Source organism: Nyctereutes procyonoides, unplaced genomic scaffold (assembly GCF_905146905.1).
Source record: "Nyctereutes procyonoides isolate TBG_1078 unplaced genomic scaffold, NYPRO_anot_genome, whole genome shotgun sequence".
Classification (NCBI taxonomy): domain Eukaryota; kingdom Metazoa; phylum Chordata; class Mammalia; order Carnivora; family Canidae; genus Nyctereutes; species Nyctereutes procyonoides.
In genome coordinates, this window is record NW_026575146.1 from 83,431,670 (window position 1) to 83,500,177 (window position 68,508).

Genomic DNA, 68,508 nt, shown 5'->3' on the forward strand with positions numbered 1-68,508 from the left:
TCAGGGGGAACCTGAGTTCTCCGCACATGGAGTCTCACCAGCCTCAGTGGATTCTCGAATAAATGCCCTAATTATCTCCATTCTGCAGATCGAGGCGAGTGCGGTGTCTCCTCCCGGCTGTGTCCCGCCTGCCACTGAGGCTCTCAGCACTTCTGTGCAGACCCTGTGGCTCCTGCAGCTGAGATTGAAGCGAGGGCTCCAGAGATGAGTCAAGTAACTGTCCCCACCCCGGGGCGGGGGGAAGTCTGACATTGGACTTAGCATTGTTCTGCAGGGATCCTTTGGGGGCGCTGCTTCGCAGTGGCCTTTCATGGGATCTCTGCGCTGCGTCGTCGTGTCCCCTCCTGGTCCTTGGCATTGGGAGGATGGAGCGAGCTGATCCCATGGAGTGCTTAAGCAACAGGTCTTAAGGGTAACTTGCTTCAGGCTTATGCACCCCCTGCTGGGGACCGAAGCCCCTCGCTCTGTAGCAGAACCAACTTTCCTCGAGATTTGCAGACCCCTGGCCTTGGGAAGTGAAAGGCCAGACTTTCCCCGGAGATAAGGCCCGACCGCATTTGAAACAGCCGCCGTGGGTGCCAGCAAGTCTGTTCAGGGCCGTGTGGACACAGGGCTCCCTGCCCGGGGCCCCTGCTTCTCCGGCACGCAGGCCTCCTCCCCATGCCCATGCTGTCCCCATTAAAACCCTCCGGCTCCCCCTGGAAGGGGGGGAGATGGTTTGGAGACATTAGTCCCCCGTCTTCCCAGGTTGCCAGCTCCCTGAATAAAGCAACTTTTCCTTTCTCACCATCACTTGTCTGTCGAGTATTGATTTTCGGGCTGCAAACACCCCAAGACCTGAGTTTGGAACCAGTTCTCTGTCCAGTAACACTTAGAACAGCGCCTGGCCCGGAGCACAGGCCTCTGAAGGTCTGCCCCGAGCTACCGTCTTCCGCCGAGGCCTCGGGGACCTGGCCTGACCGTGAGGAGGCCCCCGTGGGTGTCCCGCACGCGTGCGGGGGCCACTCCTGGCCTCATGCTCCACCTGCAGCCTCCAAACCTCCACCAGCGGCTCGGATGTCGCTGACCCGCATCCCAGGTATCAACACCGGCTGCACCTGCTCGCCTGAATGACGCTTGAGGTCTCAGGAGCGGAGCCTGCCAGGCTCCCAGGTTCATGCCTCGGCCCTCCTTTCCAGACCGCGCGGGCGCTGCTGTGGCCACGGCGCCCTGCCACCCCGGTGTCGCCTCCACCACTTCCTCCCTCCGGAGGTGACCACTCTTCCATCACAATCTCTCCATCTCTTAACAAGATGTTTCTGCCTCTGGGTTTTGACTCATCAGTGCTACCAGCTAAGCCTTTGGTTGGTGACTTCCTGCCCACCCCACCCCCATGTGGGGAGGGTGGAAGGTGTGGGTGAAATTGGATGGAATCAGACTCACACCAAACCCCTCCTGATATAATGACACGGCTCCCCCTCCTTGGCCTCAGCTTCCACGTCAGTAAACGAGAACAGCAGTACCCACCCCATAAGGTTGTGAGGAACAAGTGGATTAATTCCCGTGGAGGCCTTGGAGCTGGGCCTTGGCCGTCATGGGAGGGGCACGTGTTGGCTCTTGCTGTTGTTACGATTATCACTATCATCACTTTTGGTTTCTCTATTAGTTAGCTTTGTACTCTCAGTCACAGATCTCCATGTCTCCCTCTGGCCTTCCCCCCCCCTCCCCTTGGCCTAGGCCCGTGGGCCTGGCGGCTGTGAGCCTCTGAGGACCGACCACAGCTCGGGTGGGTGCCCAGCAGGCTGGCGCTGAGAAAGATCCAGACATCTGCCTGGTTGGAGCCACCGTGATTCTGAGGACCTGCCACAGCAGAGGACCCGATTCCCTGACTCTCCGTAGGCTTTCCCCCACCAACTTTGAATTAGGAGAACTTTTTCTTTTTTTGTGTGTGTGTGTTTTTTTTTTAAAGATTTTATTTATTTATTTGAGAGAGAGACAGGGACAGTGTGGAGGGAGGGACAGAGTGGGAGGGAGAGGGACAAGCAGACTCCCCGCTGAGTGCAGAGCTGGGACCCTGAGATCATGACCTGAGCAGAAATCAGGAGTCAGACGCTTCACCTTCACCGACTGAGCCCCCCAGCACCCCCATCATCTAGATTCCACAACCAACATTTTTCTCCATTTGCTTTATCACATACTCCTCAGGCCGTCCTCTACTCATTCATCAAAACACGTGATCTCTTTGTTGATTCAAGTGAAGTATCTTGAATCAGCACAAGTACCTCCTAAATATTTCAGCATGCACGTCACTAATTGGAATTCAATGTCTCCCCGTTCTTTTTCCGAGGTAAAATTTGCACACGATGGAATGTGCTTCTCTTAAACCTTAAACTCAGCAGTTGCTGAGTTTTGACTGGCTCACGTGTGTCCTACGAACCCCCTCAAGGAAAGAACACTTCCATCACCCCTCAAAGTTACCCCACTGGGTAATCCTCGCCCCATTCCCAAAGGCAATCATGGTTCTGATATTTTTATACCTTCACTGTTAAATTATCAGGGTTGGTGACATGTACGTTCTGGGAGTGATTGTATGAGTTGGTGGCTAGAGTTTAAAAAAATAATAATTACTGTGCCCTTCTGAAGAATGCGGGAACCATAATCAGCATTATGATGCCAGCAGTGACTGGGCCTGGAGGGGATGAGGGGCCCCTCCAGCTGATGGACAGGACCATCCATGCCTGGTGAGCGCAGTAGCCTGAGCATGGCATGGGCCAGGCTGTTGAAGTTCCTGTGCCACCCTGGGGGTATCAATCCCGAAGGTCACTGTTGGCTGCAAGTAAGGGAAAAAGAGATTCCAAATATCTAAAAAAAAAAGGCCTTTGTTATTTTACAAAACAACAAATCTCACCAAGATGGGGAGGTAGTGGTCAGCGCATCAACTGCTCAATGGTGTTCTCGTGGACTAAGATTTCTTGGCATGTTGGCAGTGTCATCCCTCAAGGTGGCTAATGGCTGCCGCAGCTCCGGCCATCATTTCCTACAGATCCAAAACATTATAACCTTACGGTTCCTTTTGGTAAAATCCTCCTCTGCCCATCCCCCCCCCCATATTTTAAGTGACCTCTCTGATTTTGCTCTCGGTACTTATAGGCTCTTCTAAGTGCCGGTAGAAGAAATTGCAGAGAGATAAGTACAAAAATGATCTTTCTTTGCAGCTGCAGAAAATCAGACGCTCCTCAGCATCATCAAACTCCTGCAAATATTCTTTGTAGGCCATAGGGACTTCAGAGATTGATATGTCTTGGGAAAGCAAGCTCCAACCTTCCAAAATCCATAATTCTGATCTGTCTTACTTAATAATGTATTGCCCTGGGAATAATACTTAAATCGACATGAAATATTCTGAAAAGGCTAAATATTTACAAATCTCTTCTTTGTTAAACCAGAAGAGTGTGATTAGCACCCACTTTCTCCCACACAGATGGAGGGGAAAGCCAGACACACAGTCTGTCATGATTCTGCTTCAGATGAAGAGTTTGAGGAAGTGGAATCCTAGGTCAGTTAGTGCCTCCTCATGTGGCCGTACTTCCTGCGGGAGTCAGAAAAGGGAAATTTCTCTCCCTTGCATTACTTTTTAAGAGCAAAACCATTTTTATCCTCAGAAATTTCTACTAACCACTTCCCAGCAGATTTATCCTCCCATGTAGGGGAGTAAGTCTGCTGGGAAGTGGTTAGTCAGAGCTTCTTCTAGAACCAGTCACCGCTCAGGACACTAGAGAACTATGAGGGCCTTAGATGCTTTCCCTGAACACATGGACGAAGTTGATAAACAAGCTAATAAAATCCAGGCACAGCCTACCAAGAAGAGGGAAGGAAAAGGGATTTGCTTATGAACAATGCAGATTCCCAGTTCCTACTGCTGGTTGCATGGCTGCTTCTGCAGTCACCCCACCTCTGGCCGCAGGCTCCTGATTCTGCTTTTTTTTTGCTTCAGGTTGAGCGAGGCCCAAACACTAAGGCCACGTAGAAAAAGAGCCTCGAGATGGGGGCGTGGCTTCTGAATGAGGGAAGGGCCTGCCCACATCCCTCAAGGGGAAAGTACTTAAGCATGACCGAGGCCCAGCTTTCAGGCTTTGTTATCAAGTAGTCCATTGACTGCTACCGAAACCTAGACCAGCTTAAGCACAAAGGGAACTTATTGGGTCTTATAATGGAAAAGTCCAGGGGGAGTTTGGATTTCAGGTTTGGCTGAATCCAGGTGCTCAGTCAGTTCACTCGGGACTGTGCATCTCTCCTTCTTTTACCTTTCCTTCCTTCCATCTGGATTTCATCTTCAGGCAGGTCCTCTCCTTCCCCAGCAGCTCCAACCTTGCAGCCTAGCGGCTAAGCAATCACGGTGGAACAAATCTTAGCTCCCAATAGCGCCAGCAGAGTCCTGCAGCTGCCTCTCATTGGCTTTACCCGGATGATGGGCTCATTCCCAGAGTTGGGGAATGGTGTTGCCACAAACAAATTATGCAGGCAGAGAAGGGAAGGATGGGACATAGATCTCTTACATACAGACAGAGAGCCCCTGGGAGCACCAACCTATCCTGTTGCATCCCGAAAGGGAAGTATAGTTGCTAATGGGTGATAAGGGGCTAAATTAGCTGGGAGTGGTCAGGGAAGGCATCTTGGAAGAGGTGCCATTGGAAGCAGAGCCCTGAGGGATAAAAGACAATGTTCCAGGCAGAGGGACCTGCAAAAGCAAAAGACCTGTGGCAAATCCACGGGTAATGGGTGAGTGGAAGGATGAATGAATGAATGAATGAATGCTGATAGGCAGGGCCTGCACGCTGAAGCCCCGTCTTCCTGCTCAGAAGGAGCCCGTGAGCCTGGTGGTAAAGGGGGGAGCTGGGGTCCGACCGCAGCTATTGCAGGGGAAGTAGCCCCAGTGGAGAAAAGGAAGAGCCTGGAGGAGAAGTTGACAGTGAACCTTGGAGACCACGACCCACATCCCTCCCTCCACTGCAGAGGCTCCTGGGGCTGCCCAGAGCCCAGTCTCCTCCCTCTCCCCAGCCTCTCCCCTCCCTCTCTGCCTTCTCTTCTCACTACCTTTTCTCAGTTCCTCAAACACACCTAACTTGCTCCCATCTTGAGGCCTTTGTGTTTGCTATTCCTTCCGGCTGAAACACCCTTCCCCGAGGACTTTGCGAGCCTGGCTCTTCCTTGGCCCTCAGGTTGCAGCCAAGCCCCCTCCTGCGAGCAGCCCTCCCTGGACCACCCCAACCGAGTTACCTGCCTCCTGCCCCACAACCCCTTCCCAGTCATGCGCCCAGCTTGACTTCCTTTCCCTGAGGCTTTGAGGCTGCTGCGGTCACCCCAGTGCCCAGCACAAACCCCGGCACAGAAGTTCGCTCTCCCCTCCCTGAGCATCTGCTCAGGGCCTCAAGGTTCAGCAATGCTCCATGTCTGCTCTTTCCAGGGTGATCGTCTGTCTCTGTGCCTCGGTTTCCAGTGGACATAACAGTAGACACCGCGTCTGAAGACGACCTATCTCAGGCACGCTCAGCACCCAGGGGGAGCTCGGCTCACAGAGGTGCCCCACAGGGGGCAGCCACTTTAGTATCATTCTTACCACCCCAGGGCTGTCATGAGGTCTTTGGAGGGGAGCCGGGCACAGTGGTTACCTGTAGATGACCACCCAGTGTGCAGATTCCAGCCACGGCTGGGACCTCCTGGCCCTGTGACCCTGTCCAAGTGATCTCTCTTTTCTGGAGCCGTTTCTCTCTGGAAAACAAGGCTCAATGCAGCACCACCACGCTTCTCTGCTCCCCGTCATGGGAGCACACGCAAACGGACCCACACAGCTGTGCTGCAGGTGGAACGAACTCATGCAGAAAGAAGTGTCTAGGGCAGGCCTCCAGGCAGCAAACGGAAAGTGATTTACGATGTCGTTTGTTCAGCCAGCTACAACCTAGAGAGGTTTCTTGGCAGGACATGTGACTCCACCCATGGCCTGGGTCTGGCTTTATCACCAGTCCTCCTCCAAGGCTTACCTCCCTTCTTAAGGGCCTGCTAGGGGCTGTCCCCTGCACAGAGGGAGCATCAGAACTGCAAGCATCAGCCCCATGATGCTCCCTGCCCTGCTCATGCTGTCACCAGGTGGGGGCAGCTAGATTGAAAAAGGTCCCACAACTCTGGGATGAACATTTATAACTAGAGACATTGTGGGGGTGGGGTGGGGGGAGGGGTAGACCAGAACAGGAAGTTCCACGGCCCCCAAGCCAGACACCTTCCTATTCTATTATCTATCTATCTATCTATCTATCTATCTATCTATCTATCTATCTATCATCTCTCATCTCTCAGAGCTCCGTGGACTTAACCGTTTGGTCCCTGGGTCTTGGGAAAGCTAGGTTGTTTCTTTTAAGACTTTGGTTGTTTTGTTTTGTTTGAGAAACTGGTAAAGTGTGCAACAAAAATATAAAGTCTGATGCACTGTTCTTGCCTTTGAAAAAAATTGCAAGTAAGGACATGGACAACAAAACAAATCTACTAGATGAAAAAGCATTGCTGTATGATAAAAAAAATTAAATTAAAAAAAAAAAACGGGCAAAGACCTGAACAGACATCTCAGCAAAGAAAATATGCAGATGACAAATAACCATGTAGAAAGATGTTCAACATCATACGTCATCAGGGAAAGGTCAGTCCGAGATACTATTAGAATGGTCAAACTCCAAAACACTTGACATCACCAAATGCTGGTGAGGATGTGAAGCACCAGAAACTCATTCATCGCTGGTGGGAATGCAAAATGGTACAGCCACTTTGGTTTTGTTTTGTTTTGTTTTTTAATTATTCTACAAATATTTATTGAGTACATACTATACATCAGACATATTTTAAGTATGTTTTCTTTGTTTAAAAGTGACTTTGCCAAAAAAATAAATAAAAAAAATAAAAGTGACTTTGTTTCCAAAAATCATCTCACAGGGTAACTGTATACAACTGAAGTGGCTTAGTGAGGTGCAAATGCACTTTCAATTGCATCCTTACTTATTTTTTAAAATTTTTTGTTTGAATTCAATTTGCCAACATATAGTATAACATCCAATGCTCATCCCCTCAGTGCCCTCAGTGCCATCACCCAGTCACCCCAACCCCCCACCCACCTCCCCTTCTGCAACCCTTTGTTTCCCAGAGTTAGGAGTCGCTCATGGTCTGTCTCCCTCTCTAACTTTTCCCCACTCAGTTCCCTCCTTTCCCTTATAATCCCTTTCACTATTTCTTAGTTTCCACATATGAGTGAAACCATATGATGATTGTCCTTCTCTGTTGGCTTATTTCACTTAACACCCTCCAGTTCCATCCACGTCGGAGCAAATGGTACCCACCATTCGTCCTTTCTGATGGCTAATATTCCAGTTATATGTAGACCCCCATCTTCCTTATCCATCATCTGTCAATGGATATCGTGGCTCCTTCCGCAGTTTGGCTGTTGTGGACATTGCTGCTGTGAACACTGGGGGGGCAGGTGTCCCGCCCTTTCACTACATCTGTATCTTTGGGGTAAATACCCAATAGTGTGACAGCTGGGTCATAGGGTAGCTCTATTTTTAACTTCCTGAGGGACCTCCGCACTGTTTTCCAGAGTGGCTGGTAGTTTGTAGTTTCTAACACAACTAAACCCGCTCCTACGGGATGATCCAGCAATGGCACTCCTTGGTGTTCACCCGAAGGAGGTCCCCACAAAAACCTGCGCTGATGTTTATGACAGCTTTATTTGTAATTCCCAAACTTGGAAACAACCAAGATGTTGTTCAGTAGGTGAGTGGCTATGTAAACTGTGGCACATCCAGGCAGTGGAATATTATGCAGGGCTGAAAAGCAGAGCACGGAAGCTTTTTAGGGCAGAAACTATCTGTATGATATGATGCAGATGGGTGTATGTCATGCATTTGTACAAAGCCATAGAATGTGCAGCACCAAGAGTGAACTGTAATGCAAACTACGTACTTTGGGTAATAAAGATGTGTCATTGCAGGTTCGATTGTGATACATGGACTCTGGAGGGAGATGTTAATCACAGGGAGGCTGTGTCTGTGAGAGGAGGAGGGATTTTATGGGGCAATCTGTACTTTTCACCCAATTTTTTTTTGCAAACCTAAAATGGCTTTAAAAAATAAAATTAAAAATAAAAAATAAAAAATAATAAAATTTATTATTATTATTATTATTATTATTATTAATTATTATTATTTAAAAGCATTGCTTTCAATCCCAATGGTTTTCAAGCTTTCTGGACTCTAAAAAGTCACCTTACATCACAAGTCAAGATGAACACATGATCACAACCGAAGCTTCCCAAAACAATACTTCCTGACAGCCCAAGACAAATTCTGATACTCTGAAATTTTTCTTCTCCTCAACTCAATTTAAAAGATGTTTATCATGACCTTCTAAATTGATCTCATGAACCACAAATGAGTCACTACTCACAGTCTGCAAAGCTTTAATTACAGGCAAGAAGAGGATGTTTTTAACACAGGAAAAAGTGGGAGAGTTGTACCCAAGGAATATTCCTTCATGCTGGTTACATTTTGCTCGGTGAAAACATCATAGTTTTGTTTTTTAAAAAATCTGCAACGGACAGATGAGAGGGTGCCATGGATAGGCACAGGTAGGGGGAGCTATTTCTGTGGGATTAATTCCATTCATTCACTCGTTCAGCAAACCTGTGCTGGGTGCTGGGGTGTCGGCTGCAGTGGGCGGCTGGAGCTGGCTCCACCAGCTGGCGGGAGTCAGTTGTTAAAATGTTCAGGAATTTTGGTTGAAGTCACATTGGTGGCTTGAGACTGGCCACACTAATCATCAAGAGCCGTCAATCGGTGCCCCCCTACACACACACCTTACCCCTCTGAAAATTAATAAAGGGAAACTTCACTGAAGTCCATGGGGAGGCCGGAAGGGGAGGCTGTACCACTCAGTGTCAATTATAGGAAGAATTGTCCGTTACAGACCCCAAGCAAGAATCCCCAAGGGGAAGAATGACCAGTCAGAGGCCCTAAGAGGAGAAGATGTACATTGGATCTTCTGCAACAAATTGACAACCCAGGGACGCCTGGGTGGCTCAGTGGTTGAGCGTCTGCCTTCAGCTCAGGTCATGATCCCAGGGTCTTGGGATCAAGTCCTGCATCCGGGTCCCTACGGGAATCCTGCTTCTCCCTCTGCCTGTGTCTCTGCCTTCTCTTTGTGTCTCTCATAACTAAATAAATAAAATAAATCTGAAAAAAAAATTGACAACTCAGCCAATGAGCAACCACCATCAGCCTGCACTCTTGCTTTGCTCCAATGGACTTTCATTCAGAACAACTGCTCCCAACCTCCTCCTTCTCTGTAAAATAATATTCCTCTCCTGTGTTCTCTGGACCTGCCTGTAGTTTTGCCATTGTTTTCATAGTCTAAATTGCAATCGGCTCCCAAATAAATTCATTTTTCCTGATAAAATAACTGACTTTTACTTTTGATGTTAACACCCCATAGCTGCTTGTTAAACACTCGTGCGCACATTACTGGTCAGTTCCCTGCACTGAGTTTATGTTGGTTTTTTTTTTAAGATTTTATTTACTCATTCATGATAGACACAGAGAAGAGAGAGAGAGAGAGAGAGAGAGAGAGAGAGAGGCAGAGACACAGGCAGAGGGAGAAGCAGGCTCCATGCCAGGAGCCCAAAGTGGGACTCGATCCCAGGACTCCAGGATCGTGCCCTGGGCCAAAGGCAGGCACTGAACCGCCGAGCCACCCAGGGATCCCCTCTTTTTTTTTTTTTTTAAGATTTTATTTATTTTTGTGGGAGTCACAGAGAGAGAGGCAGAGACACAGGCAGAGGGAGAAGCAAGCTCCATGCAGGGGGGCGGATGTAGAACTCGATCCCAGGACCCCGGGATCACGCCCTGAGCCGAAGGCAGATGCTCAACTGCTGAGCCACCCAGATGTCCCCAGAGTTTACGTTCTTCAGGGGAGTGAACCGTTTACTGAAGTAACCGCAAAAGTAAACGTAAACACGTAAATGCTGTGAAGTAAACACAGGAATCCATGAGAGCCTATGATGCAGGGGGCTCCAAGAAGACTTTTCTGGGGACACGAAATTTGAGCAGAGACTTGGAGGATGCGAGGAAGAGTGTTTAATTAGATGATGCAGGGAAGAGTGTTTCAGGGAGAAGGAATGGCATGTGCAAAAGCCTTGTGCCAAGAGGGAAAAGGGCGAGCCTGAGCCTGTAGCCGGAGTGGAGAGCAAGTGGAAGCAGGGTAGGAGCCGGGGAGATGGGGGTGCAGGTGCAGGTGCCGGGCCAAGCAGGGCCTGCAGCGGGGCGGGGCGTTTGGGTTGCATCCCAGGCACAAGTCACGCAGGGCTACTCCCACGGTGCAGGGGGCAGGGGGGGATGTTCTTGGGAATGCCTTCTTTCACACTTTCTCCCAGCACATCCCGGGGCTAGATTTACGACACAGATTGTACACAGCTGCGGGCAGAGAAGGCAACTCTGCTTCTTCTGCACGTGCCTCTTGGTAACGACGGAGACTTGGGTTTTCAAAGCCAGCCCCTGGCAGGTCCGTGTGACCACGATGAGAAAAAGCAGACCTGGGGAGCTCGGCGTTTCTCTGGCACGGTGGGGAAAGCGTTGGCCTGATGTGACTTAGCAATGATGGCGAAAGGAGCTCAGCGGCCCACACAGGGACTATATTTTGAGGGCAGCCCGAACAGCCCACGGGCAGCAGCAGGGGGAGCAACCAGGGGTGACGATGGGGAAGACGCAGGGCGCACACAGCTGCTTGGGCGCTGCTGCTCTTGGCGCTGAGGGTGGAGGGAGAGGGGGGCGGTTTCCTTATGACACTGTGGTTAGGACAGTCATAAAGGGGCAGCTAGCCTGTACCAGTGCCCTCGGGATGGGACCTTTCCCTCTCCCTCTCTTGGGGCGTCCTCTCAGTCTGCTGTCCCAAAGTGATTGCCGTTCTTGCTTATTGCGCCTAACCTGCAGGTGGCCGTCTACACAGCCTGCGCCACGTCTAAGACAGGGGGGCGATTGTGGTAGCCTTCTCGTGGGGTTGTTCTGAGGACCCTGAGATACCTGTAGTGTTTCCAGGGTACCTGGTCCCTGATAAGTGTTCAGTGAGGGTAGCTGCCATTGTTAACGGGTGTCTCCAGCCTCCTTAATTTCCCCCGAAGTCAAACACACTTGTGATGTGAGGCAGGTGTGAACAAATTCTTTAACTGAGGGGTCAGTTGATCAGTTTTTTTTTTCAGTTGATCAGTTTTGACCCTGCTGCAAGTGTCAGAACCCCACTTTCAGAAGGACCTAAATAGAACAACAACAGCAAAGGAGATGGAACTTATTATTTTTTTAAGATTCTATTTATTTATTCATGAGAGACAGAGAGAGAGGCTGAGACACAGGCAGAGGGAGAAGCAGGCTTCATGCAGGGGGCCCGATGCAGGACTTGATCCCGGGACCCCGGGATCATGCCCTGAGCCAAAGGCAGATGCTCAACTGCGGAGCCACCCAGGCGTCCCAAGATGGAACTTATTGGTACACTAGAATGTATTTAGCTTCAGGCATAGTTGGATCCAGGTGCTCGGAGGACAACATCAGGAGTGTATCTCTGCTCCTTCCAGCAGCTCAATGTACCTTTTATGTTGGCCTCATCGTCAGGCTGACTCTCCTGCGCCTGGGAGAAACAGTGGCAACTCCAGGTTCATGTCTTATCAAAAGGCGGAGCAACCCAGACAAAATATCAGTGAAGGTCCCAGAAATGAATGTCATTAGCTCAGCATAGCCATGTACCCATCCCAGAACCAATGACAGTGGCCAAGATACAATCTGGGGGTATATGCGTATCCCTGGAGCTAGGAAAGGGGGTCATAGCCCAAACTATAGGGGCTGAACATGGGAACAAGAACTCTCCAAAGGAAAATGGCGGGGGGGGGGGGCTGTTACTCAAAGATGAGAGAATGATTCAGAGGGAAATGAGATGTCCTCTAGAGTCACACAGATCCCTGCTTAGAGGACTTAAAGGTGTGACTCTATTTAGCTTTTTTGCCTCCTTGAGCCACTCTGGCTTGGCTCTTGGAAAGTGCAGTGAAATATTTTCTCCTGTTCTCTCTTGTTCTCTTCTCCACCTTCCCCCTATAGCTCCTCTTTCCAGGCTTTGAATCTGGCATTCCTCCCTTCTTCCCTGTGAAATTCTATCCTCCCATCTTTTGGGGGGGGTGAGGGTGGGGAAGGTGAGGGGGTGCAGGGAGCTTCAGTCAGATGCTAATGGAAACTCTCTTCTGGCCAGAGCTTCCTACTCCCCAGGGGCCATGCCCACGTTCCAGGCTCTGGTTCTGAAGTCACAAGGATTTGGTGGGTGTTCCAGTCAGGATTCAACCCGAGAAGCAGAACCACTAAGACATATCTATAAATAGCCAGGAAGGCACTTGTTACTGGATCTGATCTTATGCAATCTGGGGAGTTAGCAGAGGGAGCAGTCTCTCTTAGGGTGTTGCCTCTGAGTCGCCTCTGAGTCTGATGCGGGAACTTGGAGTCCGCAGGGCAGGCGGTCAGGAAGGGGACGTGCACGTCAGGTCAGGGAGAGCAAGAATTAGCAAGAGCACCCAGCACAGGCTGGACTCCAGAGGAGGGACGGAGCCTCTGTCAATTCCTGTTGCCTCTGACGACCTCGACCTCGGTGGTGTACGTGTCCTGCTGGAGCCAGAACCCTTCGTGTTGGGGGCGGCGGGGGGGGGGGGTGGAAAGGAAAGGGGTGCTGAATACACACCTGGCCCAGGAGCTAGGAAGCTGAAAGGAGGTTCCAGGGGAAGGCGGAGCCCTTGCAGGACCAATGGAGTGAGCCAGCCCATAAAGGACAGCATGTATGAGCTTCTAAGCAGCTGATTCTTACCCAAACCTTGCCCCAAATCTTCCATAAGAATCCCTCCTTTGGGCTCAGCCTTGCTGGAAGCACACTGAAAAGGGCCTTCTGGGAAATGTAGTTCAATGTAAGCACCTAACATTACAAAGCCACCACACCACAGTCTACCCCTTGTCACCTCGCAGGTACACACGTCCTTAAACCACACTTAATCACCAAAGAGAATACCAAAGTCATGCTTTAACTAGAGCATACATCTGGGGATCCCTGGGTGGCTCAACGGTTGAGCACCTGCCTTTGGCCTAGGGCGTGATCCTGGAGACCCAGGATCGAGTCCCATGTTGGGGTCCCTGCATGGAGCCTGCTTCTCCCTCTGCCCGTGTCTCTGCCTCTCTCTCTCTCTCTCTCTCTCTCTCTCTCTCTCTCTCTCTCTCATGAATAAATAAATAAAAAAAAATAGAGTATACATCTGTGCCAGCTAAAACTCAGAATTTGCTAGCACTTTCCTGAGGAGAAAATAGAATCTCTCTTGTTTTGGTTATGGTTGATGCTCTTCTTCTCGTAGCTGATTCTATACCTTTGATATCCTGTAGTTTACATATTGAGAAGTAAACCTAACCACTATGGACACATCCTGTGTTAGCTAACAAGGGGAAAGAGAGAAAGAAAATTAAAATATGTGTGTTTTAATAAACACACACACACAAGCATATTCATTCCGAAAAAGGGAAGCAATATTTATTTCTACCCATATAGCTGCTACAATTCTTATTTCTGTGCGGGCTGGCGTTTATAGTTCTATTTATAACTACCTTTTCCATTACCCATCTGCTGTGGTCTAAATGTTTAGATTTCCCCCCACATTCATATATTGAAATTCTGATGACCAATATGATGATATTATGCGATGGGACCTTTGGGAGGTGATTAAGTCAGGGGGTGGAGCCCTTATGAATGGAACGCTTATAAGAAGAGACCCTAGAGAGCTCCCTAACCCCTTGCACCATATAAGGATATAATGAGAAGTCTGAACCCAGAAGAGGGCCCTTACCCAACCATGCCGGCACCCTCATCTTGGACTTCCAGCCTTGACAAGTTTGAGAAAGAAATTTCCATTGTTTATAAGCTACTCTGCCTGTGGTTATAGCAGCTAAATGGACTAAGACACCACTCCATGTTCACTCTGCCCTCAGCAGCCACCTTGTCTGGCCATGAATCTCTGGTAGGATTTAAACCAATGGTGAGTTTACCATTTTATTTTTCTCATGTATCCCCTGGGTACAGTGATACGGACAGAGAAACCTTGAATTTGGGTGCCTTAAATTTCTTTTTCTTGCCTATTTGTTCTGGCTAGAACTTCCAGGACTATGTTGAATAGAAGTGGTGAAAGTAGGCATCCTTGCCTTGTTCCTGATCTTACAGGCAAAGCTTCCTGTCTTTCACTATCAAGCATGATGTTGGTTGTAGGTTTTTCACACATATCTTTTATTATGCTGAGCCAGTGTCCTATTCCTAGTTTATCGAGTGTATTTTTAAATCACGAAAGAGTGTTGAGTTTTGTCAGTGCTTTTTCTGCATCAGTTGATATTATCCTTCATTCTGTTTATCCAATCTATTACACTGATTGATTGCCATATGTTAAACCATCTTTGCATTCCAGGAATAAATCTCACTTGGTTATGTTTGTAATACTTTTAATATACTGCTGAATTTGGTTTGCTTGTATTTTGTTGAGAATTTTTGCATCATGTTCATAAGGGATATTGGTCTTGAGTTTTCTTTTTTTTTAATATTTTATTTATTTATTCATGAGAGACACAGAGAGACTGGCAGAGACACAGGCAGAGGGAGAAGCAGGCTCCCTGCAAGGAGCCCAATGTGGGACTCAATCCCGGATCCTGGGATCACGCCCTGAGCCACCCAAGCATCCCAGTCTTGAGTTTTCTTATGGTGTTTTTGTCTGGATTTGGTATCAGGGTTATTCTGGTTTCATAGAATGAGTTAGGACATGTTCTTTTCAATTTTTTGGAAACATTTGAGAAGCATTGGTAATAGTTTTTCTTTAAATTTTTGGAATGATTCACTAGTGAAGCCATCAAGTCTGGGACTTTTTGTTGTTGGGAGGTTTTGATTACTGATTCAATCTCCTTACTAGTTGTAGGTCTATTCAGATTTTCTATTTCTTCGTGATTTAGTTTTGTCAAGTTTTGTGTTTCATTTCATGTTTGTCCATTTCATCTGCATTGTCTAATTAGTTCACAGAACTTTTATAATCCTTTTTTTAAAAGATTTATTTATTTATTCATAAGAGACACACAGAGAGAGAGAGGCAGAGACACAGGCAGAGGGAGAAGCAGGCTCCCTGCAGGGGATTCAAATTCCGAGATCACGCCCTGAGCCGAAGGCAGACGCCCAACCGCTTAGCCACCCAGGAGTCCCTATAATCCTTTTTATTTCTGTAGAATTGGTAGTAGTAATGTCTCCACTTTCGTTTCTGATTTTCATAATTTGTGTCTTCTCTCTTTTTCTCTTAGTCCATTGAGCTAAAAGTCTTGGCAGTTTTGTTCATCTTTGCAAAGAATCAACTTTTTAAACAGTTTTTTTTAAACAGTTTTTAATTTTAATTCCAGTTTAATTTCTGCTGTAGAATATAGTGATTCAGTAATTCAGTACATAACCCAGTACTTGTTGTGATAAGTGTACTCTTTAATCCCCTTCACCCATTCCACCCATCCCCCATCGACCTCCCCTCTGAGAACCATCAGTTTGTTCTCTATATTTCAAAGAATCAGCTTTTGATTTCATTGATTTTCTCTATTGTATTTCTATTCTCTACTTTGTTCATCTCTGTCCTAATCTTTATGTTTCCTTCCTGTGCTAGCTCTGGGTTTACTCTGTGCTTCCCTTTGTAGTGCCTTGGGCTATAAAGTCAGGTTGTTGATTTGCATTCTTGCTTTTCAACATAAGCCTCTCAGCAATAAATTTCCTCTAGCACCGCTTTCACTCATCCCATAAGTTCTGATAGGTCATGTCTTCATTTTCATTTGTCTGAACTTTCTAGTTCCCTTGTGACTTTTCTTTGACCCATTGATTTTTTTAAGTGTGTTGTTTAATTTTGAAGCTTTCCTTCTGTGACTGATTTCTAACTTCATCTCATTGTGGTCAAAAAAGATATTTTGTATGACACCTATCTTTTAATATGTAATGAGATTTACCTGGTAACCTGACCTACAATATATCCTGAAAAATGTCCTGTGTGCCCTTGGGAAGAATGTGTATGCCGTGCTTGGGTAGCATGTCCTATATGTCTATTAGATCTTCTTGGTTTATTGTCTTGTTTGAGTCTTCTGTTTCCCTCCTTATTTTTCGTCTGGTTGTTCTATTCATTATTGAGAGGGAGTATTAACATCTCCTGCTGCCATTGTAGCATGGTGTACTATCTCTTATTTCCATTCTGTCAGTTTTTGCATTGTATATGTTCATAGTCTGTTACTAGATATGTAAAGTTTATAATTCTTTTTTTTAAGATTTTATTTGTTCATTTTAGAGAGAAAGAGAGGGTGGAGAGGGAGAGAGATAAGCAGACTCCACACTGATTGCAGAGCCTTATGCAGGCTCAATCCCACGACCCTGAGATCATGACGTGACCTGAAATCGAGTCAGATGCTTAACTGATGGAGCCACCCAGGTGCCCCTAACAATTTATAATTCTATCTTCTTGTTATATTGTACTTTTTCTTAAAACATAATCTACTACTTTGTCTCTTTTAACTTAGTAATTTAAAGTCTATTTGGTCTGTTAGGAGTATAACCACCCTGCTCTCTTTGGGTTACTCTTTGTTGTTGTTTTTTAAGATTATTTATTTATTTATTTATTTATTTATTTATTTATTTATTGGAGAGCGAGAAGGAGAGACAGAGAGAGAGAACATGAATGGGGGGAGGAGCACAGGGAGAGAGAGAAGCAGATTTCCCGCTGAGCAGGGAGTCTGATGTCAGGCTCCATCCCAGGACCTCAAGATCATGAGCTGAGCTGAAGGCAAACCAACTTAGCCAACTGAGCCACCCAAGCACTCCTTTTGGTTACTCTTTGAAAGGAATATATTTTTCCATCCCTTTCTTTCCAATCTATTTTCAATATATTTGTGGATTCAGATGATTTTAATCTATTCAATCTATTTGTGTATTTCATTCTCAGTATGACTTTTTAGATCCAATCTCTTTGGATCTAAAATGAGTCTCTTGTAGATGGCATTTTTTTTTTATTCCTCCTGCCAGTCTCTGTCTTTTGACTGGTGAGTTTTTTGTTTTTTGTTTTTTGTTTTTAAGAGCCTGATGTGGGGCTCGGTCATGGGACCAGGATCATACCCTGAACCGAAGGCAGCTGCTCAACCACTGAGCTACCCAGGCGTCCCTTGACTGGAGGGTCTAATTCATTTCCATTTACAGTAATTATTGATAAGGAGGGGTATAATTTCTGCCACTTTCCTATTCGATTTCCAGATGTTTATAGCTTTTTAGTCTCTCATTTCCTACCTTACTATCTTCTTTTATATTTAACTTTTTTGTAATGAAGTATTTAAATTTCTTTCTCATTTCCTTTGTGTATATTTGATAGCTATTTTCTTTTCCGTTGCAATGGGGACTATATTTAACATCCTAAAGTTATAAGACTCTGACTTGAATTTATACTAGCTTAATTTCAACAAAATACAAAAACTTTGCTTCTTAACAGCTCTGTTCCCACCCCTTTTGGTTGTTGATGTCATACAATTACATCTTTAGACATTCTGTGCCCGAAAACACAAATTAAGAATTCTTTTGAATGGATTAGTCTCAAATTATGTAGAAAACAGAATGTGGCATTAGAAACCAAAGTCACAATAATAGTAGCTTTTAGACTAATAATTTTTAAAATGTCTCTCAGATAAGATAGCAAACAAAAAGTACAGTTATAAATCATTATTAAAATAATGTTAGCTTTGGGATGCCTGGATGTCTCAGTGGATGAGCATCTGTGTTTGGCTCAGGGCATGATCTCGGGGGTCCAGGATTGAGTCCCATGTTGGGCTCCTTGTGGGGAGCCTGCTTCTTCCTGTGCCTATGTCTCTGCCTCTCTCTCTCTCCATGTCTCTCATGAATAAATAAATATAAATATTTTTTTAAATGTTAACTTCTTAAATGCCCATATGTGATATTGTAATTTATAATAAGAAATATATATGTAGTCTCCAACCTCATTCCTGCACAAAGCTCCTAAAACCCTCAGAGTGACAAAGATGTCTTTTGTTATGTTAATGAGGTGATTCTTGGACCTGTGCCTAAGGATGAGAGACATTGCCAGTGGAGCCAACAATGTGACTAGAGATTTGGAACTTTCCACATTACCACCCACCTCCTGGGAAGGGAAGGGCCTGAAGGTTGAGTTGAATCACCAATCTTGCCTATGTCATGAAGCCTCCATAAGAATCCAAAAAGATGAGGGTTCATAGAGGTTCTGAGTGGTGAAGACGCGGACATCTGGGGAGAGTGATGCACTCAGAGAGGACATGGAAAGAGGACCTTGCTCCATGCATCTCTTCTATCTGGCTGTTCCTGAGTTACATTCTTTTATAACCAGCAATAAACCAGTATTCTAGTAAGTAAAATGTTTCCCTGAGTTCTGTGAGCCACTCTAGCCAACTAATTGAACCCAAGGAGGAGGTCATGGGAACCTCTGATTTACAGCCAATTGCCCAGAAGCACAGGCGACAACCTGGACTTCCAATTGGCATCTGAAGGGGAGGTAGTCTTGTAGGACTGAGCCCTCGACCTATGGAATCTGATGCTATCTCAGAGTAGATAGTGTCAAAACTGTGAAATTGTAGGACACCTATCTGTGTAGGAAAATTGCTTGGTGTGGGGGAAAAAAAAACCCACGTCAGAATTGGGTACAGAATCTCACCATGTATTTTCCTTTATTGAGATCTTCATTTCCTTATATGGCTTCCAGGTACTATCTAGTCTTTTCATATCACCCCACAGAACCACTTTAATCATTCTTGTGGTGGAACAAACTCCCTCAGCTTACTTTTTAAATATGAGAATATTTTGATTTTGTTCTCACTTTTGAAAGACAGTTGCTGGATATCAAATTCTTGGTTAACAGTGTTTTTTTTTTCTTTTAGATCTTTGAATATATCAGCCCACTGCCTTCTGTCTTCCAAAGTATCTGATGAGAAATCTGCTGAAAATCACAGTGAGGATCTCCTGTACGTGACAAGTCACTTTTCTCTTGCTGTTCTCATGATCCTATCTTTTTCATTTTGGCTTTTGGAAAGTATCTATGCTCACAACTATACAGCCAATGCACATTTCTTTGGCTTTTGAAAGTTTAACTATAATGTGCTTCAGTATGGGGCTGTTTGAGTTCATTTTGCTTCGAGTTTGTTGAGATTATTAGAGGTTTATATTAATGTCCTTCATCAACTGTGGGAAGTTCTCAGCCATTATTTCTTCAAATATGCTCTCTGTGCCTTTCTCTCTTATCCTTCCAGCACTCCCACAATGTGTGTATTGGCCCACTTAATGGTGTTCGATAGGTCATTTATGTCTGCCTTTCAATCTTTTTACTTTCTGTTCCTCATACTCAATAATTTCCATTGTCCTCTCTTCAAATGCACCAATTCTTTTTTCTGTCTGCTCAAATCTGCTATGGAATCCCCCTAGTGAATTTTTCATCTCACTTATTATACATTTAAATTCCAGAACTTCTTTTAGGTTTCTTTTCAGGTTTTCTGTCTTTATTTATATTTCCATTTGGTTCATATATCATTTTGTTGACTTTCCCCACATATTCTTTTAGTTGTTTGAACTTCTTTAAGGCAGTTGTTTTAAAGTCTTTGTCTATTAGATCTGCCACCAGACATTTTTCAGGGCCAGTTTTGGTTGCTTTATTTTTTTCCTTTGAATGGGTCACATTTTCCTGTTTCTTTGTATGCCTTGTGATTTTTTTTTGAAAAATGGACATTTGAATCTAATAATGTAATTTGGAAATCAGATTCTCCTCATCCTCAGGAATTGCTGTTTTTTATTATTGGTTTTGTTTATTGTTTTTCTTTTTTTAAGATTTTATTTATTTATTCATGAGAGACACACAGAGAGAGGAAGAAACATAGGCAGATGGAGAAGCAGGCTCCTCACAGGGAGCCTGATGTGGGACTCAATACCCAGACCTGGGATCACACTCTGAGCAGATGCTCAACCACTGAGCCACCCAGGCATCCCTGTTTTTTCTTTCTTTTTTTTTTTTAAGATTTTATTTATTTATTCATGAGAGACACAGAGAGAGAAAGGCAGAGACACAAGCAGAGAAAGAAGCAGGCTCCACGCAGGGAGCCCAATGTGGGACTCGATCCCAGGTCTCCAGGACATGTCCCTGGGCCGAACGTGGTGCTAAAGCACTGAGGTACCCAGCCTGCACTGTTTTTGCTTTTTTTAAAAAAAATTGTTATAGGCTGTCTCTGTGCTAAGAATCAGCCTGGAGTGTAAATTTAAGGTCTTCTGAGGTCTTTTCTGATCTTGCATCTTTCCCTTTTCCTTGTTTATGAATGTCCTGGTCTTTAGTATCTGGCTCCCGAAAGGGGAAAAAGAGAAAAATGAAGGTGGGGATAAAAAAAGCACCAGCTCTTTAAATCCCCAGGAAGTCACATCAGCTGGAGAGGAAGAGACTGAAACAATGTGAGGGCTTTTGGAAGGTTTATCTGCCCCTTTATCTGTGCCTCTGTCATCAGAAGCAGCAGCCTCTGGAAAACAGTATGGAGATTCCTCAAAAAGTTAAAAATATAGCTACCCTATGATCCAGCAATTGCACTACTAGGTATATATCCAAAAGATACAAACATAGTGATTTGAAGGGGCACATGCACCTCAATGTTTACAGCAGCAATGTCCACAATAGCCAAAATATGGAAATGTAGACAGATCAATGGAGAAAGAGAATGTGGTGTATATATAATAGAATATTACTCAGCCATCACAAAGAATGAAATCTGGCCATTTGCATTGACAGGGATGGAACCGAAGGGTATTACGCTAAGCGAAATAGGTCAGTCAGAGAAAAACAAATACCATATGATTTTACTCATACATAGACTTTAAGAAACAAAACGGCTAAATATGGGGGAAGGGAAGGAAAAATAAAATAAGATGAAAATTGAGAGGGAGTTAAACCATAAGAGACACTGAACGCTAGAAACAAACTGAGGGTTACTGGAGGGGATGGGAGTGGGGGGAAGGGATAACTGGTTGATGGACTTTAAGGAGGGCACTTGATGTAATGAGCACTGGGTGTTATATGCAACTGATGAATTACTAAATTCTACCTCTGAAACTTAAATAAATAAATAAATAAATAAAGCAAGCAAGCAAGCAGCAGTCAGCGATCAGACCCCTGATCCTCTATATTTGGAGGACAAGGTGCTTTTTGCCCTCTTTGGACCTGCAGGATGTGTGTAAGCTGCTGCAGAAACATGTTCACAGCTGCTTGCCACAGGGCTGGGGCTGGCGGGTGGGAAGCTGCTACTCTGCTAAGAGCGAAAATTGACTAAAATTAACCACAATTTACCATCCAAGCCTTCCTCTGGAAATTTTCAGACTTCAATAGTCTCCAGAGTTCTAAAATGAGTCTGCCAGTGCAATTGCTGTCCAGGTGGGGAGACAGATTCCTCGTGCTTCCTCCTTTGCCATCTTCCCAGAATCCTCCTGGGGTTTCTTTGTGGGATGATGAAAATGTTCTGATACCAATTGTAGTGAAGGTTCTATATATCTGTGAATATATAAAAAACCATTAGCACGTACACTTTAAAGAAGTGGATTGTATGGTATATCAATTTTATTACAGGAAAGTGGTTATTTAAACCAAAAAATGCTGCTCTTTCCATGAGGAAAGCAGTTCATTGTAATCAACCTGCCATCATCAAGCTGACTGATCCTCTTGAGGAATGGTGCCATATCAGGGGATTTAGTGCTGGTCTTTGTTGCTGGAAGACTGGCCACTTATCAGCGGCAGTAGCCAGATCTGCCTTTGCGAGAGGAAGTTCTCACTGCTGACCCCACGCACAGTTCCCATGACTCCACCACCTTGGTGACATTGTTAATGAGCTGGCTGGGCCATGACAGGAGTGGCTAGGGAAAGTGGCTGACTGGTGTCCACAAAATGGGTTATTCTATATTCCTAAAATCTTATTTTCTGAGGTCACTCTGGTGAGCATTCGCATGGGACACAATTGTCTTCCTCTCCTGCAGAGGTCTCTCTACTTATCTCTTCCTCAGACCTCTTTGTAGCCGTCCCAACCATCTAGCCAAGCCATTAGTCACAACTGATGAATTGATATGGATCCATATTTCTGGGCATCTCTTATTTTAGTCAAAATGGGCAACTGGGCGCACCGCTCAAATTTCTGCCCATTGGCAAAATCTCCCTTTACCCCCGTCCTTCAAGGTGTCCCAGAATGGGGCTGTAGTGATGCAGCTGTCTACTTCTGGGTGGCGCCTCCGTGTCCTGCAGAACTATATGTAAACCAGAGTTTTACTATTTGTAAAACCTGAGGTTTTTTTTTCTTCTCCATAGAGAACTCTCCATTAGCCATAGGTGAGGTTTGAGAGAGAGAAGGCACTGCAGCAGGAGTCAGGGATCTGGACATAGGGGCATCTTCCTTGGGCAAAGTACTTTTATTGCCTTTCCGGCCTGCTAGAGCCATCTTGTACAAACCATTTCCCCAGATTGCTGCTGTGCATGCCTGACTATGTGACTTCTTGGATCACACAACAGATAATGACAAGTAGCTCAATTTGCATAGTATCTTAGTGGCCTGAAGTCAAATATTTAGTCTTGACTAAAGCCCAGTAGAAAGCCAAGAAGTTTCTCAAAGGTAGAATGATTAGGGATCCCTGGGTGGCGCAGCAGTTTAGCGCCTGCCTTTGGTCCAGGGCACGATCCCGGAGACCCGGGATCGAATCCCACGTCGGGCTCCTGGTGCATGGAGCCTGCTTCTCCCTCTGCATATGTCTCTGCCTCTCTCTCTCTATCTCTCTCTCTCTGTGACTATCATAAATAAATAAAAATTAAAAAAAAAAAGGTAGAATGATTATTTTCAGAGAATGGCATGGCTTTGCTCCAAAATCCTACAGGTCTGCAGTGTGATTCACCTGTAGGGGGCTGCCAGTCTCCAAACAGCATCCCTATCTACCACTGACATGTCAAGCACCAAGTGTCATATCATATTAGCCTGAATCTGCTGCAGAACTTTCTCTCATTCTGGATCCACTCAAAACTGGCAGCTTTTCAAGTTACTCAGTAGATGAGCCACAGCAGCATTCCCAAGTGAGGTGTATGTGGACTCCACATTCCAAAGAGGCTCCCCAGGCATTGTGTCTCTATTTCGGTGTCAGGAGGGGCCATGGGCAGCAACTTCGCCTTCACTTAGGAAGGAATATCTCAACATGCCTCAAATCACTGTACTGCAAGAATATTCACTGAAGTGATAGGCCACAAATTTTTGTGGGTGTGATTTATTTCCCACTCTCTGGCATGCAACTGTCTTACCAATGTGTCTAAAGTAGTTGCTACTTCTTGTTCATCAGACCCCATCATCATCATATCATCCATGTAATGGGCCAGCATGATGTCCTATGGAGAAGGAAGGGGACTAAGGTCGGTCCAGACTAGAGTATGACATAGGGCTGGAGCACTGGTATATCTCTGAGCTGGGGCAGTAAAGGTGTTTCTGGCTTTGCCAGCTGAACACAAACTTCTTCTGATGGTCTTTACTATCAGGTAGAGATTTAAAAAAAAAAAACACACACACATTTTCCAGATCAATAACTGAATAATAGGTCCCGGGAGTTGCATTGATTGCTCCATCAACAAAACCCCATTTGGAACAACAGCAGCAGCAGCTGGAGCCACCACCTCCTTAAGTTTATGATGATCCACTGTCATCCTCTCAGATCCCTCTGTCCTCTGCACAGGCCAGATAGGTAAGTTGATGGGGTTGTGGTGGGAATCACCACTCTTGTATCTTTTAAGTCTTAATGATGGCCCCAATTTCTGTAATCCGCCCAGGAACACAGTATTGCTTTTGGTTTAGTAGTTGCATAGGCCGAGAGAGTTCTAGTGGCTTCCACTTGGCTTTTCCAACCATTATATTTTTCACTCCATGGTTCAGGGAACCAATGTTGGAATTCTCCTAATTGCTCACTATGTCTATCCCAATTATGTATTTCCACATTGAACAAAAATCCACAGGGTGGATTCAGTGACCAGTTAGGCCTCTTGTGAGACAGAACTTCCCCTAAATTTCGTTGATCACCTGATCTCCACAGCCCCCCTCTGACTAATGAACCACTAGTTCCTGGAATTCCAGGAACTAGAGTCAGTTCCCTCCCAGTGTCCAGTAATCCTTGGAAAATCTGATTATTTCCTTCCTCCCCACCCCAAAGTGTGCAGCTGCCTGGTAAATGGCCACAGGTCTCCTTGGAGAAATCTAGGAGAAAGATGAACAGCATACATTTTTGGCTGGGTAACAAGGTCCTTCCTCAAAGGAACCTGGCCTCTCCTTTCATCGAAGGCTCTAGTGTACGAAGTGATTGAGGTTGCACGACTCCGTTTTGGTAATTCAGGTCAGGTTCGTTCACTAGACCCAGAACTCACCCACAGATTCAGACCAAGCAAGACTTTAGTAGGCTGCCCACCTATGTCATGTCTGAGGATGCCATGACAAACTAGGAAATGCCAAGGAGCTCTGCAAGTCAAACTATTCCCATTATTGTTTGGCCTTCACTATCCACTGTGAAAACCATGCCATCTTCTCTTTGGTGTGGGAGTGGCCCCAGGATCCCCGCTACCCCTGGTTCCGTCATGCCTCTTGCATTTAGAGGTCCCCGTTCAATGACAGCCATTTCCACTAGAGTTTCTGACCTTCCAAGAAGAGCCACCCTGGAGCTCTTCAAGGATGCTAGGACTCCTTCTTATGAATTTATTTCTGACAGCCACATGACAGCTAATGATAGTGATATCACTGCGGCCCTCTGACCCCCCAGCCGATGTGTGTGTGTCTAATAAGCAGTCTTAATGACAGAGCCACTCAATAGTCTAATCTTTCTAAGCCTGTGTAGATTTCTTTCCAGCTTTCCTGAGGTTTTATTGGTAAGTAAAAATTCTGTATATTTAAAGCATACAGTGTATTACTTTGATATATGTATACAAGGTGAAATGATTACCATCATCAAGCTAATTAACATTTTTGTCATCTCTGTGTGTGTGTGTGGCGGGGTGAGAACACCTAAGATCTATTCTCTTAGCAAAATTCAGTATTACTAGAATAAATAAAGTATTATTAACTATGATCACTATGCTGTACTTTAGATCTCCAGAATTTACTCATCTCATATGACTGGAACTTTATGCCCTCTGACCAACATCTCCCCATTTCCCCCATCTCCCAGCCTCTGGCAACCACCACTCCACTCTCTGCTTTTATGAATTTGATTTTTATAGATTCCATTTATAAGTGATATCATGCAGTATTTATTTCTCTGTGTCTGGCTGATTCTACTTAGCATAGTGTCCTCCAGGTGCCAAGCCTTTTGGATACCTTCCTCTATAGCAGGAGTCAACAAACCAAAATCCAGCATGCAGGCTGTTTTGTATGGCCTGCAGGCTAAAAATGGTTCTCACATTTTTAAAAAATTTATTTGAGAGAGAGAGAGTGTGTGCGTGCACGAGTGGTGGCGGTGGGGGGCGGATTGGGGGGAGAACAGAGGGAGAGGGACAAGCAAACCCCATGCTGAGCACAGAGCTCAATGTGGGGCTCCATCCCACGACCCTGAGATCATGACTTGAGCTGAAATCAAGAGCTGGATGCTTGACCAACTGAGCCACCCAGGTGCCCTGGTTTTCACATTTTTAATTGAGATAAAAACAAAAGAATAATATTGTGTGACACATGCAAATGATATGAAATTCACATTTCAGTGGCCATAAATAAACTTTTATTGGGACACAGCCATGCTCATTCCTTTACAAATTGTCTTTGCTTTTCCGCCATCATGCCAGAGCTGCAGCTGACACTGGCCTGCAAACCCTAAAACATGTATTATCTGGCCTTTTACAGAAAACGTTTGCTGACTCATGCTCTGTGGGTACATCAAGGAACCTCTGACATTTTCACCTAGTACAGGCCACCTTTGGGGTTATATGTCAGTCAAACAACCAAGCAAAACATCAGAGATATTCTTAGACCCTTCTAGTCAAACATTGAAGCCAGAATCTCTGTTTAGTGGGCCAAATCAATACATTTGGCCTGATCCAACTTTATATCCTGCCGCCACCTTGATTCAGCACACCGAAGACCCATTTCCATACACATCCTGCAGTTGTCTGTTGATATAAATCAGCAAATGGAAACTGGCAATTGTTTCGGCGACTTCCTCTTGGGTCATACTTTGTTCCTTGCCCTTTGGGTTCTATTGAGACTTGAGTCTGGATATAGGTCTTAGAGGCAAGGAAAGGTTGTAGAGGCATCAGCAGCTCCTTGCCAGGCAGCTCCCTTAGGGAGGGCCATTTCGGTTTCTTCAAGCAAGAGGAGACCAACCTCCCCAGGCAGGGGTGCAGACTCGCTCGACGGGCAAAGAAGAGGTGACAGCCTTATTAGGGTCTGCCCATGCATCCCGATTCCAATTTTTTTGTCTCCTGTTCCTTCCCATTCAATGCCCTTGTGTTAACAAAAGGACCCTGCGAGGTTGCAAGTTCCACATGGATTGTAATTCGGCCACCCGCAGTAATGTCACTTTGAGTGTGGTTTTCAGAACTCTAGGCCCTGTGTCTGGGGGAAATCAGTTTCTTCCCTTGTAGTCACAGAAACTTTCAAGTCCCTTGGACAGCTCTTGAGCTGAGGATGTAGAGCTCCGAGCTCACTGTTTTCTTTCCCTGAGTTTTCCAGCAGTGGTAGAGGCAACCAACCAACTCATCAGGAGCCTTATTTTTATTAAAGTGTTCTATGGAAGCAAATACTCGGTCACCCGGAGCCTTGTCTCTATATGGGAAGCTACTGGCCCTGATCTGAGTAACTGCTCTGCCATTAGATGCCATGGACATCACTGGAAACAGGGTCATTAATGCCTTTAAATCTAATTAGACCAGAGAACCAATTGGCAAACCCTGACCACCATCATGGAAAACAAAGAGGCCCAAGGAGTTTGTTGATGGGGTGGGGAGGAGGCCGAGTTTCTCCCGAGTTAAGGATGTGAGGACTCTGCCTATTTTTATTCAAATATGAAAGGAAAAGGTAATTCTTAAGACCAGAGTCTGTGGACACTTCCAGGGGACAGAAGGCTGAACCTCAGACTTGGAAAAGACATCCGGGAATCTCTCCTGTTCATCTGCTGCCCCAAGCCCCTCTGGCCTAAGACGCTTTTTTCTTCTGTGGTGTCTGAGCGGCAGCCTCCTCCCCCACTCTTACATCAGGGGAGAGGCTGGAAGTTCCATGTGCATTGTAATTCAGCCACCCACAGGAATATCACTTTGAGTGTGTTTTTCAGAACTCTAGGCCCTGTGTCTATGGGAAATAAGAGTTTCCCATAGAAAACCCCATAACTCATCTGTAAGATTTGTTTTTTCTGGAACCATTCTCAGACCAAATTCTGTATCAGCAATGCAGAACTACCGACAAACAGATGGACAGACACACACACACACACACACAATTTGTTACAGGAATTGGACCCTTCACAACTGTGGGAGCTGGGTAAGCTGTCTCTGTAAGGTTGTCGTCCAGGTGCTTGACACTGGAACTTGAAGTCCACGGAGCAGGCAGGCGGTCAGGAGGGAAAGAGAAGTGCGCAAGGTCAGGAGGAGCAAGAACAATCTGGACCCTACCAACATGAGTTGGAGTTCATGAGGATGGACTGAACCACATGCCACTCTTGTCACCTGTGACCAAGGAGGCGCGAGGTCCCACTGAAGCCAGGGCCCCCCACGCAGGGCAAGGCAGGCAGCTGATGCAGGACTTGGAGGAGCTGAAAGAGGAGAAGGTGGGAACAGATGCAGGCCTGGCTGTTGCCTTCGGCCAATGAGACAAGTCACAGATAAGCAACAGCTAGCGCGGGGAGGCCACAAAATGGCTGGGGCTCCAACCTCTACCCCGCAATCTCCCATGAGAACTTCTCTTGCGGCCCACCCTCACCAGAAGCGTAGAGGGAGGGGAATGCAGGCATGCATGGGTTAAATGTCCCTTAATCCAGCCGAGTGGACACCTCACAGAGCCACCTCATGGGGTGTTTCAAAGCCGGTTTGATCTCTCCACCAGCAGGAGCTCGCCAGCCACCCTAAAAGCAACACCTCATTGTCACAAGCATTGCAAGTCCCTCCCGACACCCCAAGAGAAGCACAAGGTAGGCCCATGTGAAGAAAGTAGACTCCTTCCAGTTAGTGTGATTTGGCCTCAATTCTTCCAGAACAAGAAGCTTGTCAGGATTGTACTCAGGAGCCTGGCCGCATTACAAGAGCAATTCCATTAGGCCTTGGCAAGCCCTCTCTCCCCTGATGTAAGAGTGGGGGAGGAGGCTGCCGCTCAGACACCACAGCAGAAAAAGGGGTCTTAGGCCAGAAGGGCTTGGGGCAGCAGATGAACAGGAGAGATTCCCGGATGTCTTTTCCAAGTCTGAGGTTCAGCCTTCTGTCCCCTGGAAGTGTCCACAGACTCTGGTCTTAAGAATTACCTTTTCCTTTCATATTTGAATAAAAATAGGCAGAGTCCTCACATCCTTAACTCGGGAGAAACTCGGCCTCCTCCCCACCCCATCAACAAACTCCTTGGGGCTCTTTGTTTTCCATGATGGTATTCGGGGTGTCATGGACTTGAAAAGACTACATTTCCCGATTTCTCTTTGCAGGTAGAGGTGGCCAGTCAGAAGTAAGTAGAGGTCTTTGCGAGGGGATCCCGGGATTCCCTTTTTAAAAGGACGAAACTTACCTAGTGGTGCCTCCCCCTCCACACCTTTTTCTTTCCTTCTTGCTTTTTTTCCTCTGGAATATGACACGATGGCTGAGGCCCCTGCAGCCGTTTTGTGATCTTGAGGATTAGAGCCACATGCTGAGGACGGCAGAGCAGTAATGACACCAAAGGACCCCTTCTCCGGCCCCGGACTATAGCCTCCATCGTTTGCTACGTGACGGAGAAATAAATCACCTTGTTGAGCGCCTGCTGTTTCTGGCTTATGTCTCTTGACATCGAACACGGTTTCCGCTTCCAGACTTCTTGGTATGTGAGATTAATTAATTTGTGGCAATACCCGGTGCCCTCGCTATAAGAAGATGGTAGTTTCCTACCCTCTTGAACTCAAACGTGGTTGTGTGATTTTCTCTGGTCGATGAAATGCGAGCAGATCCCTTCTGGCAGAGGCTACAAGAGCCAGCGTGCGTCTCACCTCATTCTCTCTTCTTTCTGTTGCTGATAACCAGAGACGTTTCCGATGGTGACTTCGTCATCAGCTTAGGTCACATCATTGCTCCCAGCCGACCCATGACGACCATGGGGTGTGATTACAAACAGACCCTTGCTGTTGTAAGCCCCAGAGATTTTGAGATTATTATTGTCACTTTCAAGCAAAAGTGGGTTGGCTTGATACAGGCAATGAGGAGCTGACAAGCTTTTTGGGAAGGCTAGTGGGGTGGGCTCTAGGCTCACTCTGCGAACGATTCCTGGAAACCAGACTATAAGGAAAACTTCGCCTCTACTCCCGTGTGTTGCTTGTTTACCCTCACACTGCCACCACACCAAGCAACTCTCTGTGACACGAGCTGGGTGTCCCACACTTCAATTCGACACTGACCAGACTTAACGCAGACCCCACAGGTTTAGGGCTCTGTCCCATGCGACTGCCCCTCCTCCACCTCTGATGCCAATTGCTGGTAGGTCCCAGGTTACCCACAACTTCTGTCAAACTCGACTACAATTGGGAGGTTCCCATGATTCCCTCACCTCGGATTTGATTATTTGCTAGAACAGCCCGTAGAACCAGTTTATCGCACAAGGAAGGATATGATGAAGGATACAGAGGAACAACCAGGTAAAGAGACACGCAGGGCGAGGTCTAGAAGAATCCTGAGAATGGGAGCTTCATCCCCCGTGCAGCTGGGTGGGTCACCGCCCCGCCAGCGTGTGGCTGCGTTCACCAGACAGGCTGCTCTCTGAACCCTATAACTTGGGGGCTTTTATGGAGGCTTCATCATGTAGGCAGGACGGACCATTAACTCAATTTCCAGCCTCTGTTCCCCCTCCAGAGGATCGGGTGGGTGGTGGGACTGGAAGTTCCATGCTTCTGATCATGAGGTGGTCTTTCTGGTGGCCAGACCCACCCAGGACCCCACCACATTCTGCCTCCTTCGAAACGGAAGATACTCCTGTCACCCAGGAAATCCCGAGGAGCTGTGTGCCAGGAACTGGGAGCAAAACCCAACATACCCATTTCCTAAAACCCAACATACCTATTTCCTATTATTTTCCAATAACCGGACCAACCCACTTGGGGAGCTTCTCTCTCCACCTCGGTGGCGAGGGCCTCCCCCACCGCCGTCCGTGGCACCTTCAGAATCCTGTTGCTCCGTCTCCGATCCAGGACCTGGAGGTCAGCACCGCCCAAGACAGAACTGCCTTTTTGTTTCCAATTTTGTTGTGCTCTGTGTTGAGGTACAACTTGCGTGTGTTAAGCACGCAGGTCTGAAGCGAATGGTTCAGGCGGTGTTGCCGATAGATACCTTCATGTAGCCTGCGCCACCGTCATGGTGCAGGATGTGTCGGGCCTTCGAGGACGTTTCCTCGGGCCTCTCCTCAGCCAGCGCCCCCCCACCCCACGGGAAAGGCAACACGATGTAGTAAAGGCAGCCGTTACTCTGACCATCACTTCTTCTTGCTTATTCCAGAACTTCCTACCTACAAGCGGTATTACACAGTCTGTGCTCTTTGGTATCCGGCTCCTTTCACTCAGGATACTGCGCCGTGATTCATCCGTGTCGCCGTGTGCACCATTGTTTCTCCTGTTCGTGTTGAGTGGTGTCCCATCCAGCACCTGCCAGCTGTGTTCACTCGGTGTGTGTATAATACATCATGTGTGTACACGAATGACACCGCCTCCCGTTGGGGTAGGCATCTGAGTAGCAGATGGTGGATGCCAAGCAAAAATATTTTGAGAATCTCCCCTAGATGCATCTATCACATACTCTATGTGTCACATCTATAATACACGTGTCATACATGTCTACGCATGTACAGAGTATATACCACATGTGTACATATGCCATTTATCGCATATAATACATGCTTGAATTCAATGGATTTATCCTATTTATTTTTTTATTTGAGAGAGAGAGAGAGAGTGCAAGCAGGGGTAGGAGCAGAGGGCGGGGGAGAGGGAGGAGCAGAGGGAGGGGGAAAGGGAAGGAGGAGGAAAGAATCTCCAGGAGACTCTGTGCTGCACGTGGAGCCAGTCACAGGGCTCCATCCCATGACCCTGAGATCATGACCTGAGATGAAACCAAGAGTCAGTCACTTAACTGACTGAGCCCCACCCCGGGGGGCCCCCTCAATGGATTGAATCCTTATGGCTAACTTCTCCTTACATGAAGCCATACTGGTTTTCCATACATGATTGTTCCTTTTAAAATAAATGTATTAAGTTAAAAAAGGAGGTGATGTCTTGAAAAAAGTGAGTAATGATACAGGTAGGATGAAAATGTGCCAAAAATTGAGGAGAGTATATAAAGAGTCAGATTATTTGGGATATATTCTGATATTTTTCTTTTATATTTTATTGTTTTTCTTTCCTTTTTTAAATATTTTATTTATTCATGAGAGAGAGAGAGGGAGAGAGGCAGAGGCACAGGCAGAGGGAGAAGCAGGCTCCATGCAGAGAGCCGGATGTGGGACTCGATCCCGGGTCTCCAGGATCAAGCCCTGGGTTGAAGGCAGCGCTAAACCACTGAGCCACCAGGCTGCCCTGTCTTTCTTTCTTTTTTAAAAAAGATTTTATCTATTTATTCATGAGAGACACACACAGAGAGAAGCAGAGACGCAGGCAGAGGGAGAAGCAGGCTCCCTGCGGGGAGCCCCAGATGGGACTCAATCCCAGGACCCCGGGATCACACCCTGAGCCGAAGGCAGATGCTCAACTGCTGAGCCACCCAGGCACCCCTCTTTTTCTTTTTTTATGCTACCCACAGCTCACGAAACTGATTTCACAACCCATGAATAGGCTGTGACCTGAGGTCTGTGAACTCTTGTTATGCAACCACTTGTGAACAGGACCTCGTGTCTTTACCTTGTCCTGATGGCCCTTACCCAGGCTTCAGAGGGCCTGCTCTGGCTTTATCCAGTTGGGTCCCTCTCCAGGGCCTGCAGGAAGTGCCCACCAGAGCCTGTGGCCCTTCTTGACCCTGCTCTGGGCCCCTGGAATTCCCTGCCCAAACTACCCCGAGCCCCCGTCTCCAGGGCCTGTGTGGCCTTCTTGGTAGGCAGGCCCCTACACCGAGAGGTGGCCCAGAGGCAGTCACTTCGGCATGGGGTGTAGATGGAGTCTGGATGTGTGGGCTGGGGTGTCCGCACCCATGTGTGAGGCCCCTCATGATGGTGGAAGGATCTGGAGTGTGAAGAAAAGTGGACCGCTGGGAGGCCCAGAGCCAGTTACCGATACCACCTCCCGATGGGAGGGGTGAGCTCCCTCGGACACCAGGCTCTGCACACGCTCAGGCCAAGGGGCCCAAAGTGCCGGGGGCAGAGCCAGCGCAGACGCTCCCACTGGCCAGAGTCCTCCACGGCCTGCCCTCCCATCCCTCCTGCCTCACACCAGCCAGGCTGTGTTCACTGTGACCCCGTCCTTGGCTGTTGAGTCTGTGACCCCTCCCTTTATTCCTCAGGGCCCCTGTCCCCGTCCTGGCTGCTTCTTCCCGCCACCCCACCCCCCAGTCATGAATGATCAGAGACCACGGGCAAGGACCACAGTGCTTTACTTTTCGTCTGAACAGGATGGGTAATTGGGGGGCAGTGCCCAGGGAGCCGGGCAGCCCTCAGGGTGGGCAGGGTGGGGAGCAGAGGGGCCTCGGGCCGTCAGCCCCGGCTCTGGCTCCATCCGGGTCTTCCCTCCCAGGCTGGGCTTTACTGACTATTCTGTAGGAGAGGGGAGGGAGGAGGCTGGGCATGGTGAGCTGGTGAGGACTCAGTCCTGGGGTGCCCATCGATGGGGTTGCCGGCCCCTACTTCCGAGGGCCTCACCTGTTATAATTCCGACATAACTGGGGTAACCGCCTACATTTGCCACCTGTGGGTGAAGGAAAAGGTTCCGTCATGAGTCAACAACATTCATCACTGCACGCTCTGGGTGCTGGAGACGAGGCCCATCAACCCCGCCGCTCGGGAAGCTCCAGGGCAGCCTCCGCAACCCCCCTCCGCCCCCAGACACACAGGAGCCCTTTGAAAACCCAGCCTCGCTCGTGTGTCACTCATTCATCCAGCGAACATTTACTATGTGCCCACTATGTGCCAGGCTCTGGTCTCAACCCTGGGAGCCAAGCCGGGAACAGGAGTGAATCAAATCCCTGTCCTGGGGGAGGTGACTTTCTAGTCGAGGAGATGCTCGGCAATGAGAAAAACGACTCCGTCAAGTGTATGGACAGTGTCGTCAGATGGTGACGCGTGCCAGGAAGGAGGCAGGGAGGCCCAGGGACCGGGGGCATCCTCATGGCGCTGGCTACAGGGGCCTCACTGAGCAGGGGACTTTTGAGCACATTGAAGGAGGTGAGGGGGGAGCCACGCAGACATCTAGAGGAGGGGTGTTCCCTGGAAAGGCAGAGGGAATGGCCAGTCCAAAGGCCCTGAGGTAGGAGGAGACAGGGGGGCTTAAGGCACAGCAGGGGAGTCAGGGGGGCTGCACCAAAGCCAATGGGGGGGGCATTTCGGAAGACAGGTCACCTGACTGTCGCCCCTGCCTCCTCACCTCTTTCTACTCCCCGCCGAGCTCACACGCGGCCCCAGCCACCCCGGCCTCTTCCTGTGGTTATTGCAACACGCTCAGCTCACTCCTGCCTCTGGGGCTTCGCCTTTGCTGCTCCCTTTACCTGTTTTCTTAAACCGTCTTTCTCACCATCAAGAATGACTTCTGATTCGATCTCTTTAGAGGGAGTGTCACCCCCATCCCTGTTGGCCTGTCATTCTGCTGTATCTTCCTTACAGCAATGACCTCTCAGCGTCCACTCCACTCGGTCACGCACTTAGACTGCTTACGGTCAGCCCCCCACTGGCTGCGAGGTCCCCGAGGGTGGGGACCAGGGCACAGGGTGAAGACAGAGCAGGTGCCCACGAACCATTGTCACCAGAACGATTTATGGCCCCAGAGCTCATTTCGGGCTCTACACCCACACAGACCCGGGTCCAGTCCTTCCCAAATTTCTGTGTGCCATCTGGACAGACCCCTCCGGTCTCGGAGCCTCACTTTTCCCACAGCGGTGGGGACAGGGCAGGGGGTGCAGACAGGGACCCGCACACAGTCGGGAACAAGGAACAGGTGTTTATGACTGAGGCTACGGTACCCTGGCCCTGGATTCTGCGCTGCCGGCAGGCGTTAGGGACCTCTTCCGGGGGCTGTTCGTGCCCCCCACCCCCGCCCTAGACAAAATAGAAGCTGTGGCGTGTGCATCCTCCTGATGGCGGAGTTGGGCAGGAGCGGGAATAAAACTTGGTGTAAAAAAAGGCTTCACTGAGAGCTCGCAAACTGGCGGCCTGCGTGTTCCAGTTAATCAGCAGCATTTTAAAGGCTGTTTTAAAAATTAGTTTTTCTGCGTGTTCTTCTCTCCGTGCCCCCATCCGTCGGGCAACACTGGCCCCACACAATGCTGCCCCTGCCCCAGCATGCGACGGCATCCCCTGGCCCCTGGCCTTCTAGCCGAGCCCCGGCAGGGTGGGGGTGACCCCCCTGCCCCCGCCACCCCTGCTCCCTCCTGGTGGGCTTACAGTGGGGCGGGGGCTGGAGCTGCAGCTCCTGCTGGGGGGGCCCCTGCCTATTGGTCTGTCTCCCAGCAGTCCCTGGCGTGGTCGCTGCCTCCCGTCACCTGTCACCCCTCCCAGCTGCCGGGACACAGCTCTCCGTGGTGGGGACCCTGCGAACAAGCCCAGGGCGGCCTCTTGGAGCGAAGACTATGAGGTGAACGGCCCACGCACCCACAAAAACAGAGCCCCCTGCCGACCCGTGCCTGAGCCCAGGTGCCTGAATAAACCCAGCTGGGACCCCAAGAACCAGCCAGCCGCACCCCGCTGACATTTCCAAATTGCACACTTGAGAGCTAAGCAAACGGTGATCATTTGAAGCCACCGACTTCTGGGTGGTTTATAGGGATCTGCAGCTAATATGTGTCCTTTAAAACAACTCTGTCCCGGGCGCCTTCAAGGACTGAGCCCTCCGTCAAGGTGCCAGGGAAGGCCTCCTCGCTCCCGATCTCGGGGTCCCGGGGTCCACCGCCCGCCCCCCCCAGCCCCGGTTCTCACTCGTGAGGATGACAATGCCTGTGATGAACAGCACAGCTGCGACCAGCAGCCCCCGCTTCCGGAGAGTGTCCTCGTCTGCAGAGGGAAGAGCGGAGAATGGCAAGAGCTGCCTCCCTGCCTCCCGCCTCCCACATCCTCCGGGGGTAACTCACCGTAGGAGAAGGGGTCGTCCTCGCTGGAACCTGGGGGCACAGACAGGGAGCAAGTCAGAGTTCAGCAAAAATTGTGGAGGGAGGGGATCCCTGGGTGGCGCAGCGGTTTGGCGCCTGCCTTTGGCCCAGGGCGCTTTCCCGGAGACCCGGGATCGAATCTCACGTTGGGCTCCCAGTGCATGGAGCCTGCTTCTCCCTCTACCTGTGTCTCTGCGCCTCTCTCTCTCTCTCTCTCTGGGACTATCATAAATTAATTAATTAATTAATTAATTAATTAAAAAAATTGTGGAGGGAAGCAGTGGATGGCAGAGTCGGGGGCAGGGGTGGGGGTAGGGGTGCAGCTTGGGCCTCGGCCTTGGGCAACTTAGAACAAAAGCCTCCGTGGCACACCCCGTGGCTCCCACCACCTCCCCACCTCAGCTCCTCACTCGCCCGCTCACCCAGATGCTCCAGCCCCACTGGCCGCCCTGCTGGTGGCCATGCCCGGCCCCTCTCACCTCAGGGCCTTTGCACTGGCTGCTGCCTCTGCCCGGAACACCCCAGCCCAGACATCCACGCGACTCCCGCTCTGCTCCCTCTCAGGGAGGTCTCCCTGGCCCTTTATGGGAAATACTCTCCAGTCACCTCTGACTCTAATGCTGCTTCATTTATCTTCAAAGCAGCTTTAAAGCACCTGATACATAATTCTTATGATTATGACTTATTGTCTCTAATGCCCCCCACCCCACCAGAATGTCTGCTCCACGAGGGAAGAGATTTTGGTCCATCCTGTTCACTGCTGTATCTCTGGTGCCGAGGACACAGTGGGTGCTTGAGAATGTGTCATGAATGAATGAATGAATGAATGAACTCTCTTTGTGACCCGTGGACGTGTCATTCTCATCCATTCAGTGGGGTTGGCTGGGCAGGAAGCAGAAGGTAAGACCACGAGGGGACAGATCAAGGTGTCCCTGAAGCAGAGCTCCCTGCTGGCCCCCCAAACTGATCTCAGGCGCAGGAGTAGGTCCAGCTGAGACCAGAAGAACCTCTCGACTGAGCCCAGACTGAACTTCCAAACTCCAGACTCGGGAGCTCCAGACTCGTGGTTGTGCTCCTAAGCCGCTGCAGTCATGCGTGGATTCATTCGTCTATCCGGAGACTTTTTGGCTGTCTACCTTATACCCCCACCCCTCCAGCCCTCAAGTCACGTATCCACCTGACACATGGTCACGGAGCACTAGTTCACGCCGGGCAGGGTTCCAGGTGCCAGAAACACACAGAGAATAGGAAATAGCCTGTTTCCAGTCTGGGAAGAGAGTTACTGACCAGTTGGCTCGAGTGGGGGGTCCCGCCTGATGTCTCTGCCTGGAGACTGTCTCTTGGAGAGCGTGGTGCCTTTGGTGGGTTCAGGAGAAGGAGTTGCTAAAAGGTAGCAGAGGGTGGAAGTGAGTCGTGGAGGAAACACGGGATGATGGGGACGATGTCGCTGCACGTGTGTCCCCAGGAGACACTCCCGTCCACGTCTACACATGCAGGGGGCAGGAGCAGTATCCCCCCCCCACTCCTAACCTGGGCGCAGCGGGGAGATAGGTGTGGAAATATTGACCAGCCTGCACCCCCTGGTTAAGACCAGCTGTCCCGTCCCCCTGGCTCCTCCCCCAGGACCTCCTGGGCTGCCTCACAATGGGAGAAGCAAAGGAGAGTGTGTGTCTGAGCCAGGCAGGGGGCCCCCAGGACTCCCCAGCACTGGGAGACGCAGAGCCTAGGGGTACTGGTTGGTTGTAAAATACTTTGTAGGTCACTTCTGCTCCCAGACCAAAAATACTAGACGGTTCCTCTCCTTTAAAAAGTCGATGCCACGGGGCACCTGGGTGGCTCAGTGCGTTAAGCATCTGCCTTCAGCTCAAATCACGATCCCGAGGTCCTGGGATCGAACCCGACATCGGGCTTCCAGCTCAGCAGGAACCCTGCTTCTCCCTCTCTCTCTGCCTCTCCCCCCACTTGTGCTCTCTCTCTCTCTCTCTCTGTGTCAAATAAATAAATAAAATCTTAATTTAAAAAAGCCAATGCAGGATCCCTGGGTGGCGCAGCGGTTTGGTGCCTGCCTTTGGCCCGGGGCGCGATCCTGGAGACCCGGGATCGAATCCCACGTCGGGCTCCCAGTGCATGGAGCCTGCTTCTCCCTCTGCCTGTGTCTCTGCCTCTCTCTCTGTGTGTGTGACTATCAAAAATAAATAAAAATTTAAAAAATAAAAAATAAAAAAATAAAAAAGCCAATGCCCCAAGGAAAATATCTGCCCTGCTGACACTGAGAAGTGTTCCCAGTGAAGTGGTCACCCCTGTCTGAGGCCCCACTATGAAGCCAACAGGCAGAAAAACTGCCTTACAGAGCCCAGGCTCCCAGGCCAATCTCAGCACCTCACTTTTTTTTTTTAAGATGCTATTTATTGGAGAGAGACCGAGAGCACTGAGCAGGGCAGAGGGAGAGGGAGAGGGAGAAGCGCGCTCCCCACCTCCACGCCGAGCGGGGAGCCTGATGCGGGGCCTCCATCCCAGGATTCTGAGACCGTGATCTGGACCGAAGGCAAACGCTTGACCCACTGAGCCCCCCAGGCGCCCCAGCACCTCACTCCTTAAGTATGAACTGAAGGCAAGGATCCCGAGATGTTCAGCTGGAGGAAGGCTCGAGCCAGACAGTGAATGCAAAGGACAGCCTGGGTGCTGCGTGGTGCTCAGGCACGCTGGCCCTAGAGAGCCTGGGCTCAAACGCTGGTTCTGCCGCTCCGGGCTGTGTGGCCTAGGGCGGCACAGTAACCTCTCTGGGCCTTCGCTGCCCTCCTGTAAATTGTGGAACCAACAGTCCCTCCCACGCGAGGGGTGGGGGACAGTCCCTCCCACGCGGGGGGGCTGGGAACCATGAACCATGAACGAGTGAGCAGAATGCTCACTCTGGGCAAATGCCTCCTGTCGCTGTTACCATGGTGCTGGCTCTCAGGCCTCCCTGCTTCCAGAAGCATCTTCCTCTTTCTTGGGGGGGACCGCTCCCCCCCTCCCACCCCCCCCAACGGCCTCCTGGGTCTATCAGAACGCAGGCCACAAGGGGGAGCTTGTGACCCAGTCTCCTTCTTCCCTGGGACCTTCCAACTTCCAAGTAGGCATGGGAGACACAGCTGGGCGAAGTTGGGGAGCTCTGGAGCTTGCCCCGGGGGTGGACACGGCGGGAGGGGGGGGCAGGAGCCAGTTCCTCACCAGGCAGGAGACAAGACCCAGCACCAGAGAAACACAGACGAAGGAGGGAGAGAGGCACTGGGGGCGGGCGGTCCTGCCCAGGTTCTGGGTGACCCCAAGGCTCCTCAATGGCTTTTACCACTTGGCTCCATGACACCCCTGCCCCCGGCCCACTTGAATGCCTGTCACGTGTAATCAGGAACACGATATAATAACACAGAGTGACTCCGTGCTATTATCAGGACTCAGGTCAACCAGGACTCACAGCAAGCAAAGATGTGAGAAGGTTTTCTCAATGGGGAGGTGTGGACACAGTCACCGTCCCCTCACCTTCCCTCTTTCAGAAAATAGAAAAGAGTTCTTCTCCGAGACGCTTCGTTTCTATCTGTTGTGAAATTGTTTTAATAGACAGGCTCTGTCCGAATTAGGGGCTTCACTGCCATCACTGGAAAACTATAACAAAGATAAAAATCCACGTGGGGGATGACACGGCCTTAGAGGTGATGGTCTTGTGCAGTGCCCAGTCTGCACAACTGTGCATACATGTCAGCCTGGGAATGGCCCAAGCTACAGTACTTTCCAGTAGGGGCTACTCCTCAAATATGAGTCAAAAAGACCTTGGGGCCACCTGCTGCCTTCCCCTCTGGCTCAGCTTCCTTTCCCATGCCTCTAAAATGTTAACTACTCGCTGGTCCCAGGGAGAACTACCTCTTCCCTGACTCCAGGTCTATGCCGTTCAGGCATAGCTGATCCTGCTCTCCAGCCTCACAGTGGGCACAAGACTCAGGCCTAACCAGTCAGAGCAGTCCATGTCCCCGGCTCCCCCGCCACCCCCAGCCAGACGTGGGCGTGTGACCCCAGGTGGGCCAATGACAGTCCATTAAACACCTTGGGCTAGAGATGAGAAAGAGAGGTGCTCTACCTGCTGGGTGTGTGACCTAAATAGAACTATGGGACTATCTGTGCCACCAAGAGAACTTGAGGATGTAGATAACAGGGCTGAGAGACAGAGCAAGCCAGTTATGATGACAGTGCTTGAGCACCTTGATCCAGCTGTTCCTGAAACCATGATTCCGGATTTTACAGAACATATATAGCCAATGAATCTATTTTAGCTTTAGTTGCCTTTGCAGTATTTTGCAACCGAAAAGCTCCTGCTCTCACGTGAACAGGTACATGAAGGAAAAAAACCCACACCCACATTTCCAAGGCACCAGCCCTATAAAGGAACCTGAATGAGAGTCCCAAGTCCAATCAGGTTTGGGGAATGCTTGCTGCAAATAAGCATTAATAAGACTCCAAGAAGTCCTGCCACAAAGAAATGTGTTTAACTTTAACTCAGAGTTTCCCTTGGACCGCAAAGCAAAACAGATGTCTCGAAAATGTATTAACAATTCCCCAAACGGGTGCTCCGAGAAATGTGCTCGGGGAGCTGCTGACCCAGATAGAGAATTAAACAAAATTTGCATGTTGCCCTTCTAGTTCCAGGGCCTACCTCTCAGGCTGCTCTTGCCCGTTGTCATCGTCACCATCGCCTGATCTGCTGCTAGAAGCTCGGACGTTTCCGTGGGTTGTGGGGTCTGGGTCCCCTCCATCTGCTCCTGTGTTGTTCCTACTTGGGTTGGATGAGCGAGGGGAGGGTGAGCAACGAGTGAATCAGGGACACTCAGGTCCACAAAACAGCAAGGGGCCCTCTCCCCTCCCCAGGCTGGTGAAAATCAAAGCCGTTCAGGCAGCAGGTGTCACTGCCTGGGTGGAAAAGGGGGGGACGCGGTGGCCCAGGGCTGGTGGTGGGGCGGATCTGTGCAGCCATTTCCCAAGTGGCTTCGGAGACAGGTTTCAGCATTTGTCTCCTCCCCCTCCCCCCCCCCCCCCCCCCCGCCCCGCGTCGTGTTGTGGGTGAAAGCCAGGCCCTTGGGCCAGGCTCCAGGGTGCCGGTCCCAGCTGTGCGTCCCTGACTTGCTGAGACGCCTCGAGTGAGTCACTCCGAGCCTCTGTTTCCCTGTCTGTCAAGTGAGGTTGCTGCACCTCAGCGGGTTTGTGTGGGGATCGAATGATCCCCCAAACACAGGTAAGACATTGGGAACCGCGGCCCAGGTACAAGAAGTGCTTAGAGGCATTTGCTCAGGGAGCGGGGAGCGAGGTTGCTTATTGTGGCAACAGGTGCAGCAGAGGAGACCAAGATGTTCTGGAGCTGGGCATGGTTTCACCCCCACGCACGGGCCCCCGCACACCAGCACACGGGACGCGATCAGTGTTACATGGGAACTGGAAGGAGCCCCCCAACATACCCTTGCACGGGGCGGGTGGAGAAAGTTGCAGGACAGCAATCATTTTGCAAATGACCGGCTCACAAACACATACCGCCGGCCAGCATAGTTTCTGCCCGCAATATCCAGGTGGCACAGCACCACTGGGGGGCCCCCCCAATCCGTTGCTCGCAGTTGGGGCCTCTTAGAGACCAGAGTGGGGAACGCAGCAAGGGATTTCATCTCGCCTATATGAATTTTATTACTTCCAAGCAGAACGTGTTTCTAGACGGCTGTATCGTTAAATATTGACGGAGAAAATCGGGGAGCCCTTTTTTGAATTCCGTTATACTGCAAGAAAGAGTTCAAAAGTGGTCTGAACACTCAAAAAGGGGAAACGATGCAGAGATGCAAGGAAGGCAAGAATGGCCTCGGCACATGGCGGGGTTGTAAAGCTCCATATATGTGCTGTGAGCTGGGTGCTGGTTACACGGCGGTTCAGGTTAGGGTTTTCTCTGAAGTTGTACATTTATGGGGGGGGTTTAGGGGTACTTTTCTATATGCGTATTATTTTTCATGCTTTTGGAAGATTTGTTTTGAAAGACGTGGATGTGGGCGGCTGGCTATCCCACCACAAAGTAAACCGGAGGATTCAGACCTGGGGAACTGAAATGAGTAACTAAGGACCCAGAGTGTTGGGGGAAGAGGGGGAGCAGTGTCTGTCCTGGGCCCACGCCGCCCCCGCCCACCTCCCCTGCCCCGCTCACCACCAGTCTGCAGGCCCATCCGAGGTGTGGACTGGGGGTCCCGATGGACTGTGTCTGGAGTCCGCGAACAGGGGGAGGAGAGAGAGACAAGATGTGGAGAAGGTCCGTGGATGGAGAAACAACTCAGTTTTGACATCATCGAAATGACTTCGTTAACCGAGTCATTCGCTAACAGCCCAACGGCCCTGCCCGCGCCTCAGACCTCCCCTGCCTCAGCCATCCCGTCCCGCAGAGGCACTCTCCCCTACTCAGAACCCATCCGCCTCTGGGAGGAGCCCCTGGAACTTTCTTTATGAACCACCCTTCCCTGGCTCTGTGTCCACTCATGCACTGAGGCTGGCACCAGCCTTGGTGGAGGTTGAACCTGAGACCCGGGTCTGGCCGACCGGCTTTGGCCTGTGGCCACAACGATCACCTCATGGTGGGACATGTCACCTGAGCCTGGGCAGGGACACTCAGTCACGGGATGTTTGCTGGATTGGGACTAGGGGGAGTGCCCTTTCCTCTAGCTTCTTAGCAGGTAGGACGGAAGCCTCAGGTCTCTAGGGGCCATCCTGGCCCCGTAAAAGGAAAATCCCGCTTGAGAATGAAGCCAACACAGGAGAAATAGAGCCGAGAGGCAGCGACAGGCTCCTGAGAGCATCCTCTGAGCACCTAGACCAAGCCGTGCCTGAAGGTCTATCACCAGACTTTCCAGTTGCACAAACCCCAAATTCCCAAGCAGTCCGAGCTTGAGATTTTTGTGGCTGTTGTGATTTGCAGTGACAGGATCTTGACAGATCCATCCCTCTTTCCTTACCTGGGACTGGTGGGGTCAAGGCATTAACGTTCACACTGGTTAGATCCGCTGGAGAAATGGCCGTGGCCTCCTTCAATATCTGTCCTGAGAAATCAAGGGCGAGGAGTCAGAGAGGAGCCTCTGGTGCCCCTTCTCTCACCCCCACCCTGCCCTCCCTTCGGAAGCTGTGGGCTGTAACTCGGGACACCTGGTAGAGCAGCGGGTGGACATTTGAAGGGGGGGTATCCATCCGAGGTCCTGGAGGTGTTTTAAGAAACCCCTGCGGCCAGGACCCGAACCCTAGCCCGTCTGCCTGCCCGTCCTTGTGGGATGGGAGGCGCGATCTAGCCCAGCGAGCCCAGGGCCTGAAGTCGGGCCGGGGCCCTGGTCTCAAATTCTCCTCCCAGCAACTTCCTCGCTCCGTGACCTGGAGCAGATGAAGTCCTCTCTCTGCGCTTCAGCTGTCTCACCTGTCTCACCTGTGGGGACACCTGATCTACTCGGGGCTGTAGGGAGGGCGAAAGGACCCGCCAGAGGGAAGCATCTCCCCCACCCCTGGATACGCAGTCGCAGTCGGTTACAGCCACTGCCCGCCCCCTCCTCTCTGGCCTGGACCCCCTCCCAGGGCTCCCTGGCCTCACCCCTGCCCCCTGCAGTCTGCTCCCCGTCAACAGCCAGAGGGAGCCTGTGGACCCTGGGTCAGGGCAAGGCCCTGCTGGCTCCCACCCCCCCTCCTTGCTCCTAATAAAAGCCAAAAGACTCATGGGGCCCTCCCCCTGGTCTGTGACTACTTGGTGGCTGGCTGAAAGAACACATGAAAACCATTTTATCAAAGGCCAACGGGGGCGGCTTCAGTGGAGGGTAGGCCCTGGTTCCAGGGGCCCTGGTTCCAGGGGCGGTCGTCTCCCCGCCTCGCCACTCACTAGCCTCCGGCACAGGGCACTGCCCTTTGCAGAGCCTCAGTACCCTCATCCATAAAATGGGCACGACAGTCCGTATAACCGAGTGGAAGTCGACATGAGTTCACACATGCAGCACCTGCCAGGTAGGAAGCCCCTGCAAATGCCCACCCTGGTCCTGCCTTCGAGAAACGCTTCCTAGGCCAAGAGTGAGACACCCTCAACTCTTGGGCGTGCCCCAGCTGGCCTCCCTTGCCTAATCGTGCATCACCCCGTATCCAGGCAGCTGCTTTGATGGGCGCCCGGGGTTCCTGGCTGCTCAGTAGAAAACTGACACCAATGTCCCCGCCAAATCAAACTCAGTGGGTTCTTCTTGGAGGTGAAATGGAGGATGCTCAGCAGGACAGGCTCTGGCCAGACTCATTGGAAGCGGCCACCCAGGTGCGAGGTGCCCAAAGAGGGTGTAACCCTGGGCCCCTCACCGACACCTCACTTCCTGGTGCTGGCTCAGTAGGAGGGTGAAGATGCAGGGCAGGGCAGCCCAATTCACCAGGTGCCGGCGGCGCCAGTGCCCTCCAGGTGGGGGACTCTGGGGCGGAGGGGGGCAAGAGCTCGGCCTTACCTCTGGAGGGGAGAATCAGGCCAACGATGGTGAGGAGACACAGGTGACCAGAGAGCGACATCTATGGGGTGAGCAGGAGCTGGGGTCAGCCATGACGTCACTGAGGCAGGCCCAGGGCTGCACCGCCACCCCTCCCACCGGCCCCCCAGCCCGGTGGGATCCTGCAGCCCCTTCTTTACCCCCAGGCGAGCACCCCTGGCTTCAAGGGGCCCCTGCCAGGGCGGACAGCTGGTCTCCAGGGCGGGCGGAGGGTTTTAGGAGTGGAGGGCCCCGGCGCCCACCCCCTGCTTCCATCCACAGGTCCCCAAAGAAAACAAGAAGCATCGAGCAATCTGGGCTTCCAGGAGCAGCCACCGCGCAGGGCCCAGAAGAGCTCCCCCTCCCCAGACTGACCCCGCGGGGCCCAGGAGGGCTGGGGGGCTGGTGCCTCCCTCTGGGGCTGTCCCCAGGGCCCAGGAGTCAGCAAGGAGGGGAAAGAGGAAGAATGAGTAATGTGCTCCCGATCTCAGAGGAAAAAGTGAGCTGGTGCGAGGGGCCTGTCGCCGCCGGAGCGGGACGGGACGGAGCGGGATGCGGGGCACCTCCGGGCCGGGCCAGGGGCCGCGGGGCGGGGAGGCGGCGGGGGGCCGAGGAGCCGCAGCCCCCGGGGCGCCCCGGCAGGCGCGGGACGTGCGCAGGGTGGGGGCGGCCGCCCGACGAGCGCGGTCCCCCGGCACCTGAGCCCGGCCCCGGGCAGAGGGGAGGCGGCGCGGGCGGAGCGCAGGAGACTCACGTCCGAGCTGGGGGTCCCGAGCCGGCAGCCTCGTGGGCAGAGGGCGGCGGCGGCGGCGGCGGCGGCCGGGCGGAGGGTGTGGCCAGGGGAGCGCTGGCGGGCGGGGACCGAGACGGGCTCAGTCATTTCCTCTCGGGTTTCCTGGCTTCGGAGCCCGCGGTGGGAGCAGGAGGGGGAGACGCGGAGGGCGACGGGGGGCAGGGGTGAGAGCCGGCGGCGGCCTCCGCCCAGCGCTGGGGGAGGGAGGGTGGGGACGAGCGGGCAGGTCCCGTGGGTGGGGCTCCTTGGGGAGGGGGCGCCGGGGGAGAGACGAGCCGGGAAGGGGCAACTGGGGAGGGGACGTCGGGCAGGGGAGGGGCAGGGGAGGGGCAGGGGAGGGGAGGCCCCCGGGTCTCTGAGAGGTGACGGGGCCCTGGGGCGCTGGGGGAGGCGAGGGAGGAGGAGGGGGCAAGTGTGGGCGTGGGACAGAGCTCCCGCAGGGTTCAGTTTTGTCCTCTCCCCCCGTTTGGTCCCCACAGATGAGAACTTACAGACAGAACAGGGGAAAAAACCAAATGCACATTTATTAAGCTCAAGACAGACTCCAAGGGTGCAGGGCAACCGATCTTCTTCGGAGGGGAGACAGGGAGGTGCCGGGGAGCAGTACGTGGGGATCCTGGGGGGCTGGGGCTGGGCTCCCGGACCCCAGGAGCTGGAGGCCTGAGTCCCCGGATCCGGGATGCACACGGGCTCTTTGGGGGGTCGTCATTGCCAAGGCCTGGGGAGGGGCAGCAGGGTGCAGCGGCACCAGCCTCGGGTGGGTGGGGCGGCTCATTCGGGGGAGCGCTCCCCGGCGCAAGGCTGGGGTCCCCACCGCCTCCACCCGGTCCTCGGGCTTCCGCACTCAGGCAGGGACAGCAGTGGAGGTGCCCAGGGCTGGTCTTACACGCCGCCACCTCCAGGGGCTGGGGGGGGGGGGTGGCACAGAGACAGAGAGAGGGGAGCATCAGAGCTGTGGTCACCCACCTGCTGCACCTGAGCAAGCAACCCCCTCCCACAGCCACTGGGACCCCCAGCCTCCCATGGGAGCCAGACCCCCAGGGACTGTCACCCTTGAGCTAACACTGGGGAACTAGGGACCCCCGGGTGGCTTTCGTCCTGCCCCAGGGGACACTGTCACAGAAGGGAACACACTTGAGGCTAGAGACCCCTGGGCCAGGCTGAGCCTTTCTGGGATGTCCCCCTGGTGCCAGAAAGGGGGGGCTCCATCTCCTCCCACGTCCCCAACCTCCTCTGACCCTCCCATCCCAGTCACACACCCTGTCTCCCCAACACGTGGACGCAGGCGGAATTCCTCTGTCTCTCACCCACCTGGGACCATCACTCGGCTGAGTGGGTCCCAGTCCTGTGCTTTTGCCCCGGGAGCAGGGCCACCCCCCCACCCCCACCCGCAAAGTCACCCGCGCACCCCCACCAGGGGTTTTAAATCTCACAAAAACAAAAGGAAACAAAACTCATGAAATTCCACACCAAATCCCCCAGCACTGAGTACCCCAAGGCCCACTTTTTAGCCCTAAGAGCTTTAGGAGAGGCAGGGAGACTCCCCTTTCTGATGTTTCCTGTCCCCAAAAGGATGCGGCTCCACTAAAAACAGGTCAAGATATTTTTACAGAATTTGAATTAACACCCCAAGGAGTCTCAATCCTGCTTATTCCCTCCTACAGCCTAACCTCTGCCCATCTTCCTTCACCCCTTCCACCCACCTACACCCCCTCTCCCCACCCCACCCCTCCACACCCCCACCCCTCACACTCCCACACCCCTCACCCCTCCACACCCCCAACCCACTCCCTCCACACCCTCCACCCCCTGATGCCCCACACCACTCACCCTTTCACACTCCAACACCCTTCACCCCCACCCCCTCATGCTCCCCCACCCCTCACCCACTCACCCACTCACACTCCCACACCCCTCACCCCTCCACACCCCTACCCCACTTGCTCCACACCCTCCACCCCCTTACGCCCCCCACCCCTCACCCCCTCACACTTTTACACCCTTTATCCCTCCACCCCCACCCCACCCCTTCCATACCCTCCACCCCCTCACCCCTTCACACTCCAATCCCCTCCACAGTTCTACCCCCTCACATTCCTACACCCCTCACCCCCTCACACTCTTACACCCCTTCTCCTTCCATCACCCACCCCACCCCCTCCATACCCTCCACCCTTTCACCCCCCACCCCTCCACCCCCTCTGTGGCCTCCCCCCAACACTTTCATCCCCTTCCTCTCCTATCCTCCCTCTCCACCCTCCACCCCCTACACACCTCCACCCCTCACACACCCTCCATCCTCTTCACTCTTTCTGCTTTTCCTGTACTTTCATCCCCACGCTCCTTACATCCCCGCATTCTCTCTTTTCCAAAATCAGCTTTGAAAATCTGTATTCTATGCATTTCTCCTCTTGTTATTTTGCTACAATTATTCAAAAACACTTCCCTCCATCCCCCCGCCCCCTCTCTCCTTCCCCTTCTCTTTCCTCCCCTCCTTCCTTTTTCTTTCTTTTTTCTCTTTTTAAGTCATCTCTACCCCCACGTGGGGCTCGAACTCCCAGCCCTGAGATCAAGGGTCGCAAGCTCCACCCACGGAGCCAGCCAGGTGCCCCCCTCCTTCCTTTTTCTAGGTCATTTCATCCTCATTCTTCCCACCTGAACAGTAAAGTCTGGAAAACGTCCCCTCTTCCCGCCTCCCCTAGCACCTGCTCTGTGCCCCTGGGACTGTGGCCCCTCTGGTCGCAGACTTGTGGCTCCCTCCCCTGGAGCATCAGCCCCCCCTCCCCCCCCCCCCCCCCCCCCCCCCCCGCTTCCACACTCATCTCTGGGAAGCTTCTGTGGACCCTTGAGCACCGTCCCCACATCCCAGGGACTCGCCATGGTTTAAGCTCTCCTACCGACGGCCTGGCGAGGGCGGGTCCGCAGGGACATCCAGCGCAGCTCCCCTTGCCCTTCCTGCCCCCACCTCCCCTCCTCCCAGGACCACAGCCTCCCTCACCCTCACCTGAGGAGGGAAGCTCCGACTTACAGGATTTGCATGTTGGGCTGTGGAAGCAAAGACCGAGAGAAAAGCATCAAGAAATCCAATAGCCGCAGGCTTTGCGTTAGATGTTGTGCAAGCACCCCTGCACCCCGGGCTACCCCACCCCTCTCCTCTCTCTCCCCTCTGCTGCCAGACCTCTCAGACCTGGAGTCCGCCTTCCTGCACTTCACCTTCTTGCCTGTTAGGAGACAGACACAACGAGACAGGGCATGAGGGGCTGGACAAAGGCCGGCGGGGAAGCTGTAGGCGCCCAGGGCCCCCGAAGCGGCCCTCTGTGAGGTGCTTTGGAGCCCAGGAAAGGGTCACACTTACTGATGATGATGAGAATGCCCAGCAGGAACAATATGGTGGCCAGAGTCATGCCCACAGTCTGTACAGTGTCATAGTCTGGGGGAGATAAGGGGGAGCATCAACGTGGGTAGTACGCAGCCCTCCCTGGAGCCTTGACTCGGCCAGGGGCGCAGAGTCCAGGGATGCTGCGGGCTGCGCTGCCCCCCCCCCCAATGTGAGGATGGACAGCAGGAGCTTGGGAGCTCCTGGACCTCTTTACCCTCCCCCCTCCTCTAGATGCCTTGTACATACAGAAAACCGTGCTCTACGTCATGTATCGCAGACACATACATCTCACCTCCTTTCACGGCCTCCTCCCCGGTCCTGTCCACCACTGTCACCTGTCTGAACCATCGCAGCAAGCAAGCCACTCTGTGGTCTCCCCACACCCCAGTCTCAGGGATCCTGCCAACACCTAAGTCAGATGGGGTCCCTGAGCTCAGAGCGCCCCACCCTGCCCTGGCTTCCATTGCATTCCAAGGAAAAGCCAAAAAATCCTCACCATAGCCCACCTAGTCCTGCATCACCTGGTCCCTGTTCCTTCTCAGACCTCACCCCACCCCGCTTGCTTCCTCAGTCTCCTGCCCCAGGCAATCTGGTCTTTCTGCCTCTCCTGGAACAGATTAAGTATGGTCCTACCTCAGGGCCTTTGCATCTGCTGTTCCCTCTACCTAAAAAGCTCTCTCCCCCAGTATTTCTTCCTTACCAATTTCTGGGCTTTATTCAAATGTCGGTGAAAACTTCTCTGAAACCTTGTCTATTTAGAATTTCCCATCCTCTCCTCAATACTTTGTAATCCCATTCTTTCCTTATCTTCCTTTATAAGAAGCATTCTTGTCCAATATGCCACAGGAAATACAGTTGACCCTTGAACAACGTACAGGTCCCCTTATATGCAGATTTTTCAATAAATATTGTACAGCACTGTAAATGTATTTTCTCTGCCTTATGAAATTATTTTTATTTTTATTTTTTAGTAAGCTCTACACCCAACCTGGGGCTTGAACTCACAACCCCGAGATCCAGAATCACATGCTCTACTGACCGAGCCAGCCAGGCGCCCCTCTTCCTTCTAATTTTCTTAATAACATTTTTCCTCTAGTTCCCTGGGTTGTCAGAATACAGTATATAATACACATAACATACAAAATGTGTGTTAATCGACTATATCTTCTGTAAGGCTTCTAATCAACAGTAGGCCATGAGTAGTTAAGTTTTGGGGGAGTCAAGAGTTATATGTGGATTTTCAACCGCATGGGGGGTCGGCACCCCTTAATCCCCACATTGTTCAAGGGTTGATTGCATTTATTGGAATATGAATGTATAGAGCACCCCCTCTGTACCAGCAGTTGTCCAGGCCTCTGCCTCAGGGAATTGACTTTCATAGTGTGATAAAGGCTTCAACAAAATAAAATGAAACATCAGGGCCATGTGACTATGGCTAGATGTATCTGTGGCTCCTGTTGGCAGAGAGTCAGGAAGAGCCTCTCCTAGCAGAACAGTCAATATTTGATCTGAGCCCTGAAGAAGGAAAAGGAGCCTTAGTCAGCTGTTTGGAGAGCTAGATGAGGAGTATTCCTGGCAGAGGATACAGCACGTGCAAAGGCCCTGAGGTGGGAAAGAATTTGGCGTACTGGAGGAACAGAATGAGTGAGCAAAGGTAGAGGGGTGTTTAGAGAGGGAGCCAGGGCCAGGTCTGCCAGACCTGGGGGTAACTTTTTCAAGCTTCCATGCCATGGGGGTGATTTAACGGCATCACTCAAGTAAATCTTTCCCACAATCCTCACAGGTAAGAACTAATACTATCCCTTATTTACAGAAGAGCCCAGAGAGGAAAAGTTGCCTGCTCAAGGCCACACCGCTGCTAGCAAGGAGATGAGCCAGGATTCAAACCCGGGCAGCCTGGCCTCCGAGCTGTATGCCTCTCTGATGACCACCACGTACGATCCCAGAGTCCTGGTGAAGCCTGAAGGAGGTCCAGAGAGGTTACCCCTCAAAATCTGGTTTTGCCCTCTGAGCCCAGCTGGTGTAAACCAAACCCGCATGGTCACATGGCCAGTGGCCCAGCAGGTATCATGTTGCGGGGGCTGAAGCCGCTTCAGCAATTACCTGTGAGGACCTGCAACCACCCCTTTATCCAGCCCCAGGGTACCCTCATCAGAATCTGCCACTCACCATAGTAAAATGGGTCAGGCTCCTGAGGAACTGTGGGAAGGAAGGCAGGAAAAGAGAGAGAGGGGAAAAAATATTTCAACACTGGGTTTCTTAACATTTCTGAGGCTCCAGATGGGGCCACTGGTCCAAGGTTTCTGGGTAGAAATCAGATAAAGATGCCCCTTGATCTGAATGATACAGCTTCATGCATGGCAGGACACAAGGCTTGAAGAGTGGAGCATAGGATGGATTCCAGCCCCCTACTCACACCATTAGTCAGTACCTTCCCTTGTTCAGTGCACAACCTACCAAACTGTACATGGCAGTCTTGGTCCTAGTCCCCTGTGGAAATCTGAGGCAAGCTATGGACTCATTTCCTGAAAAACACATACACACTCCCATTTGCATATGATGCTGGGTTAACAGACTCCAATCCCACTGGTAAACCGCTGAGTAGACCAGCTTCCCCCAAATACTCCGTAAAACTCCTCAGTCATCTGACAGCTCCAAAAAACTCAGACGCTGTCCCTACTATTCTCATCCACTCGCTCCTGCCACCAAATCCTATGCAGGGAAGCTGTCCTATAATATACCCTGTATTATACTACATAGGATATATACTTGATGACTTATTTCTAAGCCATCACCAATTTTAAGATTCAAAATTGATTTCATAATAGCTTTCTGGGTGTGTGTGTGTGTGAATATGTATGTAACTCTACCATCCAAAACATACCCATCCATTAGAGGACTCACCCCGATTTCAGAAATGTTACTGTGTAGATAAAATGCACGTGTGTGGGGGGGTATTTATCTCTCCCCCTCACCCACCTCCCTGTTCCAAACCATATCCCCCTTCAGGAGAACTCATTCCCATTCGAGAAGCCCATCCTGGCGGCTCCCTAATTCCTGAGAGCTCTCAGTATGTTCTTTCTTGGCTAGAGCAGAATTCGGCACAGTGTGCCCCACCAGGCGAGGGGGGCCAGGAATGTCAGGGCCATGCCAGGCACCGGCATCAGTGCTCTCTTCCAGGATCCGGGGAGGATCGCAACTGCCTTGAGACTGGGGGAGGCCACGTGACTAACTCTGGCCACTGAACTGTGAGCCCAGGTGTCCCATCTCTTCCAGGCTGGACATTTAAGCGCTCTTAGCAGAGCTCCCTGTGGCCATTGGCCCGGTGACATGAAGCTTTCTCTGGTGAGTAGGGACCCCCAGCTGACCTGTGATGGGCATATCGTGTAAGTGAGAGTTCTACCTTGGTTGTCACAAGCCCCTGAGGTGACACTGTTTAAGATGTTTACACTTGCCTTTAAGACAAAAAAAAAAGTCCCAATTTTCCATGTGTGATGGTGATACCAAATGAAGCTAATTACGGTTTTTTTTTTAAAGCGAATCCTTGAAAGGAAAAATACTAAGTATGAGTGTGGGGAACATCTGGATAGGCCAAAAACTGTGGAGGTGGTCCTCGAAAGTGTCAAGATGGGGAAACGTTATTTTAGAGTCGTATGTGCTATCTTAGCTCCCCCCCTCCACCAGATGGGGAGTAGATTTGTTTGACTCCTCTGCCATTAATCGTGGCATTTATAAAAATCTTTCAGGGAAGTTTTCTAGGATGAATGAAAGAAAAAATGAATAAATGAGTGAGCGAGTAAATGAATGAATGAATGAATGAATGAATGAATGAGAGCCCCTGCTAGGCTTTGGAAGCTGCATCAGAGGTGGAGTGGACGGATTATCTTGATTTGTCTCCTGTGTTTCCAAACACCCTGCCCTCCTTAACCGTCAGAAGCCCACTGGATGAGCACCTGCTTCAGAATCCTCTTTGGTGCCACCCTGGGTGCCCCGTGCTCTATGCAGAAGTCCCTCTTCTGGTCCCTGCTGCCCCAGCAATCTGGTTCCTCAGGGCGAGGCTGGGCTAAGGGTGGAGCCAGGAGGCAGGAGGAGAAATGTGCACCACTCCTGGCTAGTTGCCAGGGAGACATCAGGAAGGAGGTGGTTGCTATGGCAACTGGGGCATCTTAAGAGGTGAAGAGAGGTGATGGGTCTGGGCACCCCCAGGCTGGGTGGGGTCCTGAGGGTTAGGTCTCTAACTCTAGGGCCAATCTTGACTCCCTCTGCTCCCTTTGTAGCTCCCATTGTCCCTGCAGGGCTAGCTTCTGGCCAAACCCAGGGTCCTTCTCAAGGATGGGGACCCAAGCCCAGCTGTGCCTCTGCATCCCCTTTCTGCTTGCCCCCTGATCTCTGACACGGTGGGAGAGCCCTCAGCTCCCTCCCCCATGCTCCCCCCCAATAATCCATTAATCAATTTAAGTGGTGCAATACACAACATGCTCTTCTTCACCCCCCCACACCTCCCCCCCGGGGTTTCCCAAGACCTGCGATCCCCTCTTGTGCTATGACTGGGGAAAAGGTGGGGGTGGGGGTGGGGCTGAGGCGTCTGTCCTCCCACCTCTGCCCGTCTGCTGCCATCGATCCTGTTAACCACCATCTCTGCGAAAAGAAGCCCTGGGCTCCCGCCAGGCCCGCTGGCTCAGCCCTGCCCCCTCTCCCTAGGGTGGCTTCCAGCCTCTGCAGCCCCCCCCCCCCGCCCTGCTTCAAATTCTGCAGATATGGCTCAGTGCAGCAGCCCCTGCCTGCCGGGAAGGGGGGCAGGGAAGGAGAGATCCGAGTGGAACTGGGGTTCCCTTCACCACCAGGGGCTCCTCAGCACCACTGGCCTATCCCCTCTGGCCCTGCTCTCAGCGCTGGAAACCCCACCCCCACCCCTACCCCTACTAGAGCATCCTTCCCCTTGTTCCTCCGCAGAGGCAGGCTCAAGAGCGGGGCTGTCAGGGGGGCAGTGGGGGTTTAAGTGGGTGAATAACTGGGTTAACGGTGTGAAATGTAAATCGCTGTGTGGCTAGCCGGGGGTGAAGGAGGGACATCTGTGTGCACAGCCGAGTGCACCCTCCTGGACCAGACGACACCCCTGCATGTGGGCTGGGAAGGAGGGTCCCGCCACCCATTCCTGCCCAGGGGGCTCACTGCAGTGGCTCGGCCCCACCCCATGCTGCTCCTCCTTCTGTCTGTCTCCCGCGCTGTGGGTCCTTCTCTCTCTCCTCCTCCTCGATGCCTTTCTCTGTGCCTCTGTCTCTGATTTTCTCTCTTTCTCTGCATCTCTTTCTCTTGCTCTCTGCCTTCCCGTCACTCCCAATCTCTTCCAGCCCCGTATCTGTCCTCTCCCTCTGAGTCTCGGACTCTGGGTCGCCTGTCACCCTTGCTCGCTCTCTCTTTCAGGCTCTCAGACAATTTTCACATTCCTTTCCGTCTCCCTCTCTCTTCTGTCTCTTTCCATCTCTCTCTCACTTCCTCCGGCGCTCTCCCCTCCCCTGTCTTTCCATCCTTCTCCCTCCTTCCCGCGGAACCTGCCTGTCAGGGATTTCTGGAGACACCCACCACAGGAGCCAGCGCTGGGAAGGAGAGGGATGCACCCCCCCGCCCACCTCGGAGACCCTGAGATTTGCAAGAGCCTCTGCGGTGGCCGAGCCCCCCGTTCCCACCCTCGAAGCCCGAAGCCCGGCTCTCCGCGTCCACTACCGCCGCCGTGCAGGACCAGCCGCCCGGTTGCCATAGCTACCGGTCCGCGCATCCCTTCTCCCGGGACTGCCGCTCTCCGACCTGGGGTCCCGCACGGGAACGACACCGCCGGGAGGGGGTGTCCCAGAGGCCTGGAGGGGCGCCAAGGGGTGCACTGCAGGGGCCGCCGCCCGTGGAACAACGGACATCCCCTTCCCCATTCCCCTCCCTTTTCCGTACTGGCATCCCCCTCGATCCTCTCCCCTAAGCTCTAAGATCCCGGAGCCTCCCTGCCCACCCGCGCGCCCTCTCCCCAGGCGACGCTCACCCTTTGTGGGGGCCTGGGTCGGGGTCGCCATGCCGGGCCGGAGCAGGGGGCGGCTGGAGGCCGAGGCGGTGAAGGCGCGGCTGCAGCAGCTGGAAGCGGGACGGACTGATGTCGGGGGGAGATGGGGGGAGCCCTCGTGTGGGGGGGGCCGTAGCCAATGGGGGCCCGGAGAGCCCGCCCCCGTCCCGGCCACCCCCGCCCCCGCCCCCGCCCACTGCCGACGTCCCCGCCCCTTCCCCAAGGGTGGGGGCGCCCCCTGCCGGGGCCAAGGGGGCGCCCGGGCTTCCGCGCAGAGGGACTGACAGATCCACAAAGCGCCGTCAAGAGAGAAAAGCACGTTTTATTGAAGTCTGGGCGGCAGAGAGGAGCCTGCGGGGGCAGGGCTGGGGAAGAGGGCAGTCCAGGTGGCGGTGGGCGCACAGGTGTGGGTGGGAGGCATCAGGCGCCAGGGGAATCCTGTGGGGGTGACAAAGGTGAGAGGCAAGAGAGCCCCCCGGCCATCCCAGCCCACCCTTCGCCCCCTTCTCCTCCCCCCGCCCCCCAGCCTAGCCCGAGCTGCAGGACCTGGCTGGGTTCCATCGCGCCAGGTGTCTCTACCGCCTGCGGGTGGACAGACCTGAGGGGGAACACGGAGAGTCCGGGCGTCGGGAGGGGCACCCTAGCTCCTGCGGAGCGGGAAGCAGCAGGGGGACTCGGGGACCTCGGGTTTCAAAGCCAGCCCCTCCCACCTCGCACCCCGGGAGGGCCAGGAAAGGGGTTCTTGGAACCCGCCCCCACCCCCGCCCCAAAACACTCGAAATCTCCCCAGACTCACGGCGGATGGAGCTGCGGAAAGTTCCCTCCTCTTCATCAGGTTCCCCAGTCCTGGCAGAAGGAATTGGGGATGAAAACGGAGAGAGGCAGCCGCCCCCAGGACCCCTCCCTCCGCCAGGGCAGCCCTCACTTCACAGTCCCCTGCGCTGAGGGCTGGAGATGGGCGAGGAGCAGGCTCGGGGGCCGCCAGAAAATCGGGCGCACCCAGGAGCGGCTTAAACGTGTGCCAGGGGGTGCTGCTCCCAGTGCCTCCCGGAGCGCAGGGGAAGAGGCTGGAAGTTGGTGGGGGAGGGGCGGCCGAAGGGCCTGAGCGCGGCCGGCCTGGCGACAGCCTAGGTTAGAAAAACCCAGAACCCTCATCTCCTCGTTGAGAGATCTTGGGCAAGTGGCTTCGCCTCCCTGTGCGCCGGTTTCCTCACCAGCAAAATGAGGTTAATAACAGCACCTACCCCGTACTAGGGCTGTGGGGAGTAGAGAAGGCAGTAAAACGGTATCCGGCACGTGGCGCTAAACATTAGCTATTATTTAAAATGACATCCATGACTGTTTTAACATGGAGAAGGTATTCATACGCTGCTTTAAATTTTTATTTAAAGATGAATCAAAGAGCTAGGAACAGGACTCTGAGCTAAACTGGGCCGCCAAGCGCGGTGATCTCATTTCGCCGTGGCTCTTTCACAGCACTTAGCACGCTTTGTGATTTTATATTTGTGGGGCTGTTGGAGCCCACGGCCGCCGCCCCCACTGGGCCGGGAGCTCAGCCAGGCAGGGAGGGCAGTTTATTTATTCACTGGTCCCCAGGGCTTGGCCTGGGGCTTGGCACACATAGTAGGGGCTTAATACATTTTTGCGGAAAGGGCTCCGGCTGCGGGTCTGGTGGATGCCCTGCCTCACCCCCGCAGCGCCCCTCTAGAGCGAAAGTAGGTGAGTGAGAGCCCGGAGGGGCCTCTTACCTCTGCTGCTGGTTGAATTTGCACCGGCACCTTCTGCCTGCGGGTGGGGGTAGGAGGAGGCCGGGATTCAGCTCCCGGCGGGCACCAAGCGGCGCTGGTGAGCCGCCTGGGGCTGGGGAGGGGCGGAGCCGCAGGGATAGGGGCGGGGCGAAGGGGCGGGCGAGGGCAGGGCTAGGGCGGGGGCGGCGCGGAGTGGGCGGCGCGGCAGGGGGCGTGGGCGGGGCGGGGCGGAGGGGCGGGGCTAGGGCGGGGCGGAGGGGCGTGGGCGGGGCGAGGCGGAGGGGCGGGGCTAGGGCGGGGGTGGCAGGGGGCGTGGGCGGGGGCTAGCGGGATGGGCGGGCTAGGGCGGGCGGCAGGGGGCGTGGGCGGGGGCTAGGCGGATGGGCGGGGCTAGGGCGGGGCGGCAGGGGGCGGGGCGGAGGGGCGGGGCTAGGGAGGGGCGGCAGGGGGCGGGTCGGGGGCTAGGCGGAGGCGGGGCGGCAGGGGCGGGGCGGAGGGCGGGCTAGGGCGGGCGGCAGGGCGGGGCTAGGGTGGGGAGGCAGGGGCGGGACGGGGCGGATGGGCGGGGCTAGGGCGGGGCCAGGCGGATGGGCGGGGCTAGGGCGGGGCGGCAGGGGCGTGGGCGGGGGCTAGGGTGGGGAGGCAGGGGCGGGACGGGGCGGAGGGGCGGGGCTAGGGCGGGGCGGCAGGGGTGGGGCGAGGCGGCAGGGGCGGGACGTGGGCGGGGCTAAGGCGGCGGGGCTGGGGCGGCGGGGCGGGGCGGGGCGGAGACCCGCGGCAAGGAGGGGACGCACACCACAGCACCCGGGGGGCTGGAGGCAGGGGATGGGGGTACTCACTCAGGATGATGAGGATACCGAGGATGAAGAGGATCCCGGCGATGATGAGGCCTCCGATCCGCAGGGATTGGTAGTCTGTGGGCGGCAGGGAGGAGGGTGAGGGCAGGGAGGGGAGGAGGAAGGGGAGGAGAGGGGACAGAATGGGGAGGAGGGGGCGAGGAGGACCCGGGAGGATCCGGGAGGGGAGAGGAGAACGGTGAGAGGAGGAAGTGGGAGCGGGATCAGGGAGAGAGATCAAGCGGGGTGCGAAGGAGAGGGAGGAGGTGGGCAGGGCAGGCGGGGAGGAGGCAGGAAACAAGGAAGTAGAGGAGGATGGTGGAGAGAGTGAGGGGACCGCAGAGGGGAGAGAGGGAGGCACAGCAGAGGATGAGCCATGAAGTACGCAGAGGTGACAGGAGAAAGAGACTCAGAGAGGGACCAAGTAGGCAGACACACAGAGACACAGACAAGGGCAGATCAAAACAGGGAGTCAGAGAGCCAGATCTCTGAGAGACACGAGAGACAGGAGAGTGACCGAGATACAAACACCGAGCCGGAGAGACAGGTGGACAAGGAGAAGAGGTAATGAGGACAGGACGGGCACACCTAGGCCATCCGCCCTCCCGGCTCCCCAGTGGCTTCCCAGTAGATGCCTCTCCCTCCCTCACCGTAGGTGAACGGGTCGTGTTCCTGTGGCGCTTCTGGAAAGAGAAGGAAGTCAGAGGTTGGCTGCTTCCTGGGACTCTGCACAGGGAAGGGCGTAAAGAGACCCTCTGGGGGCTTTACTCCCTTGGGCTGAGAGTCTGCGGACCGCTGGGCCCTGAGCAGGCTGCCCACCCTCCCTGGGCCTTAGCCGCCTCATCTGCACTGTGCTGGGTGGGGCGGGGGGCTCCTAACTGCCCCCGCTTCCTGTCTTATTCCCTGTTGTCAATGATTCTGTCATTTGAGGTTAGAGGCCTCCATCCCACCATCCGCCTTTGCCTGACCTTGCATCTGCTCCCCTGCCCCAAATACTAGCTGGTGTTTGGACCCACGCAAAGTCCCCAATTTCCTGGTACCCCAACCGACTGGGTGTAGGTTGGAGTCTCCAAGTTGTTTCTCTTGAAGGGCTTTCCCCTCCCCTGGCCTCCCTTGGGGCTGAGGTGGGTTGTGGGCTACCCGCCCTAGACTCACCTGCGGTGGCCGTGGTGAGAAAACCCACACAGAGAACCAAGATGTGGTGGAGAGGTGCCATCGTCCTGGGAGGCAGCAAGGGTCAAGAAATGTGTTCCCTCGTCTCCCTCACCATTGGGGCTTGAACCCAAGGGGTTAAATCAGAGTCCAGGGGCTTAATTCCAAAAGTACCCATCATCCAGCTTGGCCACTGCTTCATGTGGACACGGTGTCCCCAAAACAAACCACCGTGGGGGTGGTACGACACACAGCGAGGGCAGGGGTGAGACACACACAGCCCACGGGGGTCGCCCAAGGCCTGGGCCTCCCGACAGCAGGCCCCAGGTTCCCACACCTACCCCGTGGGAAGAGCAGGATGGCTCACCCCACCCAGGTGGAGAGACAGATGCACGCGGTGAGGGGTGAGCGACGCTGCAGCCCAAGACATGCCCAAGGGCCACCTGCCCACACACAGGGCCTCGCTGTGTCCGTGTAATATCCCGCTCCCCTGGCCTCGGCCGCTGGCCGGCTCTCTCCTGACCCCGGGTATAAATATCTCCCACTTCACCCTGGAGGAATTTGCCTCACACAGGCCACCATGGCAACAGCCTTCCTTCCCCCACTCGGGGGTCACGCACAACCCTGCCGGGTGAGGCCCGGCTGCCACATCGCTACAGGCTGCCCCTGGGGGAAAGGCCAACCCCTTCTCTTCTGGAAATGATGAGAACAGGGATAAACATCCCCTCCGCCTGCCTCTGGGTGACATCTCTCACAGGCGGACACCACCAGGCGAGTGGCATGAGGCCCAGAGCAGCGGGGCTGAGAGACGGAAGACAGATGCCAGGGCCAGGGACACACACAGACACACAGACACAGACACACAGACACACACACATGCGCAATGGGGCTGGAATGGAGACAACGCCTACTCCCCAAACCTCTGGTTTGAGCAAGACATGGGGTGGAGACACAGTCACTAAAACGATACTCTTCATCTGAGCCTCCAGTGCCCCCCAAAAGTGACGCCACCCGACCTACACACATCAGTGTTCAAAACCCACACCAGCCTGCACACACAGCAGCAGAGGAGGGGGAGTCGCACCCACACTCGGCTCCTGGGGAACCCCACGGCCGCCCCAACCACATTCCCTTCCTCTTGGGTCTGGCCTGCCTGGGAAGCCACGGGCTGGCCACTCCTGCTCCCAAAATAGGTGGCGTGGCCAGGCCAGGGGTGAGGCCTGGGGGGGAGGGCAGGGGACGCTCACCCCAGTCAGGCTGTCCCCTGCTGAAAGAAGGCCCCCAAACGTCCGGCTGTGCCGGGGGTGAGCACTTTGGACCCCCTGGCCCAGAGCTGGTCCTGCGCCGCCCTCAGCGGTCTCCCCTCCCAGCCCCACCCCACCCCTACCCTCCCCAACCGGCAGCTGTAACTGGAGCCCGGGCTGGAGGGGGGCCAGGGGGCGGCCCCCAGCCCAGACCGCCCTGGCCCGCTAGGTTAACTCTCTCAGCTCAGATGGAGGAGCCAGGGCGGGATCGCGGGGGAGGGTGCTGGCAGGGAGCTCCGGCTCAGGACACGCACCCGCACCCACGCAGGCAGGCACCCACGCTCCGCCCCGGGTGCCTCAGAGAGCCTCTGCCCTGCGGTGGGCCGGTGGGTGTCGGGGATTTTCTGGGAGGCTCCCTGGGCATTGGGCCGGTCGGGGCCTAAGGTCACCCTGTCTGAATGCTTCGGAGCCCACTGACCCCTGACCCCAGCGTTCTGCGGAGACCTGGTGGGCCCCGCAGGGCTGTTGTGGGAGCATTTCAGTGTGTGTCCGTTGTCTGCTGCTGATGGTGAGTTCACCCAGGAGTGCACACCACACACACACACACACACACACACACACACACACGACTCCATTTACGTAGGCAGAAAATCAAACAAATACGTATGTGCTCCTACATACAAACACAGAGACAGACACACAGAGGATAACACACCCGCGGAGAGACCCAAAGACACACCCGTACAGCCCATACTTCTTACACCAGTCACAAAACACGGACAGATACATTTGTATACGCATGCCATACACACGCACACACACACACACACGCGTGGATGCCCGTACAGAGACACAAAGACCTCACACAAGTGTGCACCCTTACAAATGGCCACACCCTTGTGAAGACGCACTCACAAATGGCTGTACATTAACACACCAGTACACACACCACACATCAATACATTCAAAAGCACGGACGCCCAGCCAGCCCTCCCACAGTTTCCGAGATGCGAAGGCCCACAGACCATGTACATATGCACGTGGGTACCTGCATATACCTCTGCGGGTACAAAGAGAGACAGAAACTCTGTAAAGGACTCAGGTGTAAGACCGGCCACTCTTACAACCACAAAACACACACACACAGTGTTCATACCCTCATGCACGGGCAAATAGGACATAGCTGGCCACTCGGCCATAGGCAGACAGGCCTACAACTTGTGTTGACACACTTGGAGACACCACCCAATGTGTGGTGATGTGTTTAACCCCAACCACCCCCCTTCCCTGATCTCATGTGGCCTGTAGGACTCTCTGGAGAACAGCACACGGTGTCCTCACGAGCGGGCCAGATTTGTAGGTACAGGTGACAGAGAAACCTGGGGCCGGGTCTGAGCTCTGCCGCTGGTGGTTGTGCGACATTGAGCAGCCCATACGACCTCTCTATGCCTTAGTTTTCTGTCCTATAAAATGGAGAAATCACCAAAAGCGTATGTGAAACGCTGAGGCAGGCTCAGAGGCCTGTGAACCCAACACAGTCCTATTATGAACCCCGTTTTAGAGATGAGCAAAACAAGGGTCAGCACAGTGGAGCTAATTCTCCTGAGGTCCCTGGTGGTTAAGGACAGAAACCGCCGGCACGCTGAAAGAGTCAGACGTGGGCTCCGACTCTGTAGGACGCAGTTTCAGGGGCAGGTGGACACGCTCGCACTCGGCACAGGCATAGCTAGTGCTCCACGATACGTGTGTGTGTGTGTGTGTGTGTGTGTGTGTGTGTGCGTGCGGTCTCAGAGGAGCCTCAGAGGTGGCTTTGAAATGCACCCTCATCCCTGTACATCTGAGCCTCTGCCCCCCGTGGCCCTGCACCCCTGGGTCACCAGCAGGCCTTGGTTAATGATAACCAGGATGTTTATGCAGCCGTGGGGAGGGCTGACAGCGGAGCAGGGAAGTCAAGCAGGGCTGGGGGCACCCGGCCAGCTGCAGCCAGTCCTTGGCACCTCCTCCTCACAAGGCCGACAGCTCCAGAGTGGAGCAGCTCAGCCACTTCCGTGCTAGGTGACGTTGGGCACATGACATAACCGCTCTGAGGCTCAGTTTCTCCTACCGTAGCACAGAGGTAAAATCGTAGTCACCTCAGAGGGAAGCTGGGATGATTATCTGAAGTGATCCATGGAAAGCATCTAGAACAAAGCCTGGCCAACAGTAAGTGACTAAAAAAAAGGTTAGCTAGTGTCACTGTCGTCATTGTCATTCTCTTTGCAAACCCAAGTGAGAACGCTGCTGGCCGGGGACGCTGTATGGATTTACGCCTGTGTCCCCACTGTGTCCCTGGCACAAGTTCTTCATCTTTGCAAAGGCTTTGGAAAGAAGTTTATCACCTCTGCTTTATAGCCGAGGTAACCAAGTCCCGAAGGCCTTGCTCAAATCACAGAGCCATTCCGGGTGCAGGACAAGCGCTGGGATCCAGAATTCACCTGCAGGCCTGCCGACCACCGTGGGGGGCCCGCCCTGCGCTGACCCACAAGCGGGGGCCACCGCCCCCCTCATCTCATGGACTGTTCTACACATTGGGGAAGTGGGAGCCACCAATTGCCCCACTTGACAGACGGGGAAACTGAGGACCAGGGAGCCAGATGACTTGCCGGAGCCACGCAGAGCTGAGTCTGTGATCCCTCCTGAGCTGGTGCTGTTGAGCCTCTTGACCTCCGAGTCTTCTGGGTGTGCGTGGCCGTAGCCAGAGAGGCTGTGTGTTTTCCTCAGGGTGGGGAGGGGGGTGGGTTGGTTTAGTTCAGTCCAGGGCCATGAAGTGAATCGATAAACCTCTTCATACCTCATTTTTTCCATCTGCAAAGTGGGGACCAGTAGTATGACTCCCTTCACAGGGTTGTTGTGGGAGCTGATCACATTCGTGTTAGGTCAGGCACACAGCAAGGGCTCAATGATTATTACTACGACTATTTCGGGTTGGGTACAAGTGTCATTTATTACTTTTTCTTTTTTTAATTCTTTCTTTCTAAAAGGCTTAATTTCTTTATTCTCGAGAGACACAGGCATAGGGAGAAGCAGGCTCCGTGCGGGGAGCCCCAAGTGGGATTCGATCCCAGGACCCGGGGATCACATCCTGAGCCGAAGGCAGATGCTCAACCGCTGAGCCACCAGGTGTCTGTATTTTTTTTTCTTACTTAATGGACAGAATCTATCCAAATTGCTAAAACCTTAGTCCAAATGAAAATGACCAATATCCATGAGCTCTGGTCCCCCAAGAGGGAACACAAAGTCATGCGGAGAGGCCCTGGAGCTGGCTGCTTGGGCTCCAGAGCTGGCCCTGCCCCAGTCCCTAACCCAAATCTCAAGTTGACTTGACCTCCCTCCTCAGTGTTTCCATCTGTAAAACAGCCACGTAAGAGGATCAGCCTCAGAGGGTGCGGGGAGCTCAGCATGAGCTGAGAGACGAAGTGTCAGGACAGGGCCTAGCGCAGAGCCAACGCCGAGGAAGGGGGTGGCATCCTCACCATCGGTTTCCCCTGGAGTCGGCTCCTAATCCCAGTGGGTGGTTGGCACTCAGGGGGTTAATTTGAGGCAGGGCCGGCGGCTGTGGGCTCCGGGCAGGGCTGCTGTCCCGCCGAGTGTGGCCACCAGAGGGAGCAGCTGGCCCCCTCTGAGGCTTGGTGCCCCGGCTCATCACACCCTCCGGGGAGGGGGCTGGCTGGGGGAGCCCAGGATGGGACCAGCACCCCCCCTTCCCCGGGGTCGCTCCTGCCACCCCACCCCCACCTGCAGAGCCATCCACTCCCCACCCTGGTGACATCTCCTCACACTCCGAGTGGGGTGGAGCGGGGTGGAGGGGGAATCTGGGGAGGGGGCTGGCTGAGAGGGGTCAGGGCAGCTCCAGCCCTTGCAGCCCCTCCCCTCCCATGGGGCCATCCAGTCCCTTCCTTAGGGCCGCTCTTCCTATGGCCTCTAACCCCCTCCTCCCGCTGCGGCAGTGCCCAGCGGCACACCCGGTGCCCCAGTGAGTCCCTTTCCCAAACCTCCAAGGAGAAGGGGCGTGGGAGGAAGGGGAGAAGGGGAATTGGAAGGGGCGGTGAGAAATAAAGACACCAGACAGAGGGACACACACACACACACACACACACACACAGGCCGACAGACGGACAGAGACAGAAACAGAGAGAGACAAAGAAACAGAGATAGAGAGACAAACGGAACTAAAGACAGAGAGTGGGAAGCGGACTAACTCACTGAGTCAGAGAGAGAGAGAGAGAGAGAGAGAGAGAACTAAGAAAATTAGACGCCCAGGGCATACAGGAAGAGAAGCAGCTGAAGGAGAGACGGAGAAGGGAGAGGCGCGGCGGCCGCGCTGTGCCAGCCGGCCGGATGGGGGGCCGCCCGGCGGGGCGGAGGTAGTGGCCCCGAGTCACCCACCGCGCGGGTGGGCAGCAGAGAGCGGCGGCGGCAGGGGTGAGGGGGCATGGGAGGGGCGGGCGTGCTGCTGCTGCTGCTGTTGGCCGGGGCCGGCGCCTGGAGGCCCCCCAAGGGAAAGTGCCCCCTGAGCTGCTCCTGCTCCAAGGACAGCGCCCTGTGCGAGGGCTCTCCGGACCTGCCCGACAGCTTCTCCCCGACGCTGCTGTCACTGTGAGTGTCACAGTGGGTGAGGACCTGGGGCCCCAGGGGCCGGGGGCAGGGCGTGGGGGGTCCCCGAGGAAGCCGGGACCCTCCAGGATCTTGGGAGGTGGGCAGCAAGGGCTGTCGGGATGCCTCGAAGGGAGCTGCTGGGATGTGGACAGGAGCCGAAGGGAAACTCCAAAGCTCAGGGCAGCATTTGGGGTTCCAGGTGGGGGGCGCGGGGCAGCAGGGGTTGGAGGGCTGGATGTTGCCAGGATCCTTGCCAAGTGAGGAGGGCCAATGCCTGTTTCCCTAGGATGGAAAGGAAAGACATCCAGGGTTGGGGCGGGGTGCCAGTGTCCCCCAAACAGGAGACGGCTCTGGGGCGGGACCAGAGCATTGGGGTGGTTTTCTCCTCCGTCCCCAGCTCACTCGTTAGGACTGGAGTCACCCAGCTGAAGGCCGGCAGCTTCCTGAGGGTGCCCACCCTACACCTGCTGTGAGTGCGGCTCAGCTGAGCCGAGGACTAGCTCGAGGGAGTGGGTGGGTGTTGGCACAGGTACGTGGGGGGGGGTGCACAGAGGTGTACGTGCACGTACGGGTGTGTGTGACCATGTCCATGTGGGTGGAGGTGGGAGCCAATGTTTAAATCTCATGGGGGGCAGTAATTTTGGGGAAAAAACTCTTCTTGCTCCCTTGGCAGCCTCTTCACATCCAACTCCTTCTCAGTGATTGAGGACGATGCCTTTGCGGGTCTGTCCCACCTGCGGTACCTGTGAGTGAGGCCAGGGGATGGGGACAGGGGTGGGGGCTTGGGAGAGGAAGTTGGGGGGGGCCATCTGAGGCTCTGAGAGTAGACGCAGGTAGGGCCTTATTGGCATGGGTAGGGGGAGTGTCTGGACAAGGGTCCCTCCTGGAGGGCAAGAGGCCTGGCGTCTTGGGCTCCTGCTCAGCTGTGTGATCCCGGCCTGCTCACCTCCCCTCTCTGTGCCACAAGATCCACAGCCCCAAGACTGTTTCTGGCTCTCTACCTGACTTAGGGGAGCCCAGGGAGAGTAAAAGAGGCCAGAGATAAGGAAATACTTCAAATGAACAGGAAACAGCTCTGAGGTGGTGATGGTGGTGATGGTGGTACTGGTGGTGGTAGTGGTGGTGGCGGCGGTGGTGACAGTGTGACACCAATGCTGGTGTCAGTGATCACGGTGTTGATGGTGATCCTGTCGCTGCTGCTCACAGGGAAGGGGTGACATTATTGAGGACGATGAAGTGGGGATGATGTTGGTCACAATGGCAGACCCAATGGCGCTGGTGCTGGTGCTGGCAATGAAGTTTGAGGGGCTGGTGTTGCTACTATCAGTGTTGTGGGTGTTGATAATTACAGCATCAGTGTCGCTGTTGGCAACGGCTGTGGGGGCTGCTGGTGTTGGTGCAAGGGCAACGTTGCTGGCCCCGGGTTTGGTGGCGATGATGGAGGTGTTGATGTGTATGGAAGTTGTGGTGGTGGTGATGCTGGGGATAACGGTGACGTTGGTATTGGCAACGCTGGTACCTGTGCTGAAGCCTTCGATAACGGTGGCAGTGTTGATGACGGTGGCCGTCCTGTTGGGGCCACCGTGAAGGCTGTGTTGCCGGTGACGCTTATCAGTATAGCTGGGTAAGGCTTGGCGACGATGCTGTTGGTGTGGACGACGGGAGTGGGTGGTGATGCTGGTGCTGGTGGCGGTGGTGGCACAGTATGGTATGGATGACAGTAACAGTCATTGGCACCGGGGTTGGTGATGGCGACAGGGGCACAGGTGTTGGTCAGATGGATGACGGTGGAGGTGCTGGCGGTGATACTGGAGCGAGTGCTGGTGTCGGTGGTCCTGTGGTGGCAGTGGTGGTGATGCGGTGGCAGTGCTCACTGTCAGGCTGGCAGTGAGCCCAGGGTTAGGTTCTTGGCTCCTGGGATGATAGTCTGGAACCTTGGGGAGGAGAGTTTCCTGGGGAGGCTTCGGTGGGCTGAGTTTCCCCAAACGCTCCGGGGCCACCGCAGGGACCCGAGGGCCTCCCCCTCACCCCACCTTCCCTCCACAGCTTCATTGAGGACAATGAGATTGGCTCCATCTCTAAGAACGCGCTCAGAGGACTTCGCTCACTCACACACCTGTGCGTGCCTCCCCCACTCGCTCACCAGCCCACCCAGACAGCCCCCCAGCCCCAGCCCCAGCACCCAGGGACACAGGGGAGCCGGGTAGCTGGTGACAGCCCCTCCTCCTTCTCTCCTTCCACCAGGAGCCTGGCCAATAATAATCTCGAGACCCTCCCCAGATTCCTGTTCCGAGGCCTGGAGACCCTAACTCATGTGTGAGGCTCAAGGGGGCTGGGTGGCTCCGGGGAGTCTGGGGTTGCTGGAGAGGGACGGGAATGGCTGTGCCCACTTTTGGTCGACACAGATCAGTATGCGATGGTTCTTCCGTATTTTTCACACACCGCCTCTGGGGCCCCATCCTGAACCTTTGCCCGGGGAGGGGGCGGCGGACGTGGCCTCCAGGGGGGTGGAAGCCAGGTCGCAGCCCCTCCCCGGCCTCTTGCCCCAGGGACCTCCGCGGGAACCCGTTCCAGTGTGACTGCCGTGTCCTCTGGCTGCTGCAGTGGATGCCCACCGTGAATGCCAGCGTGGGGACCGGGGCCTGCGCCGGCCCCACCGCTCTGGCCCACATGCAGCTCCGCCACCTGGACCCCAAGACGTTCAAGTGCAGAGCCATAGGTGGGGGCTTTCCCGGCAGGGTGGGAGGGACCGCAGGGGTTCCAGAAGAAGGCGGGAGATCAGGGGAATGGCTCCCAGGGCTGGAGGGCTCACCTCGCTCCCTGCTCTGCTGTTTCCCAGCTTGTGAGACCCTGGGCATGAGCATCGGCTCCCTGAGCCTCAGTTTCCTCATCTGTAAAATGGAGGTAATAAGCCGTGACATAGGATTGCAGCGAGAATTCAGTGATGCATCCACCCACGCCCGCATTTGGCGCAGAGCCTTGGATGGGAGGCCCTCACAAGTGTTCACTCTGGTGGTTGTTATTCATATAAAAAGTGACCATTTACAAATACTTGCTATGATACTTGCTATTTTGCTTTTCCATAAATATGTTTTGGCACCTTTATGGGTCCTGGGCCATGCAAGAGGCACAGCAGGGATGAAGATGGCCCCGGCTCTGGCCCTCCTGGAGCCTGCAGCACAGAGACGGTGGAGAGTGAGAGCCTGGAGTGCTCAGGGCTGGGATGGGGGAAGCCCACCTGCAGGCGCCCCAAGCCAGGGCCAGTGCCAGGGGAAGGTGGAGCGGGAGGGCCAGGGACGGCTTCCCAAAGGAGTGGGTATTTGAGATCAAATCCGAAGGCTACTAATATAATCATCAATTCTTACCATCATCTCAGCATAAGACGTGTTTTTGGTTTGTGGGACTCCTAGAACCAGAGAAGTTGACTTAGGGTCACAAGCAGTCACTGAGGGCCACTCTGTGTCCTGCCCTGTGAGAGGCGATGGGCGCACCATGGTAACCCAGATGGCCGTGGGCCCTGCCCTCAGAAGCCCTGGTGGGTGAGGATGTAGATATTAAACAAAATGCTGCAGAAACAAATGTATGCTACACGTTTTGCAAACCCAGGGAGCGATGAGGGAGATGAAGGGGACGGAGCGGTCCCACCTTCCAAGGGGCATTGGAGAAGGCTTCTCTGAAGAGTTGGCTTTACATCCAGATGTAGTTCAGTGAGGTTCAGAGGGAAGGGCACTCAAGAGAGAGGGAACAGCATGTGCAAGGGTCCTGAGGCAGCAGTCTGTCCTGCCTGCAGATCACAGGCAGGCAGCACCTTGGGGGACTGAGTGAAGGGAAAGACACAGGTCAGGCTGAAGGCAGCAGGGGCCTCACTGTGTAGGACTTTGAAAGCCCACAGACAGCAGAGTGGACTTTACTCTAAAGGCTGGGGGAACCCGCGGGGGGTTTTCGAGCAGGGAGAGGGGGTGATGATATGATGGACATTTTTAATAGACCCACCTTTGCGTGGGCATCCTTGGTAGCTCGGTTCGTTGCTTCAACCCTGGGGCCTGGAAACAAGGCCTCGCACATGGAGTGGGGTATTATAACCAGGGGTCCATCACCCGGCTCCCCCCTCACCGTGCCGGGCCACCTTGGTGCATCAATACCGTAAAAGCTAAGTTGCTGTAACAAAGAGGCTCGAAATACCACGAATTAAAGACGACCGAAGGGTCTGAGGTGAGCAGTCCAGGCGGGTGGGGCAGCCCCCGGGTGTCGTCCTGGTTTTCTCGTGGATGAAACAGAGTTGTCACACATCCATCTGCCAGGTCATGGGGAGAAGGGGAAAGAGACCAAGTCCAGGGGAGCCGTTGCCAAAGGAGCCAGCGAGCATTGCCCCCATCACTTCGCTCTTTTCCGCTGGGAACCCGGCCTGGACGTGGCCACACCTAATATCAGGAGGGAGGCGTCGGGGGCAGCGCTGGGATAAGGTGGCCTGCAGCTGGCCAGCTCTGCGCCCCAGTTCTTTCATGGAAGGGGGGAAGGATGGATCGTGCTGCGCAA

The 68,508-nt window shown here is 53.2% G+C and overlaps 4 protein-coding genes across 6 annotated transcripts in view; 1 reads left to right on the forward strand and 3 right to left on the reverse strand.

Annotated features, from left to right (window-relative positions):
- Nucleotides 1-32,896: 32,896 nt before the first annotated feature.
- FXYD5 (FXYD domain containing ion transport regulator 5) lies at nt 32,897-45,016 on the reverse strand. Its single transcript, XM_055310268.1, has 10 exons — nt 44,891-45,016; nt 44,119-44,179; nt 42,619-42,702; nt 41,820-41,873; nt 40,299-40,415; nt 36,902-36,997; nt 35,597-35,626; nt 35,445-35,519; nt 33,180-33,225; nt 32,897-33,074 (listed from the first exon to the last, which is right to left on the reverse strand). Exons 1-10 carry the CDS (start codon nt 45,014-45,016, stop codon nt 32,975-32,977), a joined length of 789 nt encoding a protein of 262 aa, XP_055166243.1. The 3' UTR covers nt 32,897-32,974.
- A 420-nt stretch (nt 45,017-45,436) lies between these two features.
- Nucleotides 45,437-54,493, reverse strand: FXYD7 (FXYD domain containing ion transport regulator 7). 2 transcript variants are annotated; one of them, XM_055309419.1, is made up of 6 exons: nt 54,340-54,493; nt 50,478-50,507; nt 48,285-48,359; nt 48,117-48,150; nt 47,934-47,974; nt 45,437-45,834 (listed from the first exon to the last, which is right to left on the reverse strand). In XM_055309419.1, the coding sequence occupies exons 1-6, from the start codon at nt 54,368-54,370 to the stop codon at nt 45,812-45,814; spliced, it is 234 nt and encodes a 77-aa protein (XP_055165394.1). In that variant the 5' UTR covers nt 54,371-54,493; the 3' UTR covers nt 45,437-45,811. The 2 variants fall into 2 exon arrangements, with proteins under 2 accessions (XP_055165394.1, XP_055165393.1); XM_055309418.1 differs by having other exon boundaries at nt 48,108-48,150.
- A 166-nt stretch (nt 54,494-54,659) lies between these two features.
- On the reverse strand, nt 54,660-59,479 carry FXYD1 (FXYD domain containing ion transport regulator 1). 2 transcript variants are annotated; one of them, XM_055309417.1, is made up of 8 exons: nt 59,341-59,479; nt 58,097-58,161; nt 57,592-57,624; nt 56,945-57,019; nt 56,106-56,142; nt 55,154-55,203; nt 54,904-54,955; nt 54,660-54,795 (listed from the first exon to the last, which is right to left on the reverse strand). In XM_055309417.1, the coding sequence occupies exons 2-7, from the start codon at nt 58,155-58,157 to the stop codon at nt 54,933-54,935; spliced, it is 279 nt and encodes a 92-aa protein (XP_055165392.1). In that variant the 5' UTR covers nt 58,158-58,161; nt 59,341-59,479; the 3' UTR covers nt 54,660-54,795; nt 54,904-54,932. The 2 variants fall into 2 exon arrangements, with proteins under 2 accessions (XP_055165392.1, XP_055165391.1); XM_055309416.1 differs by lacking the exon at nt 59,341-59,479 and adding an exon at nt 58,435-58,815.
- Nucleotides 59,480-62,143: 2,664 nt separating this feature from the next.
- LGI4 (leucine rich repeat LGI family member 4) overlaps nt 62,144-68,508 on the forward strand; it is a 9,198-nt gene continuing 2,833 nt past the window's right edge. Inside the window, exons 1-6 of the mRNA XM_055310973.1 lie at nt 62,144-63,972; nt 64,370-64,441; nt 64,646-64,717; nt 66,019-66,090; nt 66,217-66,288; nt 66,522-66,691. Coding sequence (XP_055166948.1) covers nt 63,809-63,972; nt 64,370-64,441; nt 64,646-64,717; nt 66,019-66,090; nt 66,217-66,288; nt 66,522-66,691 — 622 coding nt within the window. The 5' untranslated portion in view covers nt 62,144-63,808. The remainder of the gene's footprint in view (nt 63,973-64,369; nt 64,442-64,645; nt 64,718-66,018; nt 66,091-66,216; nt 66,289-66,521; nt 66,692-68,508) is intronic.

Bases quoted from the DNA above. Each gene is read 5' to 3' on its own strand.
- FXYD7 (XM_055309418.1), bottom strand. From the start codon at position 54,370: ATGGCGACCCCGACCCAGGCCCCCACAAAGG. The intron at 50,508-54,339 runs GTGAGCGTCGCC...TCCTTCCCACAG, and splicing joins GACCCAGGCCCCCACAAAGG to TTCCTCAGGAGCCTGACCCA. The intron at 48,360-50,477 runs GTGAGTGGCAGA...TATCTCCCCCAG, and splicing joins GCCTGACCCATTTTACTATG to ACTATGACACTGTACAGACT.
- FXYD5 (XM_055310268.1), bottom strand. From the start codon at position 45,016: ATGACTGAGCCCGTCTCGGTCCCCGCCCGCCAGCGCTCCCCTGGCCAC. The intron at 40,416-41,819 runs GTGAGCGGGGCA...CAACCCAAGTAG, and splicing joins GATGGGCCTGCAGACTGGTG to GAACAACACAGGAGCAGATG. The intron at 33,075-33,179 runs GTGAGGCCCTCG...CCTCTCCTACAG, and splicing joins TTATGTCGGAATTATAACAG to AATAGTCAGTAAAGCCCAGC.
- FXYD1 (XM_055309416.1), bottom strand. From the start codon at position 58,523: ATGTCTTGGGCTGCAGCGTCGCTCACCCCTCACCGCGTGCATCTGTCT. The intron at 58,162-58,434 runs GTAGGTGTGGGA...GCTGCCTCCCAG, and splicing joins CATCCTGCTCTTCCCACGGG to GACGATGGCACCTCTCCACC. The intron at 57,625-58,096 runs GTGAGTCTAGGG...TTCTCTTTCCAG, and splicing joins TCTCACCACGGCCACCGCAG to AAGCGCCACAGGAACACGAC.